Source organism: Crocodylus siamensis, chromosome 2 (assembly GCF_052110815.1).
Source record: "Crocodylus siamensis isolate JL-2025a chromosome 2, ASM5211081v1, whole genome shotgun sequence".
Lineage (NCBI taxonomy): Eukaryota > Metazoa > Chordata > Crocodylia > Crocodylidae > Crocodylus > Crocodylus siamensis.
Window position 1 is genome coordinate 285888324 of NC_143396.1, and position 70776 is coordinate 285959099.

Consider the following 70776-nt stretch of genomic DNA (forward strand, 5'->3'; position numbering starts at 1 on the left):
TAGTTATACATTCAGCATCAATGATTCAGGTAGTGGTTTTCATCATTATTCTGCTTTTCCGAGCCAGCAAGTCTGACACAATTCTGTAGCAATCCAGTCTTGGAAGCGAAGGTGGATCTTCACATGGGCGTCTCCAGCTTCAGAGACAGGTTATGATTTCACTTAAGTCAATGACAAATTTCTTTTCCAATTCAGTAGGAGGCAGGACTGCACAGAAGGAGAAACGTTTTAATTGTTCATGAGGGTCTGAGGAGTATTTAAAAACATTGTTCACACTTTGACCTCCTTATCTATCCCAGGTCCCTTAATGCTTGACTTTAGCTGCCTTAGCAGCTTGGGTACCATCACGGAAGAGAGCATGGGGTTGATGAAAAACAGATGAGCAGGTGATGGCGCTCTCAAGTGGGGAAGCAAGAGAGAAAGAAGTGGGTGGTGGGGAAGGGAATGAAAAGGAGAAGGAAAGAGTCCTGCATTTGGGGCAGGGGAAGGTAAGAGCGAGTCCCCAGACTGCAGTGGGAGAGGTCACATATTGAGCTGTTTCTAGGGCACTGAATGTGTAGGGTGGAACACAGTGAAAGATGTCCATTCTGCTCCTTCTGGTATCTCCTTAGTGTTTCTTTAGTCCTGTCTCCCCACCTCTCTTCCAGTCTCTTTCTGCACCCTCCATGTTCTTACTATTCCTCTGTAGTGCTTTCCTACCATTGCCTGACCCCCACCACTTCCATACCTCAACTTACTTTGCCCTTAGGGAAGTTTGGGGGGGATCGTTAGCATCCACCTCTGGCGACTGGCTTGCAGCGACACTAAGGTTTTCTAGCATGGAAGACTAAAGGACAGGCAGTATCGGTATTCACTTCGGGAAGACTGGATTTCCTCTGCTGATTTGGCAGGCTGCCGTGCAACACAACCTTTTCCCACCTTTCTGTCATTCCAGATGATGGGTGGCTCTAGTGATTGTGACAAAGGCAGTCAACTTTCCACATTTCTGTCATGCACATGGCTGGATATTGCATCAGGGCTGCTTCCAGAGGTCTCTGAGGTGGGAGTTTCTGAGCTTTCAGTCTTTGTTAGCTTCTGTCTTCCATTCACAGTCTGAGCTGCAAGAGCACCTCTGGCTGAAGTCCTGGCGTGGAAACTTCCAATCATACTTTTTGCTCTCTAAAAGCTTGCATAAAAATCTTGTGGAAGTAGCAATAACTCAGCTACCCTTACAACATACAGTTTATCTCAGCATCATGATTGGATATTGATCTGCGAGTTTCCTGATACAGGAATTATGTACTCTTAGTCTGTAGCTTCAACGCTGTCCTGAAAAGCCCAGCCTATCGGTTCAATCAGTAAAACAAGAGGTGTGATCCAGTTCCCACTGGAGTCAGTGAAACGATTTCCATTGACTGGTGTGTGTTGGGCTGGGCCCTGCAGCTTCATCACTGACCCAGAGGATTTGATCTGGAGAGGTAATGTGGACAGACTTTGTGATGAGTGACGGCACGGAGGCACAACACAGAGGAGGGCCTTTTCTGACACTGCAACAAGCAGCAACTGAGCTGAGCAAGGTCCTACGAAGCTTCCCGTCCAGCGCCAGTGAAGCTGACCTTACTATAGCCAAATTTAGTGGGGCAGCCTCAGGACATAAGTACCCATGAGTACGGATAGCCCTGCCCAGGTGGAATCTGGGCCTATGCTAACTACTGACCTCAAAATGTGAGTGGGGCATAACAGGAGAGAACGGACATGTAAAAGGGACATTTTCATATTGGATACTCACATTGCTGGGTGCAGAAAGTGCTTTCAAAGTGCAGAGCAATGGGGCTGGAAGGGCCCTCAGTCTCAGGCTCTGGGGCACAGGCCACCAGGGGAGGGCTAGAGACAGGAGCCAGGGACGCCAAGCCATGCAGGCTGCCCATTAAGACCCCTAGCACTCGGGAGACCATCTAGTCCAACCCCTGGCTCCGGGCCTGATTGTTTCTGGCTAAACCATCCTGGACAAATGTTGGTGTAACCAGGCCTCACAGGACTATTGCCAGAAATCACAGGGTGTGTATACCCCTGACTGTGCATTTGGAAGCACCGCTGATGTTTTTCTCTGTTGGTGCTGCAACCCCCAATAACGTCTTTGCTCATTTTGCATACAGTCTGGGCGCTTCCAGGCAGGGAAGACTTGCCCGTTGAGCGTGTCCAGGGAGGGGGCTTGGTCTTTCCTGGATTGCTCTTTGTTACCTTGCAGAGGTTCCCACAGACCAGGCACAGGGGTGGATCCAGGATTTCCCAAAAGGGGTGCGGGAGCAGCAACCCACACTTCAGGGGCATCTGTACCCCCTGCTCCCAGCCTCCTCCACCCCCACCAGTGTGGGCAGAGCATGCCATGGGAGCCTCTGGGAACTTTAAAGTCCCTAAAGCAGGTGAAAATCCACTCCCTCCCCTTCTCCTTCCTGCTCAGAGGCAGTCTCCCCTCCTCTTCCCTCTCCATCCCCCACTCCCCTTCCTGCCGTAGCTGCTTTCTCCACTGTTCAGGGCAAAGAAGCTTCAGAGGCAGGGGGCTGGGCTCAAGTAAGGAGGGGATAGTGGCAATTGGAGAGTTGGAGAGTAGTTCCCCTGCACCCTGCCCAGAGCAGGCAAAGGGAAGGGGAATCCTCATCCATCCCTACCACCCTTGTTCCTGTCCCCAGCTGAGCCCAGCGGGGTGGAGAAACAACTTTGGTGCTTCCCTGCCCCCCAAGGAAAGTGGGGAAAATCAGTGGTGGGGAGCAGGGGTGGGGGGGATGGTGTCTGAGCAGGAATGGGAAAGGAGGGAAGACTTTCACCTGCTTAGGGACTTTAAAAAGTCCCTGGAACCTCCCATGGTGCAGTGCAATCTGCACCCTCCCAGCTCTGCCCCTGGCCAGAGGTATCAACCGTACGACCTGTGGGACAGATCTGGCCCATGGTGCTGGCTCATCCAGCTCATGGGGCTTCTCACTGTAGCTGCCGGAGGTAGCTGTCTTCTCACCTCCATTTTCCCACTGCCAGATTTACTGCTTTTGATCACCACTGGCAATAAAAACCTGCAGCCATTGGCAATGGGGCAAGTGGCAGCGGCTGTTGCAGTAAGGAGAAGCAGGAACACGTCTACACATGGCTGCTGTTGTACTAACCTCCTAGGGCTGGCAGGGAATATGGCCTTGACAACCCAGTTGAGTTTGACGTCCCTGCCCTAGACAACTGAACCGACTCGTTGACAACAACAGCTGGGGGGGACAGACAGCGAGAGTGAGTAAGCATGCTCATACATGCATGACTCTTGGAAATATTCAAATGATGATATTTTGAAATTCAAAAAGATTGAGAAAAATAGTGATGAAACATTGAAAAAAAATTGCCTTGTTTTTTCAGTCAGCTCAACAGCTTCTCTTGGGTTTTTGTTTCCACTTCAAATCTTGAAATTTTGAGCATTTAGAGGAAAAGGGAAGCGTTTTGTTTTAAAAAAAAACCCTCCTTTTTTTTTTTTTTACCAACTTTACCTGTTACCATGTGCTTTGGGGAATGTAGAACAGGCTGTATCAAGCCAGGCTGCTGTATTATTTTTAGCCATGTTCTAGGTGTGCATTTAAAAGAAAATAACTCTCAGACAATGAACAGCTGGCACCAGTAAAACTCTGGTAACATGAAAGTGATGTTGATAGGAAATGGGAAAGATTTTGAAGAAGTGACCTAGAGGTCCTCTCTGCTTTTCATCAAAGGCTTTCAGGCCCCATTCATCAAAGCTCTGCAAAGCCTCAGAGTCCTGTTTACAATCTTTCCTAAGCCTGGAAAACCGGGTAGCAAACGTTTCCAAAAAGGGTTCCTTTCACCTCCAGCTTGTCAGCAAACTCCAGCCCATCCTCCTGGGTGAGGATTTGGCCACTGCAATCTGTGCGCGATCACTGCAGCTCATCACACCTTGATGCTGGTGTTAGGATGATTCACAGGCTCAGGTTGGCACAGAATACCTCTGCCCGGCTTTGGCTGCTGTGAGCACCGGACTCCTTCCCGTTCTCAGTGAACTTCTGGTTCCAGTAGCCCCAGCCAGAGATTAAATTTCCATCCACGAAGCCACAGTGAAGGCCGTGACCTCTTGGGATCATCACTAAGACCAAGATGAAACATGGGACAGCTGGGGCCAAGGCCTTTGACTTCTCCAGAGATGATCAGATGAATCTAAAAATGGACCATTTGTAGGGTATGTTGCTGGGAACAGCCTCTGTGCCCTGCGGGGCAGGAACGTTCCCCTTCTACTCCCACGCCCTTACCAACTTCCCCATTTTCTGAAGTGAATTCTCTCCCACGTGCCCCCCGCCTCGCAAGGAGCCTGATCCCAACCAAATTTTGCAACATGAAGTGGACAAGTGCCAGGGACTCCAGGTAGACCCACTGTTGTTGAATGTACAAAGAAAGCATTCAGATACTACAAGCATGGGGGGGGGAAACATAAAAGCAGCAAACTAACAGGCTAAAACTAAACTAAAAGGCTGTTATAAGTCTTTTTTGTTTAGCTGAATGTAATGTATTTTTTAAAATTAAAACAACTTATATATTTGGGGGAAAGTATGGTGATTAGGGAGGAATTTTTAGGTAAAATTCTGATTCCCTCCCCTCCCCGCTTTTATACCAATGCAATTACTTTCCCCCCATTTGTTTTGCTCTGATGAATATTCAGCCTCTATTTTGCATGGGAGCCATGGTCAGGGATCCTGGTTTTCTTTGATAAAAAAAAATCCCCAAGTGTCAGATATAAAAAAGTAACCCAAAATCCACATTTTCCCGTGATTAAAATTAAATGCCACACAAATATATATATATATATATATATATATATATATATATATATAGACCTGCCCAGCTCCCCACTCCTCCTGCCGCTGCTCTTGGTTGTGCCCCACTCCCCCTGCTGCTCTGGGTTCAGCCCCACTACACCCCACCCCACCCTCCCTGCTGCTCCATGTCGAGGGGGCATGAGCATGCGGCCACAGGGCATGGTGTGGGGAGTGGCCGTGGTGCAGGGAGTGCTCAATAGCTGCATGGCTTGGGGAGCAGCCCCGGGGTGTGGCGCAGGGCACATGGCAGGAGTGTGCACACCACAGGTTGTAGCACCAGGAGTGGCCACGGTGAGGGAGCACCCACCGACTGTGGCCATGTGGTGTGGGGAGTGGCCCCAGGGTGTGGCACAAAGGTGCACGGGGGGGCTGGCATACAGCCATGTGGCATGGCACAGGGAGTGGCCATGGTGGGGGCAGCATTCACTGACTGCAGCCGCGTGGCATGGGGCGCGACCCTAGGGTGTGATGGAGGGTGCGCTGGGGGGAGGAGTGGCACATGGCTGCACGGTGCCACGCGGGGAGCAGGCATAGGGGCGTGCCCTGCCCCACATCCGTGTGCTACAGCCGATGGGCACTGCCTGCACCACCTGTGCCCGCTCCTCTTATGGCACCCTGCAGCTGAGCACCACGCCCCACATGCTACGCCCTCCACATGCACCATGTGCCATGCCTCTCATGGCACCCTGTGGCCATGCACCACGACCCCCATGCCATGCCCCCCCTGCACAGCCAGGCACCAAGCCCTACTGCATAGCCACAAGCCATGTCCCCCATAGGGTCACATGCACCGTGCCACACCCCGTGGCCTCTCCCTGCACCACGCCTCACAGTGGGGAGCACAGCCTGGCCCCCACTGCCTCTGCTCCCACCTCTGCTTGCGTGTCTGTCTGTCCTAAGACTCTGGGCAGCGCATGAGCAGTTGGCCCAGAGCGTTACAGGCAGACAGACACACAGACAGAAGTGCTATGGCTTTTATTATAGTAGATAATGATGTTTAATTTTAATCACAAAAAAATGTGGATTTTGGGTCACTTTTTTTATATCCAAAACTTAGGGATTTTTTTTTTATCAGAGAAAACCAGGATCCCTGATGATAATGTATTTCAAGCAGCATTTCTTATCTTTGTAACTTCGCTGTCCTTTCTGGCCAGTCCTGCTCCTGAAAGGATCTAACCTAAATTTCAGGCTATATCTCCATTTATTTCTCAGAGTTATGCAATTTTGCCTCTTTCCACTTAATTAACCTATTATTGCTCTGCATATATTCTTCTGTGTTATTTCAGGTTCCAACTGCTTACTGCAAAAAAAAAAAAAAGGTTAGTGTTTTCCAACCACATTTGTGAAAGTAATTGAAAATGAAATCAGGACAGTTTTTGCAGAAAAAATGTCTCCTAAAGCATGTTGAACCACCAATTAAATGGACGCAATAACTGCCTTGTTTTAATTCAGCAAAATGAGTCATTCTGAAACTTCTGGTAGAAAATTATTGTAACGAGGTCCAGAACCCACCATGAAAGAAAGCCTTCAAATTTGCTAAATGATTTGGAGTTGTTCTTGTTCATACTGGTTAGAGTGAAAGTCTAAAATCTGGCACCATTAGTCAAAGACCCAAAACCAGGCCAAAATTGCCAGTGCCGAGTCCCAAGGGAGTTTTACTTGTCCCTCCAAAGGATTTAGACTTTGTATGTAAGGAAGGATTGAAGATGCTGGGGCCCAAGGGACAACTGCTTTCTGGAGCATCATCACCATTTCCCTCAAAGGTCCAGAAATCCAAAGTGAAGCATTGTCTCGGCCAGCATTATGCTGGGAGGGCTCTTTTATTGCAGAGACATTTTCCCACTCTACAGAAAGGCTTTACCACCCTGACTCTGGCTTCCCTGGGGAAGCAGGGAGCTGAGCCATCCTCTGTGGGTCTCCTATCACTTCCGGGGCTAGTGGTGGAAGCCCTGTCTCTCGAGCCATCTCAAGGTGCAGGTGCATTGATCCACTGCAAGCCCACAGCTCTGGATGTCCAAGGGTTGAATCAGGCCCCTTCTGGGAATTGTCTGTCTATTCTTTGTCTCTCTTCTTGCCTTGGTGTGCAGCAGTGGCAAAGTTGTGTGGACAGGGAGGGACTGTTCAAAATCTCAGGTTAAGTAAGGAAGACAGGAAAGCTTGGTCCTAAAAGCAATAGAGACGTGCTCAAGTAGTCTAGTTCAGGGGCGCCCAACCTTCTGGCCCCAGAGGCCAGACGAGTTGCGTGGGGTCAGTCCACAGGTGTGATCCAGCTCGCTGCCCCCACTCTGCATGCCTGGATCTGGCCACATGCCAGCCTAACCTTGAACATCTGGGTCCAGCCATATACTGGCACAATCTGGCACAGAGGGTCATGTTATCCGGCCCCTGGAGCTCTCCATGCGCTGTAAATTCAGCAGCAGGGGGGTGGCAATCAATGTCGCTGCTGCTCCCCCACTGCCAAATTTCCAGACCCCTGGGGAGCTGTGAGGGCCAGATGACATGGCTCTGTGAGCTGGATATGGCCTGTGGGCTGGGGGTTGAGCATTGGTCTAGTCAAAACTGTCACAATGCTGATTCTTTCAGCCTCGCGTACTAACGACCTTAACCTGATAATTGCAGAGAATTCCTGCCCGATTGATGGTGGTAGCAGTTGGCTTCTGTAAGTGTTGCAGACTTCATAGTTGAGTACTTGAGCACAGTACTATGTAACAGGCGCTTAGCACTTTTTGAGACCAGGACTAGAGGCTTTCAAACCCGCATCAACTCTTTCTATTAGGTGGATCTCACGGTGTGAAGCAAATACGGCTTTGTCGGTGTGTTCAGGGAACGCCTGCAGTAAAACGCTAGGCCAGTTTGGATGCCTAGAATTAGCTGCATGCCGTTGCCCCTGAATGAAGCGGTGTTTGTAAAAGAGTTGTTTTATATGATGTTTCACGTGCAAACCCTCTCGTGGAGGATGGCGGATACACTTGGTCCCACGGGGATTAGAGCCAGCCCAGGATGCAGATTGGAGAGGCCACAGGAGTATGTTCTCACCTATAACAGCCCCCAAGGGACTGCTTTGCCAACTGGGGCCGGTGCACTGCAGCATGCTTCAGCCATGCTCTTTTCAACAATTAGGCTTCCGCCTTCTGTGGAGGTGGGAGTACTTGGAGATGAAGCCGGCAAAAAGTCTTTAGGCCAGTTTAAGCTTGGTTGGAATGGAAAAAAGAGGGTTTAACCAAGACCCCTCTGTGTCTTTGAATGTGACCTCGAGGCATCAAGAGCAGTGGGACTGGAAGGCAGTTTTGTGTGTTGCTTTATAAATTAGAGTACAAAAATGACTGTGCTTCATGAATTCCCTGAATTTCTGACTTGAATCAGGCAGAGCAAGCCTGTCTGAGCATGGCGGAGCGGAGAGGACAGCATGTTTGGCTTGAGCTTAGTATTTCTTGAAATGCCTGCAGTTAAACCAACAAAAAAAAATTGACTCCACTGGCTATTGGATGCATGTTGCTGCATTAGCAAAAAACGCAGCCCAGCTGCTTCACTACCTTGAATAGCCCCTCCATCCCGGGCGGAAACAAATCTTCAAAAATGAGCTCTCTGTTAATCGAACGAGACCTCAGAAGGTCCCGATCAGTCCCGCGTGCTCATTAATGATTGCTCAAAGTACAGATCTAAGCGCGGGGGATGCTTCCATGAAGTGGAAGGAACCATATTTTGAGCAACTCTCCGTGTCCCCTGGACAGTTTATTCATTTCTAAGCGCGAAGGCTGTACCGCGCGTATTAACCCAGAGCAAAAGACTTGGCTCCGCATGTGGGAAGTATAAGAGCAGCCCAGGCTGAGTGCAGGCACATGCTGTTGCTGTTTAATTCAAGGTAAAATATTTCATGATCAAACTCCCCGGGTATTTCTGAAACTGATTTCGTGTTTGGGGAAACATTTGGCTCGCCTTAGCCGTGCTTCCCTTTGAAACTGAGCAGCAGCGGGAGAGCCGCAAAACGCATGGGAGGCTTGTCTAAGCAAATTGGATTTCTCTTAGCGGGGCTGTGGTGCCAGGTCGGTAAGAAGGGTTTTGAACTGCTCTCTGGCACGGGTCCATTCAGCAGAGATCCATCGACGTGGAGACCGCTGTTATTAGTCTCCCATGGCTTCCAGCTGCCTTTGCTGCTCAGCCGAATTGTTTCTGAGGATGGATCCAATTCCCGCTTTAAGTGCCTCAGGCAGGTAGGCTCCTGGCCTCGGACGTGCATTAACACGGGGGCCTGGATTGCATTTGTTCAATGGGACGTTTGGGGACTGTTTTGAAAGCTCGGGACATGGAGATGAAGTTTTGATTTCTGTGGAGATCTTTTTTCAGTCTGAAGGAAATACCTGCAGAAGACAGGGGCTGTCTGCTGGGTTCCAGTTTGCTAGTGAAGAACAGGCGGGCAGATGGTCCTAGTGGTGGATGACACTGGCCTGGGGTCAGTCTTTAGCTCGGCTATAGACTTCCGGAATAACCTTGGAAAAGCAGCGTGATCTCCTCTGGACCTTGTTTACCCAGTGGTAAAATAAGCGGGGAGTCATCTGACCTCTGCGGGGTGTGAGAGTGCTTGTACAGCGACAAGGACCTCTCCTGGCCTGGGTGGAAGGCAGCTGACCTGTTGACTCAAGCCAAGAAGGACTCACTGCCACACTCAAGCTCTTGCGTTTCACTCTTCAACACAGGCAAAATATCAAAACAGCAGTGGTCCCTCACGGAGTGCAGTTTTCAGAGGTTTTCCCCCTTATCTCCTGAAAGGATACTCTTTGTGCAGTCCCTTCAGTTCCCTCCCGTACCTTTCTACACCCTTCCACACCAGCCCTTAAGAGAGGGCATCTTGTCCAGTCTGAGTGTCCTACGTGAACGGGGCCGGCTGGTCGGGCCCACTCAGAGGCGCTCAGCCCTGCTACGGGGGCCTGTCTGCACTAGAAGAGCAGAGCTTCATTGGCAAGGATAAAGCAGGATCAAACAGAAGCCGGTTTTCTGTTGAGATGACTATCATACTTCCATAAATGATGTCTCCTAAGTCAACACAAGCACTCCCCTAGCAGCATGGCTGCATCTATGCAAATGTTTTTGGCAGCACGATTCTGTTAGCTAGAGGGTGTAATTTTTTTCACACGCCTACCAGAGACAGCTATGCTGGTAGACCTTTGTGGTGTAGACAGTGCAGGGACATATAACAGGAAACAGGGAAGAAATGTCCTTTCCTGATGGCAGAGGTGCCCTGGGATAAGCAACACGGAGAAGGACGTGATGTGGGGAGGGTGAGCTGTGAATACCTCATTGAGGCCACAGCACAGCACCCCTGTAGTTTACTTCTTTCTTTCTAACGTATAACTTGTGGTCCCTTTTGAGACATTTTTAGGCCCTTGTTGCCAGGGTTATTTCTGCTTTTCAACTGCTGACTGTCTAGCACACAAGGAATAAACAGTCCTGACAGCATGGGGGAGACCCAGGTTCACCCGTTCCTGGGAGTGGCCTCCCCACTGAGCCACAGACCCAGGGTCCATCTTGCTTTATCTCCTGCCCACCCTGCAAATCTTGCACTCTCGGCTGCACAGGGCACCGGCATCACCAGGCGGAGTGAAAAGCTCTCCTCCCATCCACTCCTCTCTGCAACTGGGCAGCCAGCGTGCTCTCTCCGGGCCCTGGGTTTCTTGCTAGGGGCGCTCTCCTGCAAGGCAGGTGATATGGCTGAGAAGGGGGCCCCAGCCCAGGTCCTCAGGTTTCCTGGGACAGCATTGCAACTCTAAGCACATGATTTATAAAGGTGGGTAGGGACCTACTCAACAGCAACAAGACAAAGGGTTTTTTGCAGGCCACTCATGGCATGCAGAGCTGATTTTGCTGGTTTTGTGTAAACCCTGCCCCTTTGTGATGATTGGAAAAGAGGCCCTGCCCCTTGATGCTGATTCGCGGAGAGGCCCCAGCAGGGGGAGGAGAGATGAGAGGGCAGCTACCACCTTGCCTGTTGCCCTTCCTGCTGCCCTGCCAGCTGGCACCTTCCCCTCCCGGCAACAAGGACCATTGGCTCCCACTGCAGAGCCAGCAATTTTTTTTTTATTAAGTTTTTGTTGTTGTTGTTGCTGTTGATTTTGAGGATTTTGCAGTTTCTGCAAAATCTTTAAAACCACAAATTGAGGAGGTGCCTAAAGATGGGCATTTGCAACAGCAACCAGTTAGATTCCTTGGGTGCTGCGATCCCTCCGTGACAGAAACACCAGCTGGAGAGAGGGAGAAAAACAGTACGACATTCAGGCACCCTTGGAGGAAGAGCAGGACTTTAATTTATAAGGTGAAAGAAGAAGGTGGCAAAGTCCATCTCTGGTCTGGTCTATACCCACTCTTTGAACCAGTTAAATGCTCTTGGTTGGGTGTGTGATTTTTTTTTTTTTTTTTAAATCAAAATAGTTATATCGGTACAGCCTGCCACGTGGATCCAGTTATGGTGCATTCTTCCTATGTGGCTCATTTCTCTTCCCATATGGGCATAGGGTTTAGTTAAAGGCATAAAAGGTGCATGTGCATGTTGATAAGCCCCTGGAGAAGCCAGAGAACCAGCTGGGAGCTCCCAAAAGCTTGAGGTCCACGGGTCCCAATCAGCTCTTCCACCCTATGACTTGTTTAGCTCCTCTGAACAAAAGCGTCCAAAAGGTTTTGCTTCCATTGAAAAAAATTCTGACCCCATGACATCCCAAGCTCCTGACACAGCCTCTTTGCTCATGGACTTTATTTTGAGGTTTTCCCTTGTTTCCAAACCAGGAGCATCACACAGTGGGCTTGCCTGTGCTGCAGAGTTTGGTTTGGCGCTACATCTGCAAGTCCCAGGCTACAGACCCCTGAAGGAAGATGTGATGCCACTTCTCTTGACAAAAATGGAACAAGCTGTGTCGGCTGCACGCGTGTGAGCAGGCTGGGCATTCGAAAGCACGAGGAATCTGCATTTTTGGAAGCACGACAGATTTAGCCAGGCGTAAAGCTGCCCTTCTTGGCGCAGAGCTGAATTGTTCTGAGGTGCTGCATCATGTGTCCAGACCTGTTTTAAATCAGGAAAAGCTGGACCTGCCTCAGGGTCACATGCCCAGAGCTCAGATCATACTGCAGAGGAGCCCCAGTCATCTTATGCCTGCTCCCTAAATGGAGGAAGCGATACTTGTCGTTCTCTACTTGTGGAGCTCAAGGCCCCCATCATTACACTCAAGGCACCCCTTGGAAAATGCCAGCTCTTCGCTTTTACCTGTTTTTGGACTACAGAAAAATATTACAGCAATGCTTCTTTTGCAAAGACCTCAGACAGGCCACAATGGGGCAGCCTGGTTTTAACACCAGGGATTCCTGTTTGAAATCCCTGGATTTATCCTGTGAATCTCAGAGCTAACACTGCGAGGCACGCCACGGCACTCTTGAAAAAATCTCAAGGCACCCCCAGGGTGCCACAACTCCCTGGTAGAGAATCACGTTTTTGTACCAACAGAAGTCCTTATGGACCTATACGAGTGTGTCTGCACTGGGATTTGTGTTGACCTTTCTCCATGGGCCGGGGACTGAATCTTCATGCTCCCAGCTGATGTAGCCAGACCGGCCCGATTTTGCTATGCAGCTCAAACCAGACTGTGTAGCAGGCTGAACTCGGCTCTCAGGGACAGGGTGAGCTGTACTAGACCATCCCCACCTCTCCACCCTACTGCAGCCACACAGGAATGAAGGGAAAAGTATGGCTTTTGTAACTACTTTTCAGGACTGCCTCATCCTGCCCTTTGCAGGACCTCTGCTATTTCTGCCCTTTATTTCTCTTTCTTTCCCATCCTCACATCTCACTTCCTCTCTCTTCCCTCTTTGTCTTTCTCCTCTATTCTTCCCTCCCACTTCTGGCTGCAGACCCTGCTCATCCCCCTCTCAGAGGTATAGCTGCTCCCTGCTTCCTTCCTTCAGATGCTAAAACCCATGGAAATAAAATGGCTTAATGTCAATAACTGAAGCCATCATTGGGCTACAGGTAAGATCTAGCCCAGACCATTGACTCTGCTGTTGGTTTTCAGGTTTGGGAAGACAAGGCACTGACATTGGGAGCACATGTGGAAGGTTGTTTTCCAGCCAGAGAGGTAGAAAGGTAATTAAGGCAATAGCTGAGATGGCACAGACAATGAATGCGTCAAGCTAGGGCCACTATACAGGTGGGGTGGGTGACTTTTTCACTGGAAAATGCTTTGATCTATGCAAAAGTGTCTTTCTCTGGCAAGAAACTGAACCAGTGGCTGAGTCAGCATTGCAAGGACCTAATCCAAAGGCCTTCAGCTTGGCTTGAAATGGGAGAAAGCAGAGCATGCTGTTTTCCAACCAGACCTCTGCTTTTTCCACCCCTGCTTATCCCACGCTCTCTCTTGGTCCTGATCGGAGCGTCCGTCTTGCCATTCTGCCGCGCATCTTCCTTCGCCTGCCGGCCGATTATGGCTGTCATACTCTGGGAATGATGTATACCTGTTAGAGGCAAGGAGTTTTGTGCGGGGTGATATTTCTTATTGGAGCAACTGCATGGCTGGGGTAAAGTTAGACAAGTTTTTAAATTCAAGGCAGAACTGATGAAGAATGCCTTGCATTCAAAAGCTCACCTAGCTTTATCCCAACTGTGAAGCTGGTCCAGGCAAAGGTCTCAGCTCCCCAAATCCTCCCTTCTCATATAATTCCTGGACCATCCGTCCTGGCTGCACGTCTCTCCGACACTACCTGACCGGGAAGACTGGTGCGTCGGTTCTGCAGCGATGCCACTAGGTGGTGGTGTTCCCCACGGTGGTTGCCTTCGTGTAAGCCTCCAGGGCAACTATCTTTATTATGCATTATTAGCTGGGGGGGGCAGAGTGAGCATCATTATTACCCCCCGGCTTGTGCTGCGCTGGCCCTGCCTGCACCGTTTCCAGGGCACTCCCAGAAGCCCCAGTCTCGAGGCCCTGCCGCCTCCCCATGCCCGCTCTGCATCTGCCAGACCCAGAAATGAGGCAGTGAAGCCGCTTGGAGGGCGTCCCTTGCTGCTGCTCTTCGGGGAGTGCCCTCAAGGGGGTGGCCCCTGCCCCCCTTCCAGGTTGGACACCTGTGGAGTGGGAGCAGGGGGGCAGGACGGGCTTGAAAACGGGGCTCTCGGGGCTCCAGAGAAGCCATACAGACATGCCCATTAGAGCCACAGCAGAGGAAGGCTACCCGTCTGTGGGAGAAATGATATTCCCATAGGGATTCCTCCTTTCAGTCTAGTCCTTATAACGCTGGAGCAGCAACTCTTCAATCCAATCTCAATCTGACCTTACAACATTTTGCTCTAAGGAAAACATATTTTTCTCTAGCTTCGCCTCTTCCCAGTCTCATGCGTCTCCTCCAGAGCCCAGCGACAAGGGTCCTTCGTCTGGGAGTCCAGCAGGCTGGTAGTTTTTTAGGGTCTCCTCATTCTCTTTACCTGCCTTTCCTATTTTATGGAGATCCTTGGCGATTTTCTTTTCCGTGTCTCCTAAGAGCATTGTCAATAAATTAAACAGGAGGGCAATCCAAGCCAGGCCAAAGATGATCCAAATGGCCACAAAAGGTCGGTAGTAGGGAAAATAGTCCCTTTCAGGCTGCTTACCTAAAGGCAAGGAGGAAAAACAGGAGAGAGTTAACAAAGCAGCTGAATGTGGTTTGCCTGAATACAGTGGATTGAGCTATCCTATTGATCAGGACATTTCATGTTGAATACACAGAAGGCATTGCTTATAATATAGCTTGCTGCTTCATGGAAATACAGAATAATAGAAAATGAGGGCTGGAAGGGAACCTCAGGGGGTCATCTTCCAACCCCTGGTCAAAGCAGGACCGTCCCCAACCATATCATCCCAGCCAAGGTTTTGTCTAGCTGGGTCTTAAAAACGTCTAAGAATGTAGCTTCTTCCACCCCTCCAGGTAACCTGCCCCAGTGCTTCACCACCCTCCTAGCGAGAAACTTTTTCCTAATATCTAACCTAAACCTCCCCTTGCTGCAACTTGAGCCCATTGCTCCTTGTTCTGTCACCTGCCACCACTGAGAACAGTCCAGCTCCAGCCTCTTTGGAGCTACCCTTTGGGCACTCATTGCTATGCTCTCAAAAGAAGAAATGATTTATTACATCAAAGTGCAGGAAACTAGTCTGGAAAACACAATCATTTGTGGTGCCATCATTGTAGCATATTATATTAGCACTAAGACGAGGATGCATTTCAGTTGCAACCAGAATGCAGTGGACAGGTGCATTTGAAAAGGCCACTTGGAGAACACTTACCAGTTAAATTATAAGAGCTCCAAACATTTGCCTAATGAAGCATGATTGTGACCTGATAAATACCTATCTTAAATAGCAGACAACTTTGGCCATACGAGAGAAACTTATGGTTTGTTGTTACTTCTTAAAAGCTTCAAGGCTTACCCCAGTAAGGAAATTTATTTTAAGGAAATAAATTAAATGAAGACAATGGCTGAAAACTCTCTGCCACATACTGACTGCACTGCTTCCTGCATTTGAAACCACTGGACTGAGGTGTATTTCATGTAGTCCAAACCTTTTAGTATCACTAGGAGCTGTACACCTGGTTGTCTATCCAGGTCATTTAATGTGGGTCTTCAGATGTAAAGCAATGCTCCAGCCAAGTTTTAAAAGCTGAGCCCCTGCTGCATTGAATCCCATGTAACCTTAATTGTATAATACATCTCTGAAAGCTCACTCAAATGTTAACTTCTGCTTGACTGGGGCAGAGCGTTGCCATGTCAGGCATATAATCTGCCAAATAACAGGTCTGGCCTTTGCAAATGTGACTGTGCAGTGAGCACTGCCAATAAAAATGTATTTAGGTTCCTTTAAACCTGTGGTCAGGACTGACCTGCCTTGGTATCAGATCCACTGCTATTTACTGCTTGCTTGCAGCACTAATTATAACGACTCAGTTTTTCCTAGTGATTTTGCTATACAGATGACTTTCTTTTCGTTCTAATATGGCCCCACAAACAATGAAAACAGAGAAATCATGAGCAAATCTGCCTTACTATTATTGCCCCGTGCTCACAAGTTGTATTTCAGTTACAATCTGGATGTCTGCTTGCAAGCATCGTTTCAAGCAGCGGTAAAGGTTCCCTCTGAAGACTGAAGTTTGCAGTGAGGCACGCAGCTGAGATGTTTCTCATGGCTAATCCATCGCAGGTAGAACAGGGCATACGTACAGCAGGAGATAGTGGGATGGAAGCTGCAGTGCCCATGGAGCAGCTCTTAAGACTGATGTGGTGACACTGCCCAGAAGGAGCAGGGCTGCTGGGCCTGTTTCTGATGGGGCGGTGTTAGCAAAGGAGCTGCAAGAACAGCCACGAAGCAGTTGGAGGGCTGAGAAGAGCCCGTTTCTTCCCTGGGCCCTGGGAATTTCTAGGTTCAGTAGCTCAAGGTGAGAGCCAGGATTAGGACTTGGGCTGTGTTAGCAAAACAAATCGGAGTCACTGCTTCAGAAGAGGTTTCTGGGGGCTGTGGGCTGGGGGTAGATTTCCCCCTGGTGCAAACAGCCCATCCAAAATCTTTGCACCGCTCAACTGCTTCAAATAAAGCTCAAGTGGTGCTTTCTGTAAGGCTTCCTTCCTTGACAGGGAAGAAATGCCACCCTAAATACATATTTATACATATTTTACATATACCTAATACATATTTACAATACATCCCGAACCCACTGCTGTCAGCCTGGCAGCTGATTCCTGGGCTGTCTCCCATCACAGAAAAGGGTGATGCTCTGACTGCTGCGACACAACAACTGCAAACCATGTTTTAGCCAATACGGCTGTGGCGTGCAAGTGAGCTCAAGCAAATGATATTCTAATTGTTTTTTCTAGATCTGGCCACGTACAGCAATGCAAATCATTTAATCATCTAACACGCCTTAGTCAGGGCAGCCTGGGTTGTATTTCAACTGGAATAAGTGCTATAACGTCGAGCTGGTATGAGGTTTGATTCCTGTGATTTTGCTACTGCTGTATCGCGCAGGAACAATGTCTCCACAGCAGCCAGCCACAGCCTCCTGAGGGTGACAACAATAGAGGGCAGGGAATTCTGCATCAGTATTGCTGGCCAAGTGTGTTAACAGCACGGTGTGTCAACACATGTCGACAGCACTGTTCACACCTTGTTTTGGATGTCATTTGCTGCAGTTATTTTAACACAACCATTTAATTTAGATGGGAGGAGAAGACATCTGTGCTAATTGTGTCATTGTCTCTGTCTCTCTGCACTTCACCCGGCAAGGTTCTGCATGTCTCCCATCCCTGGTGTCTTTATGTCAGCAATCATTAAGCTGCACAGAGAATCGAGCCCATAAAACCTGTAGGCAGTTGATCAGGGGTTTTCCCTCCCCTGGTGAGTTGTTGGCGTTGGGATTTTAACACCTTCCTTGGAAGTAACAGAGGTTGCACATGGCTGGAGAGAGAGTAGAAACTGAGCAAGGTGGACCCATGCTCTGAGTCCATGTGGAGAATCCCCTCAGGTGCCTGGTTGCTGTCTTCCTTTTCTGTTCAGGATCCTACTGTCACTAGAACTGGGATCAAGAAGGAATTTCCCCCCAGGTCACAGGGGTTGGGACCTGAGAGAGACTTCACCTTGCTCTGTGGAGTGGAGTGGAGTTCACCTGTAAGGATCCTCAGGATGTATCTCATCGGGTCAATTCCCTGCCTTTGCTGGGGTCACCGGTATTGATGGCATCTTGGTCTCTCCAGCTCCAACTCTTGCAGACATTTTAGTTTTTGAGGACTGAAATATTTAATCTAACAAAAGCATTTAGGATTAATGGGGAGTACTTGATTGAAATGTAATGGCCCGTAATCTACAGTGCTCTTCGTCTAAGTGCCTAGCCTTCGCTGCAGTATGCGCTCACCTTGACTTACAGTTAACAGTGCTCGTAACTTCAGAAGCAGCCCCCGCTAAGTGTTTCGCACCTCATTCGGGCTTACTGCCTTGTTTCTCGAGCACCCCGTTCCTCTAACAGCAGCCTTGAAACTGAGCACTTCTCCTCGGTTTCACCGGTTCAGTTAAGGATTATGTTACAAAGCAGAGGGCGGGCTGAAGAGTTTATGCATATAATTGAGGTGCAGATAGCCAATGACTGTGACAACAGTAAGCACTAGGTCAAAAAAAGGGGTCGTGTTACACATTTAAGTGAATTACAAACTTATCCAATGGCCTTAAATCCTATGAAACTACATGTGAGAACAAATGGTGTTTCAATGTTCCACTCTAACTTCTTTCTCTCTTGGCATGACTTACTGTATTTGCTTGAATCTAATCTTGGAAGTGCCCCTTCCACCAGGACAGGGGAAAAAGCCCCTCATCTTAGCTTCGTGTACGAAGGGGAGGTGGGGCAGCGGGGGCAGAAGGCAGGTGGCTGCTGTGGCCAGGTCAGGGCCAGAGTCAGAGCCACGCCAGCTTCCTGCCCTCCCACCCCTTATTGTCAGGTGCAGCTTGGCTTCGGCTCAGGATGGGTTTCCTTCCAGGCATGGAGCATGTGCAAACTCTGTCCTCTTCCCAGTCAGTCAGCACGTGCCAACACAGTTGCATGGCCCAGCAAGGGCTGAGCTTCCATGTGCTGTACTCTTGGGAGGGAACAGAGATCAAGCAACATCTGACGGTAAGTGGGGTGCAGGGAGAGGGAAGAGGCAGAGACTGGGGAGTAAGCCAGTGCTTTGCCTGTTGTAGCAGTGGGGAGAAGGAATTTCAGACAACCTTCTGATAATTAGATTCTATACCTAGAAAATTCTAACAAATTGGTAAATTTTGCATATATAGAATCTAATTATTGGGGGGGTTGTCTTAAATTCAGGTCATCTTAGATTCAAGTAAATATGGTAAGTCATTGTGGAAAAGCTGAATCATCAGCCCTAGAGACTGGGACATCCTGTTCATTCACGAAAGAGGTAAAGTGCAGGCAATGTCTGTACAAATTCACTTACGTCATCCTACCAGCGTGTCTCAGCCTGGTCTAGGGAGAATCCTCCCATGGTCCTCCCAGTCTCCACGGCCTTCCCTTCTTGGTCTTTCTGCTGAGCTAAAGGGTCTCTTGGGAGGAGCTGTTTTTCTGTGGCGGACGCCTGTCCACTGGCACCTGGAATGAGGCCTCTAGACTAAGTGCACTTAAGCCACTGATATTATAAATTCCAGTTCCAGTGTGGCTTGCTTTTCCTTCTCATGAGAGAGGATGTTTTGGTTTGCAAGGCACTGGCACGACAAGTATTCCAGAGGATCCTTTAATGTCTACAAAATCCAGATATTTGATCACTTTTGCTGACAATGGTTTGGACTCTAGAGTCTATTATGAGTTCTTTCAGGGGTTCATTACAGCAGCAAAAAGAAAATATTTTGGTGAGGCAAATATCTGAAACTCAGAGAATTCCTGAACCGTATGTTTAGGAGGAACCTCAAGAGTCAGCTACTCCAGTCCCCAAGAACTTGATGCTTCAGCCATAATTTGGTGCTAGTTGAGCTCAAAGTTGACCCCCCCAAAAATATCAGATAGGAGGATGGTTAATGTGTAGCCATCCTGAGTGTTTGTAGAATGATTCTTCTTAGCTAGGATGGTTTTTTACATGGTTTAACTTCAGGAGAGCACCTGTGTGCTGTCTGTGAAACTCTGCTGATGCATAAGGAATGAAAGGAGGTCATGTCTATGGTGACTCATGAGTATCATTCTCTATTTACAGTGGAACAATACATATGCGCTCACCCCTCCCAAAAAAGTTTTTCCATTGCTCACTCTTCAGGATAGACTGGGGTTCTTAAAGGCATTGCGTTAAAATGATGTCTTTTAAAACAAGCCCAGTTATGTCTTTATTGTATGTTATGAATCACACAGCTCGGGAGATCAAAGCAGATAGGTCCATAGACCTTTGTAAGAAGGAGACTCCCAATTCTCCCCTTGCATTCTCCCACTTTCCAGACTTCCTGTCCCACCAAATATAGTTTCCCTCTTTGCAAAGCACCAAGTTTCATGGGACCCGCTCTGAGCTACTCCCCTGGATCTGAGACCTACTGGGAGCAGTATGGGAACTAGGAATTGCAAAAACCAGGGAAAGAAACACAGTTTCATATTGCACTTTATTCATGCTTTGCCTGATGTAGTCCTAGTTGTCCTCACATGAGTAACTCTGCCAGCTGTAATTCAGAAAGAAGAGGCGGACCCTTACCTACTACATAGTCTCCAAAGCCGATGGTGCTTAGGGTGATGAATGTAAAATATATTCCTTCGCTGTATGACCAGCCTTCCGTGATCTGGAAGACGAGCGATGGCAAACACAGGAACACTAGAATTCCCATCACCAGGAAGAACAGAAGGGTCAGAAATTTGGTCTTCTTCTGAAAAATAAACCAAATCCCATTTCAATCCAGTCAGGCCCAAGGGCAAGCCATGCACAATACAGGTGTCCTAGATGAGGAACTTGAGATGACCTTTTCCTAGGGGCACAGGAGGCAGAGCTTGATCCATAAGTTATGACTGTGCTAGGAAGGGCCGCTGCAATGTCTTAAGGCAGCCAAGCCTCCTGGTATGGCCACAGCTCCATCAGGAGAAGGTTTTCTGCCCATGCAGTTAAACTAGCTCTGCTGTAGGACAGAAATGTTGCCATCAGAAGACACCTTCTTCTGGTAGAGCTGTGTGAATTTTGCTGGCTATGGTTTCATGCGTGTGATGCTGGCAGACAAGGGTCTAGTCATGCAGAGAGTTGGATGATGTCTCCCATAATGAACTGTGGCTCAACTCTCTGCTAAGGAGGGTGTGCGCACCATGCTAGAGACCCTGGGAAACGATCAGCCGTGACAGCCCCAGCCCCAGGAAACCCATCCCTGGGCTAAAATGGGTTACATCTTGTGGGGTGGCGGGGGGAGTTGGAGAGAAGTCGGCTCCCTGCCTTGAACAAGGAGAGCCAGTTCATGGGGAGGGAGCTAGTTTGTATAATGGGACCAAAATGAGTCGTGCGCCTATCGTGATCCCTCCCGTATTTTCCTCGTCTGTTTATTTCCGGTCCCTGCCCTTGTCTTGTCTCTGTTGACAGCCAGGTCTCCAGAGCAGGGGTCCTCTCCTCGTACGCATTCGTAAAGTCATGCCTCGTGCTTGGGAAGTCCCACCCGTCAGCACACAAACAAGCCTGGAATACATGAAGTGGATTACCTTTTTCATTCCCTTCTCGTACAGGCATTTCCCCAGCCTTTTACACAGCAGCGAAAGTATCTTGCCCACACGGTGCAGAAATACAATATTCAAGGGGATTCCAAACAAAGCAAAGAAGACACAGAAGAGCTGGCCACCGGCAGTTCTGGGACACAGCGTGCCATAACCTATTGGAGGGCAAAAGGATTCTAGGGATCATGTCCAAAACCTTGGTACCTGTGCTTCTAATCAAGTTGAACCAGTGTGCGCGTTCACAGCATTAACAGATCAAGAGCGTTTCTAGTGCTCACTAGACTTCCACCCACTCTTCCCTATCAAAGCAAGCAAACTGATTAAATGACCCACTCAGCAGCAGGGTTTGGAGAGTGCTGGGTTAGGCTCCAGTCTGGCCTCCAGGTGAACTTAAAGTAGAAACTTAAGTCAGGACATTCAAACAGGCTAGAAATGTGTGAGTGGACACAGCATGAAAAGACAGAAACCAGAAGTCTGGGGCCGAGGAAGACGTCACGTCGGAAGTTTCGACGGTTTGGCGCTAATAAGCTCCATTCTTGCGTATTAATGCACATCGGATTTCTTGCCCCTTCAGTATTACAGTGCAGCACGTTACAGGTCCCAGAGCTTCTAAGGGCCTGGATTTGGGGTCACACGTGGAAATAGTCACCCAAATTGTTCTCTATTTACAGACTAAAATGCTACATACATTTCCACAATGTCCTATGGCTTGTTATTGATACCTCTGGAATCCCGACCGTTTCCAAAAGTTGAGACTAGCATACATCACTTTATAATAGGTCCCTTCATCCCAAGGAGCTCTAAAGTTTTCTATAAACGTGCCTGTATCCACATGTCAGTTCACCCTCCCTGAGACGTAGCCACCTTTTATCTACCTGCTTGCAGGGGAGCCTGGAAGGAGCCAGAAAGTGGATGCTGGCCCCAACTCCACCATTAATTTGCAACTGCAAAAAGCCCCCCATGGATCTGTGGTTGTTATAAATGCTCAGGACTTCATCTTTAGGCTTCACCAAAAGCAGTTCATCCCAAGAGTCCAGCTTCCCTTAGTGTTGTGGTGCAGTCTTGGCTTAATACAAGCCTGTCATCCGTTGAGCGTGCAACACCGTATCCTATTGCACCCTGGGTTTTTTTTGGAGGTCTCTTAGTAAAGTGTTCTCCAAAGCAATGGGCCAGATACAGACTGGCCAACAGGCACCAAGACAGATTTTGAGAAAAACTGAAGTGACTAAGTTGCCAAAAGGTCCCTGCTGCCATGGTGGTGGCTTTTTCTATTTTTATCCCATGCCTGTCTAATGTAATGCGTATGGATGGTCCTGGGAACCCAGGCCTTCCCATCCCGGAGGCCCAAACCACTAGGCAGCAGAGTCAGGCTGCGCTTGCTTGCTAGCCACGTGGCTCCACGGTTCATGCATTCTTGGCTGCCCAGGGGGCAGCTTTAGCTGAAAGGCCTCCCCTGCAACTAGGCTTGCCCATAGCCTGCTGGGCAGGGCAGTCTTTTGAGAAAGAAGGATCTGCACAGCCAACAGGACTCTGCCGGCTGGGGTAATTGCAGTTCTGTCAGCAAAACTTTGCTTCTTACTGGCATGACTTCTTGTGCTTGGGAGAGGATGCAGTATTGCAATACTTGCGCAGCAGGGGTGGATCCAGAGTGGGTGCAGTGGTGAAGCTTTGGCCCCTTTCTCACCATATGGCAGGAACAGCAGCCAGGGACTTGCTTAAGTCCCCAAAGAAGGTAATAATCCCCCAGTCCCCTTCTGTGCTCAGAAGCACGTCCCCTCCCCTCTCTGTGTCTCTCCCCTGCCTACTGCTGCCACCGCGTCCACTGTCCCAGGGGAAGGGGAGCACCTGTCCCGCTCCAGGCTCAGCCTGGAACAGCACCAGCGATAGCGGGTGGGTTCCTCCTTTCTGCCTGGTCTTCCCAGGTACTCCCTGCCAGCCCAGGAGCAAGCACAGGGAAGGGGGGCCCCCCACCTGCTGCCCAGCCCCCATGAAGCCCACCTAGGGCTGGCCAGGAGCTTCCCTTGTCCCCAGGAGAATGGGGACAGCTTCAGCGGCAGGTGAGCTGTGGGGAGAGGAGGGAGGGGACGTGCCTCTGAGCAGAGAGGGGAAGGGGGACGAATTCTTACCTGCTTTGGGGACTTTCAAAAATCCCCAGCTGCTGATCCCACAGTGCAGTCTGCTTTCCTCGAGGGCCCCAAGGAGCCTGGGTGAAGCCACCCCTGCAATGCCAGTTGCTGCTTCCACATCCCCCTCTTCAAAATCCTGGGTCCACTTCTGCATCCATGATACAGCTTCGCCAGGTGAGCTGTGTCCGTGCCAGGAGTCCTGTGCTGGTCGGCCTGTACCTCTTTTGCATTCGCCGGCCAGACAAAACCCTGGCCTTGGTCTGCCCCTGTTGAGCTGGCGAGATCTGATGGGATCGCAGCTGGGAGTGGAGTGGCTGCCAGGAATAAGCACTTTAATAAGAACAAACCAGCAGTACGTGGGGTCAGCGTCCTTCTCTGGTCTGAGGCCCAGACTGAGGAGGCAACCACACTCTAATAGTGCAGCCTGAGTCCCCTTGACCATAGCTGAGCCTGAAACCCACCTCACCTGTGTTTGGTGAATTAAGGGTGGATCCACATGCAAAAGTGAATCACTTTAATTCTTTCAGTATAATTGCAGCAATGCACAGTATCCCAGGGGCCCTCCCCTGGGCTGCGTGAACTATTCTGGCTCACAGTAAAAGGGCTTTGCGGGTTCCTTGGAGACCCTTAGGCCACATGTTATTCCGGATGCCTGTTTGCTTCTTGTTGGAAATCTGCAGCCTTGGTCTGCGGCCGTTTCCAGCACCGCCCAGCGCTTCAGTGAGTAGTGAAAAGTGCTGGCATTCGCTTTGGCCCCTCTTCCGTTTCTTTCCACTGGTAGCAGAAGGAGTTGTGAGTAGGCTAATCTAATCCATGCACCGTCCATGTGCATATCGGTGCTATGACCTTGACGGCCCAGCTGAATTCAGCTGTTTCCTATCATTCTTTTATGCTTTGCAGCAGTTACAGAAATGATTTACAGCTTGTTTGACCTTGGAATGAAAACCAAGGGAAGTCAAGTCTTTCTCTGACCCGCCACTAACCACTCAGCCAAGATTTTAAGAGATGACTCCACGGCTAGTAAAAGTGGCAGAGTGGGAGACTGAGCTATGCAAGACCATTGGTATTTTTCAAACCCAAGCAGTACATAAAGCAGCTGTGAGGCCTCAAGATCAAGGCAGTCACTGCCTTTCGCCCGGGCCCACAAACATGTGTAGTTGATCTCCTTTAAAGCGCAATCACTTAAGGCTATAAAAAGAAAATAAGGCAGAAGGGGGTGAGCCTCCCTGCCCCGCCAGCCTACCTATTGTGGAGACCACTGAGCCCACGAAGAAGAAGGAGTTGCTGAAATCCCAGTTGCTCTGTTCAACCTGCGATTCGTTCCTTATGGGATAGACTCCCTTCTGAATGGCTTTGGTCAGGTTCTGCAATGGAAAGGGAGGTCTGGTTCGACTGTGCCTCCTTTCTCAGCGCCCCCGGCGGTAGGACGGAGGAACCGGCCTCTGTCCCACAAGTGCCCCAGGGCAAGGGCACGTAGGCACTTTGCATGGCTGTGCTGCCAAGTCAGTGCTATCAGCCGTTCTGCCTCCTTCAGGGGCAGGGTGGGGAGTCGCAGGCTTGTTAGGAGCCAGTCCTCACTCCAGGTGCCGTATCCCTGCCAGGCGAGGGTCAGTGGGTGCTGGAATGGATTTCACGGGAGCTGGTTTCTTTAGCACTAAATAAGACCTTGTATTATTTTTTGTTTCCCTACATTGATTGAGACATGAGGAATACACCAAGGCAGCTCACCTCCCTGTCCATTAACTTGCCCGCGTGGGTATTTTCTGAGTGTTGCTTGTGTCGGTTGCTTGCTCCTTGCATCTCGTACCATATTTTCTCACATACAACTCATGTTTTCCCCCCAGAAATGAGCTGCTGCAAATTGCAGGGTTCTTACAGCTGAACAATGGAAAACTGGACCTCCCAAACTGCTGGGGTTCAAATACCATATGTTCTTGCATACAATACCCTCCTAGAATAAGATATGCACCTTGTTTTTGAAAGACAGACCGAATTTAAAAAAATGTCTTTCTTCGTACTGATTAACTAAATAGCAGCCCCTAGGGAGCAGGGTCTTCATAAAGTCCTTGTGCACTTTTAAACTTGAATAATTTACATTGTAGGTATGGTAGAAACAATCTATAAACGGCAGTTAAAAGCACATTTATTAAAGCTTTAGGACAACTAGAGTACACAATGCTAGATTTCAACATAACCACCATCTATCATGATACAGTGCTCAATCCAGTCTCCCAACTCCTTGAAAACATTTCGCAGTTGCTCTTGAGTTACTGCACTAATTGCATTAGTGATCCTAGCCCTAAGTCCCACCAAAGAACATGGTTTCAAAGAGTAAACTACACTGTTAACATGTCCCCATAAAAAGAAGTGCAACAGCGACAGGTCAGGTGAACGAGGTAGCCAAGCGACTGGTCCACCTCTGCCTATCCACTTCTCTGGGGAAAAGTCATTTAGGAACTGAAGTACATTAAGAGCGTAGTGGCACGGAGCTTTAACTTATTTAAGAATAAATTCATTATTACTTATGAAGTCTAGCATGGTGTACTCTAGTTGTCCTAAAACTTTCATAAATTTGCTTTTAAATGCCGTTTACAGATTGTTTCTACCATACCTACACCCTAAGTTATTAAAGTTTAGAGGTGCACAAGGACTTTTTGGAGACCTTGTATATGTGAGAAATACAGTAAGAGTAGTTTCTGCTGGTTACTGAGCAAAAGCAAAAGTAAAATCTTCACACACTTCGCAGGGAGTAAAACAATGAATAGTCTCGGCTCCCTGGAGGCTGCTACTTAGTTAATTAGTACGAGGAAAGATTGTTTTTTTATTCAGTCTGTCTTTCAAAAACACAGTGCATATTTTTTATTCTGGGAGGGTGTTGTATGCAAGAACATATGGTATTTGAACCGCAGTAGTTTGGGAGGTCCAGTTTTCCATTGTTCGGCTATCAGAAATGATCCCTAATGTCTGAATTTTTGTATGGCACTGTCTAGCTTCATTTCCTGCATATAGAGGACTGTACAAATGTGAAAGCAACAAAAAAGCTATTCCACTTTCTGCATTTCTCCCCTCTGTGCCAGATGCTACTAGTTCAATATGTATTATGGTCTGTAGCTAGTCTGCCAAATGATAGCAATTAGCAGAACTCTAGGGTAATGAAAATGACTGGCCTGCTACAGGGTTCATTGCTTTGCTTTGGAGACCTTATTGACTTTCAGACTAGAAAAATAGAGGGGAAGAATGTATTGTGAGGGTTTCTCTTGAATGCAGGGCTTCTTGTTAATGAGATCTCTCAGGCTTAATTTACTCATACTGCCTGTAAATGATTCTGCAGATGCACACTATTGTTTTGTGAAGATGAACCTGAGTGCTTTGGGGGTCATCCTGTTCCACCCTTTATGCCTCTTTGTGGCACCTGAGTGTTTAAGGCAGAGGTGTCCAACTCATTGATCCCTGGGGGTCAGATCAGTGGTGCGCGGCCAGCCCTGCCAGCTGGATCAGGCCCACACGCCTTTCCCTCCATACACCAGATGCCACACATGCAGTACCCACTTTAGCAGGTCCAGGACCCATGCTGCACACAGCACCCATGCCAGGGCAGCCTTTGGTGGGGATGGAGGGAGGTATCATGTGCAGTGTGGGTCCTGGACTGGCCAGAATGGGCACTACATGCGCCTTGCTTCTCAGACCAGCTAGGGAAGGTGCTGCATGTAGCACACATCCCAGACTGGCTGGGGCAGGCACCACGTGCAACAAATGTCCCAGACTGGCTGGGGCAAGCCCCATATGCAGAGAGTGGGCAGGACTTTGTTTCTTGTCCCCACACTCAACAGCACCATGGAAGCAGGAGAAGTTTGCCCTTAGGCCAGGGCTGTCAGAGATACAGGCCTGTTTCCGTGTGCTGTTGAGTGTGGGACCAAGAAGCAGATGCCTGCCCACTCTGCATGCAGCAGAGATGGAGAGAAGGTAGCAGAGCTCCCCGAGTGGCTTCACTCCCTCATTTCCAGGTGTGGTGCATGAGGTGGACTGGATAGGTTGCGCTCCTCCAGGGCACTGTGGAGGTGGTACAGACCCACCCAGAGTGTCTCCCTTCTTCCCTATGCCTTCCCGCTTGGGTCCCTGAAAAACCTTTAGCAAGTCGACTTCTGGGTCATGCCTTCATCTGTGCCTTAAGTCTCAAGAAAGCGGGGAGGAAGAAAGGCACTTACCCACCTTTTGTCCTGATGGCTTCAGGGACTCAAGCCAGTCTGAATAAGCTCACTCTTAGATATTTAAATGTCACTTGAATACCTAATAGCTGAAATGGGATCTGGGCCACTGAGTCCTTTAAGTGTAAAGGCAGGTTTCCAGATACCAACCCTGAGCCTTTAAATGGCGCATCACAAGAAAGCCGTGCTTGGGTTTGTGAAAAGTCCTCAGCTGATGCAAGGTGACCAGGGGGGGGAGTGAAGAGTATCCTGATCCAGGTTCTGCCATCTCTGAGTTGCCCCAAGACAGAGCTAGAAGAAATGGTGGCTTTATGCCATCGTTGTGGGTCCCTGACACAGCTTCGAGCAGGGGTGGGCAAAATGTGGATATGACCCACCAGGCCATTCTATCCGGCCCGCAGGGCTCCTGCAAAATTTAGAAAATTCATATTTATCTGCCCCTGGCTGCCTGTCATGTGGCCCTCGATGGCTTGCCAAAACTCAGTAAACGGCCCTCCACCTGAAATAATTGCCAACCCCTGGCTTAGAGCAACCTCAAATCTGCTCTAGGTTATGCCTAGCTGCTAATGACCCCGAAGGACAGTTCCAGCAACTCCGGGTTGCCAAAGGATACCTGTGGGTAAACTGTGCTCCTTTCACCCAGCCTCAGTCCTGGGCCAGTTTTGTCTCACTTGCGGATTCACCTTATACAAGGGATATCCAGCTTTATGGCTGCGTTGCAGCACCAGACGGGAGTAGAGCTACTGCTCCATCAGGGAGGCTTGACACTCCTTTGCCAAATCCTGTCCCATGCACTGAGCTCGCTCCTATATGAACCTGTACCCAGGACAGGATACGGCGTCTGGAGTTCTTACTCATGCAATACAATTAGTGAAAGGTTCTCTTAGCCCTTAAAGAAGAAATATTTATTCATAGAGCATGCATACAAAGAGAAACCCAGCAAGCAGGATGTCTGTGCGAACTGATGCCTTTTTTTTTAAGCCCATGGTGGAAATCTCCTACCAGACAGAACAGCTGAAAGGACCATATGAATAAATAGTGTAACTATTCTGACCTCGGTAGGATTATGCCAGTGATGACTTTGACTCCATGGGTGGTAGTAACTTAGAATCCTATTTGAAGGAGAAGGCCAGATTCGGCTCTGTTATGCTGAGGTCAGTGTCTGGATGTTGTATGATGTATGAACCTATGCAAGAAAGGAAGCAATGCCATGTGTTTGAGGGTCTCTGCAACCCTATAAATGTCATTAAGAAATGCACTTGCTAATTGCAACTTGCGCAGAAGGCAACTTCAAGCAGCAAGTTTTCAGAAGCATTTAGTTGTTGCTGGACACGAAGAAAATAGTTCGTCTTTTATTGCAAACTGCCCTAGGGTTTTTTCCTGGGAAGGGTAGCAGATAAATCTAGAGGAATGCCATTGCCTAAATTGGAATTGCCTTGGAAGTGGAAGGGTAACTGCAATCAGACTGTGCCCAAAACACTCGTTGCTGTTCCAGACCCCATTTGCACAGTAATTACAAAGAGAAGCTTGCAGGCTCCATCATTCTTTCCCTGTCCTAAAGCTAAGTAACATGTGCATATTTTAAGATAAAACTGAAAAAGAAGCAGCTGTATCCAGCTGCCCCTGTCCTTTAACAAATGGAGGGAGCAAGGCTGGACATCTGGGACTCAGGCAGGTTCACTGCAGAAGCAGCCTAGATAAATGCCAGAAATGAAATGGGCCAGAAGTGACACACACGGGATAAATTTCTCCAGCTTGATTTCCCACCATCTCTGCTCCCCTGCTCTTGCAGGTGCCCATGAGCATCAGGAGCGACTGAATTCATGCTGTGGTGCTGGCAGAGATTTCTTTCCACTCTCTTAAGCAAGGCGCTATTTTTGCTTCCCCAGTACAGAATCGTGGCTGAAAGGGAGTTAAAAATGAGTGATGTGGAGCATGAATCAGTGATTCCTTTTTTTTCCACAGAGGAGCCCTGCAAGACCCCATTGCACGGCGAGCAGGGCTGGTACCACCCCTAATGTTCTCATGCAACAGAGCAGATAGAGCTAGGAAAGGGCTTGGATGAGGAGACATCACCTCTGTGCTCGGTTTGCATTCTCATGCCCAGATGCTCCTTCTCCTTGCCCAGACTGCTTGCTCCGTTTGCCAACCGTAATAGGGCAAGTCACCTTGATGGAGATTAGTAGGAGAGGTTATTTTAAGTCAATACATTTTAGCAGGTGTTTCGAACCTGGTGTATTGTCCCCCAGAAAAGTCCACAAGGGAAGTGAACAGAGACCTGTGAACCTCCTTCTCATGCCAGGACACAAGCGCGCATAAGCATAATCCACTGAGATCCACCTGTCAACCAGCATAAAGCTGGAGCAGCAGGTCTGAGAACTGGGGCATGGGGTTTGCTGGCCGATAGACAATGCTCTGTCGAGCTGATTCACCGATCGACCTGCTCTGTCCATTCAGACTGGACACTGGGCTCCCACGAGGAAAGACGTAGCGACAGCGCAGAACAGGAAACATGCCGGGAGGAAAAAAGAGGCTGGGGGACAATCCCATGTGGTCCCAGCGATACTGTCTTACCTTCACGAACTGCTCCACGTCCCCCACGGTGAGGTGGGTGAAGTTCTCCAGAAAGGCCTGCTTCATTTGGATGACCGCCGTTTTCTCATGCTCCTCGGCATCCCTCTCCAGAGCTTGGAAGACGATGGCCCCCAGGAAGAGATAGGTGAGGTAGCCAACCACCAGCAAACAAGTCTGGACCTTCCTACTGCACATGGCAGTCTGCAGGCAACAGCGAGGGGGAGATTAGTGGAGTTTGTTGGTCAATGACTCCCAGAAGCCAGCTTCCCTTTTTGTCACAGCCAGGAAGCACAGCCCCAGCCCAGCCGCTTGGGTTTTCTCTGGGATCTCATACTAACACAGACCGGGAGCTGTCAGAAACGTTTATGGAGAAATACACTCTCCAGCTCCCTTGGTCAAGTGCTATTAGGGATTTCCTGCCATATGTGAACCTCTGCAGTGCCGAGGTCTCAGGAATGTGGGTCTGGGTGTGGGAAATGATCTGGCGCGAGGCCACCTCCTTTTTCTAAAGTGACTTTTTCCCAAGCAGTTGGGAAACAAGTGAAAACAAGCCCCGCAATAATAGATCAAAGGCTTGCATTCGTGCTTGTTCTGGTTGCAACGGCACAGGTTTCACTCCCCCCTCCTCCTCCTCCCTGTGACTGTGGGATGACTTAGTTAGGGATGATCCTGCCTTGAGCAGGGGACTGAAGGAGATGCTCCAACAACAAAGCACATGGCTGAGTCTCTGCAGCGTGCTCTGTCGCCAGAGGGAACAGCCTAGCATTGGGAAGCCCATGTGGCGGATGCGCTGAAACATGCTGGCTGGCAGAGAAAGCTCCTGTCTGTGACAGCAGGCGGCCAAAACACCAGCTCCACAGTCACTCGGAAGTGACACTGGCCTTCGCCACCCAAAGTGCACCCCCTCAGAAGTGACACTTCAATGACCTTCACCATCCAAAGTGCAAGGCTCTTTCTTTTGACCTAAAGACACTATAATGCTGCTAAAGACTGGGAGCCATGGCCTTACGGTGCAGCTGGGGAAATTTAGGCTGGAGAGGAGACTGTGTGATCATGCGAGTGATCAGTCATTGGAACAGGCTGCCTAGGGAAGCTGTGGAATCGCCGTCCTTGGACACTTTTGAAAGCGGGTTAGACAGACACTTGGCTGGGATGGTTTAGTCGGGGATGATCCTGCCTTGAGCAGGGGCTGGCCTAGATGACCTTGCGCAGTCCCTTCCAACCCTACTTTCCTGTGATCCTAGTTCTTTAAGTGGCCGCAGTAACTGCCTATTATCTTCTTTGGGCCCGCCACTGGAGCAGTGGTTCTCAACCGTGTAGACTCAAGGCACCCTTCATTAGATTCAAGCTGCCCCTCCGAATATGCCAGCTCTTAGCTCTCACTCATTTTGTGACTACAGAAAAATACCAGAGCAATTCTTTTGCTGCAAAAAAACCTCAGAAAGATCATGACAGGTCAGAGAGTTTTTACCACTCTTGATTCCCAGTTGAAATCTCTGGGTTTACCTGGTGAATCATGTTTGCATGCCTAACAGTGCTAACCGCAGCACCCTGGTTGAGAATCATTGCATTCAAGGGAGGCAGGGCACATACTCCACATGTGCGTGTCACCTGCTCGGGCCCGCCTTCCTCCCAGCCATCTTTGCTTTGTCTGCACAACAGGCCCAGCAAGATACAGAGCATTCGCTCAGCCAGTTCATTTGACCTGGGGGAGGTCCCCTGCCATCATCAGCCATCATGCCCACAAATGCAACCCCTAACCCTCCTGGAGGTACTGAGCCCCCACCATGGACAGATCTAAGACTTTGAGAAGGGGGGTGCAGGCTGTGTGGTGCATCCTCACATATAACACAATGCACATTTTTCTCCAGTTAAAGAGAAACTAGATGCTTTAATGATATAGTAGGGACCTAGCACCACTTTAGTCAGCTTAAGATCAAAGCAAAAACACATATAACTTTATAGGTATGCAACTAATTTGTTGGCTTATACATCAAGTTAAAAAACACAACAAAGTAGGCAAAAAATAGTCCAAAGAAATTGTTTTATTAGTCCTGGAGTCATTATAGTTAAATGTGCATCTTTTATTTGGAAAATCTAGCCTTCTTGAGGACCAGTCATTTCCACACCTGAATTATTATTCATCCGAGTTAATATTATTCATCTCACCTGAGATAAGGTTTTTAATTTAGAGCTAATCACAGTCTGCAGGGCTGTGAAACAAGAGAGAAAGTACCAGGAATGGCTGACAGACAGCAGCATTACAGAAGAAAGACTAGCTTGATTAATGGAACATCAAGATCATTAAAAAGGGGAGAGGGATGTTAAAACTGGTGGAGTGAAGGAAGATTTGGCAGGGATCAGGTAGATTGTAATGAGCCATGAAGTCAATTGATTCACTCAGGATTGCCAAAATAGAAATGCCACTGCACCTCCAAGGCTGTTGGTTTTAAAGTTTGGGTGAAGCAGGAATCAAAGGGAGTGCAACTGCACCACCGCACCCCCTGAATCCACCCCAGGCCCCACCAGTAATGAGCAATTGGGTTGATGACTCCAGAGGCACTGGGAGGTAGGGGGAGGGCAGATAAGCACAAAACATGAGAGGCACAGTAGCTCCACAAGCAAGAGAGAGGAAGTGGAGCCTTGGGTTTCCCACAGATGCTCTATCAGCTGCTCTGACTCTCAGGCACATATACAACCTTGAGTCCCGTTCCTCGCTCTCCTGGTCTCACTGCTGGGTAGCAGCTGCCTGGCTGTTTTGTCCGAGAGAACCACAGCGTGTTCCAGCGCTGCACGTAGACGTCCGGCTGACTCATCGCAGGGCACCTCCAGGCTGGAGGGAGGTCAGTGTGCTAAAGAGCAAGGGAGTCTCTAGTCATGCTCATGCTGTCCCAAGAGCCCAGTGCCTGTGTGTGTCCGCTGTGCTCTGCACCAAAGCACCTGAGTCCCTCAGCCGTGCCTTCCACCGGTTAGAGGTCGCCTGGTGAGCTCTGTATCTTCTACTAAAAGCATCCCCAAAAGTGCCTCTTCTCACCTCAGGCCCTGTTTTGTTCTAGCTGGGTTCTTCTACCAGTATCTCCTACTCAGCGATGCTCAGGGCGCTGGATTTTCATAGATTTCATAGATTTCATAGACATTAGTGCTGGAAGGGACCTCGGAAGATCATCACGGCTCTGATTCAACAAATTGCTCAATACATGCTTAGCTTGAAGCATCTGCCTAGCTCAGGGGTGGGCAAAAATGTGGCCTGGGGGCTGGATGTGGCCCACCAGGCCATTCTATCTGGCCTGCGGGGCTCCTAAAAATTTAGAAAATTTGTATTTATCTGCCCCTGGCTGCCTATCATGCGGCCCTCGGCTTGCCGAAAGTCAGTAAGTGGCCCTCCACCCAAAATAATTACCCACCCCGGCCTAGATCCGCCCCAGTTCAGCAACACAGATATGTTTCCAGTGAAAGGTGATATCTCAGTGAGCTCAGTGTGTTCATACATGCTTTGCTGAATTGGGAACTATGGGCGTAAGTCCAGCCACTGGACAGGCACAACGTCCACTGATTTCAGGGGCGCTGGGTGCAAAGTCAGGGTCACACTCACATGCCTGGGGAAGGTGTAGTAAAATCTGTGGGAAGTGGCTTGCTTGACATAACCAACTGGGTCCTCTCTCCCCAGCAGTAATGTCCAATGACCCCCAAATGTTTGCATTAGATTAATTGCTTCTTCCATATTTTGATGATTTTTTTTTTCTAGCAAGGCAAATGTTTCCTTAGGAGAGAGCATCAGTAGATGAAGGACAAAGTTAATCGCTGCTTTAATTAGAAATTCACAGAAGTGACTTGGCCACTGAGGAGGATTCAGATGGGCCATTCACCTCTGCTCCTCAAGTACCTGTGCTTTTTGAACAATGGGTTTGCAAATCTGGAAGCGCTGGGCTTGGGTCCAGCTGGCTGATGGAAACGAGCACTGGCAAATGCCTGTAGTCTATCAAATGCCTGCTGTTCTTTGACACAGAAACCTGTAGCTGACTTTGCACCTCAAAGGGAAACAGGAAAATGGTGAACAGAGATGAAGTGTTTTAAGGGGCTGCAAAACTGAGAGGCTTTTAAAAGGTGGCTTGTGAAGGATTTAAAGAAACGGGGCCGATGACCCTTTTTGGCTTCTCTCTGTCTTTGTTTGTTTGTTTTTTGCTTCTATAAACTTGCCTGATGTTCTTCGTTTTTTTTTTTACCTATTTTTTTTAAAACTTTGAATGTCAAATTGATCTCCCCTGTTTTATTCCAGGACCTCTGCAGGAAGGTCTCAGCAATGTCTGCTATGGGCATAGATGGCATCATTTATGTATTTATGAAACATATACGCCGCCCTTCCCCAGCCAGAAGACTCAGGGTGGGTCACAATAAAAGGCAGAACAACTTATAAAAGCAGACAGGAGTTTTTAAAAAAACTTTTCTTTACCAGCGGGGGTACCCCCTGCCAGCTGTAGAGATGCCAAAACATCTGCCCTTCAAGAGTGAGGAAGATCCAAGGGTAGTTTTCTGCTCTTCTCCTACACCTGTGGATGGAGCTGGTCTCACTTTGGCCCCTGTGCAGACATTCTTGCTTTGCATTCGGCCTGCCCCTGTCTGCCATTTAGCTGAAGCCACTTCCACAAGGGACCAAAAAACCACTCCTGGTGTAAAAGTGTCCACATAGGAAACTAGCATAGAGAAGTGATTCTGGGTTATCTCCTTCTGAGGACAAGCCTTGACAAATGAGATGAGGAGCATCTCCCAATATATTTGAGATGTCTGTCCCTCATAGCAACAGGTCACACCAATAAAAAAAACATTCAAACACCCGGGTGCTGCCCCAGCACACTGGGCGAGCAGACTGTCCTACATGGCCTTGTGGTTACAGCACTCAGGAGATCTGGGCTCAGTTTCCAGGTCATCCCCAGGCTTCTTATAGGACATTTGAGCAAATGTCCTTAGTTCTCTGTGGGTAAAATGAGGGTAATGCCACTTCCTTTCCCCCACTCCTTTCATTAGACTCCAAGCATTTGGGGGGGAAATGGTATCCCTTTATAGGTATATCCAGTGCCACACACAACGGCACCTCGGTTCTGGCTGGAACCGTGAGGACTTGTTAAAAAATATCGATTCACATGGATGCAATGCAGAGAGGTGTGAAGTCAAATCCTGGCTCCACCAAAGTCAACCGGATTTTTGAGACTGACCTGACTGAAGCCAAGATGTCCCCAGCCACAGCTGAAAGCCCAAGAAGTCTTGTCTTTCCCTGGCTGTTTCCTTTGAGAGGAGGACTCCTTCTCACAGTAAGACTCATCATGACCGGTGCAGAGTCTGACCGAGCAGGCTCAATGTGTGTGTGTGTATGTGTGCGTGTGTGTGCAGGCATGAGTGTGTGTGCGTGTGCGTGTGTGTGTGTGATTCCTCTGTGCAAGAACAGGCCTTGGATGCAAGCAAGGACCTGAGGGGATGTGAGAGTCATTGTGCTGTGGCTCTGGCAGGAAGGAGTTTGCATTATTCTTTCCCGGCGTGTCAGTTCACACCGGCCTGCAACTCGCTAATAGCTGCTGCAGTCAGGGTTAGCGCAGGTGCTGCGTTACATCAAACAGCATCGCTTCATTTGCCCGTGGGAGGGACGCTTGCTGAGGAAAAGAAGAAGTAATAATGGAGAGAAAGCCAAGAACTTGTTTGTTGCGAGAAGCTGTTTAATGAGGACAGAAGGAACCGGATTTTGTGGGGTAGGGAACAATGATTTTGCCTCTTCAAAAGCAGCGTTGTCTGTTTGCAGATGGTTCCCTGAGGCTTAAAAATGCTCTGCTTCCCTGTGCTCCTGTCCTCAAACATCTGCCATGCAATGCAACAGCTGACTCAAGGCTTTCAGTCATTTCTGGCAGACAGAGACTGACTCACTCTTGAAGGAGTTGATCTGCCAACACCTCAACCCAAGAAAACAAACCAACAACACCAAACCTTGTCCTAAAACACCACCTGGCAGGAAAGTAGCACTGCAAGAGCAGGAGGGTAAAATGGTTATGACGTGCCCTCTGGCGCCTTTTAATAGTTATAGCATAATAAGCCACTACAGGGTAAATAATGTCCACGTTATTTCATTAGTCATGGTAAATGAAGAAAGAAAAATAAAATCAGGAACATCTTTAGTGGGAAAAAGCCAGTTACAAGTGCCCTAAAGCACTAGCAAGGCAGGTCTGTGATGTACAAGGCAGTAGGGCTGCGCGAAGCTTTGGGTGGTGCTTTGATTTGGAGGAGACTCGGCCCGATTCGGTGGCCAAATCTCCAAGTGCTGATCAAACCAATAAAAAGGTCCAAATCGATTTGAAGCTCTCTGAATCTTCAGAAAAGATTCGGAGAGCATTGATGATTCGGGCAGTCCCTGCTCACCGCTGCAGGGAGCTGGGGCCGGACTCGGAGCAGGTAAGTGGGGCGGGGGGCTGGAGGAGGCTCCAAGTGCCGGGAGCTGGGGCGGGTGGGCAGCCATTGCTGGGCTGGGAGAGCGGGTGGGGGATGGGCCAGCCCGATTCGGAGATTCGGCAGCAGCCCAATCTCTGAATCAGATCTGGCCGAATCGATTCGGGACAGTGATTCGAATCACCGGGTCAAACCGCTGTCCCCCGAATCAGCCGAACCCGAAGCAAATGCTAGCCGCTTTGCACAGGCCTACAAGGCAGTCAGTGCTGTATGGAGCTATGCTGGGTAGCTTTAAGCTGGCTGGCCTCTGAACCGAAAGCAGCGTAGCAATGCAGTACTCAGGATAGTGCTAATCTGCATGTCCTTTTCTGGTCTGGGAGACAGCACACGCAGCATTAGCTCAGGCTAGCTGTGTGCAGCACTGCTTGACGCCCTGCGCACGAACCCAGGGAGTCACCGAGTCTGCTACGCGCTTCAGATTGGTGGCTCTCAAACCCTTTCTGGGTCAGGACAACCCTTTGGATGTTGCATTGCTGTGTAAACTACAACTCTTGTGCGATGGATAAAAAAAGTACCGCTTCAAGTCAGTAGAGGAGCCACGCAGTAATGCAGAGTTCTCAGTTTTGTTCTCTCCATATTTCCCCAGCCCCTTCTTTTGCTTTCCCATTCTTTCTTCCTTTCCACCCTTAGAAGTCCATTGCATACCCTGGTTTGAGAAACTTTGCTACAGAGGAAGCAAATATGACCCTTATGGCTTCTGAAAAATAGGCAAGCTCTTGATAAGGATGGCATTTAGCTCAACTTCCCCAAGACTCTGGGGACAAAGTGGTCTTGGTTGGCACCTGTTCACTGTTACGCCTTTGTCAAGGAGGGTCTCAGAAAGAACTGGTGTAAGGCCGTAGTCTTCAAATATGGGAAACCAGCAAAAGTGGATTCTCAAATCTAGGCTGAGTTGGGAGATTTACCTGTCACATATGATACAGCATGGAGTTACGGTCTACTGCTCATATCACCGAGGATCATGAGCTGCCACTGCATTTTGTAACCCCTAGTTACAATGCTGAGCCACCTGGGATTACAAATCCCTTTGAATAAGCAGATCAGCAAAGCCTGCACCCTCAGCAGTGGTCGACTACAAGGGCCCGTGCTGATTCCTTGATCACTGAACACCAGCACACGTGACTTATCAGACACAATCCCGTGTAAGCTCATTTATCCTGCTGACATTGCTCTTGTGAGTCAAGACAAAAACCTCATTGCTGTCAGCAACACCCTCTCCCTCAACCTTAAGATAATGGCAGAGTATTGGATCTCTATGCACTGCGTCTGAAGCCTTGGGAACAAGCTTTCACCAAACCATAGTGGCTGCTGAAGAGCATTACCTTGGTGGTCAACAGGTCCAAAGGGAGCCCCATCTGAAGCAGTTTGATGTGGCTTTAGAAAGAGCTTTGATCTGCAAAACTCATCTGGAGAAGAGGCGCAAAAAGAAAAAAAGCAAGGACTAGTCTTACCCCCAAACTTGTGGGCATACGTTTCCCATTGGGTACATATTTCAACTAGTGATTCTAGCCCTGGTGTACGCAGCCACTGAACAGCATGCACTAGTCTGGGCAAACAGAAAGCTTATCCAAGCTCTGGATGGGCAGCCAAATGGCACAATGAAAATCAAACTAGAACATTAAAACCAACCCTTACTGAGTGGCTGCCCACAGTGGGACACACATCCCCACCCCAAATTCACAGTGGGACACACATCCCCACCCCAAATCCACAGTGGGACACACATCCCCACCCCAAATCCACAGTGGGACACACATCCCCACCCCAAATCCACAGACATATGCACACACCTCACAGATACAATCAAACCATGGTCAACTTGATTTTAGCAGTTCACAAAGAAACCCCTAGTGTCTTCCTTCTACCTTACACGGCATTTTGAAATCCACCTAATTCTCTTAAGTATCCTTATTTAATCTTGAGGTACGCCAGAAAGAATTCTGAGATAATACCGTTGTCCCCGAAAAAAAACAGAATCATAGAAAAGCAGGGACCTCAGGAGGGCATTTGGTCCCACCCTTTGCTCCGGGTAGGCTGTCTACACCATTCCAGGCAAGTGCTTGTCTAACCCGCTTTTGAACACTTCCAGATATAGATTCCACAGTGAGAATCAATAGTCTAATCAACATCAAAACGCCAATCCCATAAAAGAAACTTCCAGGCTTCAACCTACGTCCAGAACAGTTTCAGAACATCACAGAGTAGATATGGTCACATCTTATACCTAGAAAAGAGGACGGACAGCGCACAGCGTAACATCAGCTGCAAACCATGGGCCACAGCGTAAATCAGTGCCTGCTTCAGTTGCTTACCATGGGCATCTCAGACTTATACCATGTCACTTCCAAAACTCTCTGCTGGCTTGCCACTCTGGACTCAGTGCCTGGAGCAGTCGCCTGCCTCTCTTGCCAGATGAAAAAAGAGAAATCATGAATCGTTTAGCCTGAATTGACCCTCTTTCCTCATCTCAGATCCTTTCAACCACTTGAATTGCACAATGTCTATAACTATATCATAGAATTACAGGTTGCTGAATGCATTCAGGCTAGACTAATAATTAAGAGAGAATGGGTATACATGCAGCAGGACGTATTTCTGAGAATGAGCGCAATGACGTGTGCTGTATACTTAAGTTGGTGGTTATGTCTGCAGTGGTTCTCCTTTATACAGTTAACCAGCTCAGTACAGAGGAGCGAGTTTTGTGCTTGCTAATGCAGATCCATAGATTCACGGGGTTGGAAAGAACATCAAGAAATCGTGTTTTTCCCCCTACTCAAGGCAGGGGACAAGCATTGGAAAGGCTACTTAGAGAAACCGTGGAATCTCCATCCTTGGAAATGGTCAAGAGCAAGTTAGACAGACACTTGGCTGGGGTGGCTTAGCCAGGGATGATCCTGCCTTGAGCAGAGGGCTAAACTAGATGACCTTGTGAGGTCCCTTCCAGCCCTACTTGCCTACAATCCCTGTCCAAACCATCCCGAAGTAATGCTTGTCTAACTTGCATTTAAAAGCCTCCATGATGAAGATCCCACAACCTCTCTAGGTAACCTGTTCCAGTGCTTAATCATCCCCAGAGTTAGATACTTCTTCCTCATAGCTAATCTAAAACCCCTTGTTGTAATTAAAGCCCATTACTTCTTGTCCTGTCCCCTGCACACACAGAACTGTTGGTTGCCACCCTCATTATGACAACCCCTTTTGTATATGAAGACAGATGGGGAGCGAAGGAGACACAGATCTTATCTTAAAAGCATTTCCCTGTGTGTTTTAATGCTGGTGCATGGGTAAATTTTGTCTGGGATTTACAAAAATGCATGGATGCCTAAGTGCCTTAATAAGATAGGATATATGTACCCCATAAAGCAGCAACCCTGGAGGGATTAATGAAGGACCAAATTAGCTCCCCCAGCTGTGAGCAAGCAGCTGATTAGTAACAGCTGCTGTGACAAGCCACAGTGGAGGCAGAATTGAGGCAGGAGGTGAGGAAGTATTAGGGTCAGAGGTTGAGAGTTGCTGTGGGAGGAGGAGTGCAGACAGAAAGACTGACCAGCAGTAAAGGTAGGAAGCAGCGAGGGGCTGCAAGGACCAGCCTTGAGCTGTTGTAACACGAGGTACTTGGGCTGGAGCCTTGAACAGTGGGTGGGCCTGGGCTCCCCTCCCCTGCAGAAGACCAAGCGATGTCCTTGGGCCTCGCCTTTCAGGGCTAGCAAGCACCAGTCAGCCTACCCTGCAAACAAAGGTCTATGCTGAACTGGGTATTGAGCCCTCTGGGCTGTTGGGCATGAGCTTGAATTTCCTGATGCCTCAAGGGGGTGGAGAGGTAATACAGATTCGAGTAGTCGGGCTGCCGTGCTGGATCTGACTGCATGGGGCACCATGGGCAATAGATGAGCCCTTTCACACCCGAGAAATGAGATTTGCAATCTCTGCTTCTGGTCTGGTCACCCTTGATGCTGTAGGCATGAGTTGCAGAATTACCAGTCCTTAGGAGTCCTGAGTTAGGTCTGAAATGTAAGAAATCTTGAGGGTTTGTTTTGTTTTTAAATCTGATTTTTTTCCCCTATATTTTTCCTGGTTTCTGAGCCCCTGGGCACATGTAGTACATGCAAACTTTTCTCTTGCCACCATGAAAGACACTCAAAATGCCAAGACTCTCACAGGATCCCAGACATGGGTGCTGAGGACTGTGGGATCTGTGATAAAATTGGGAGAGCTGATAACCAGAAGTCGGGTTGTGCCCTTCATGTGCACTGATAGGTAAGGACAGTGTCCTGCGTAAGAACCATGCTTGAGGAGAGACAGCAGGTCACAGAAGGGGATGTCCCTTCCTGGTACACGTAGCGGTTGAGTGGGCTGCTGCGTAGGGGTCAGTGGAGCCCTGACCCTGCCTCTTCCTTTTTGTGAGGACAAAGGCCTCTGGCAGCACCTAGTGGAGGTCAGCAGCTCTGAATGCCTAGCAGGAGACCAGTCTTATATCTCACATATTCAGAGAAGTTTAGGGCTGGAACGGTCTCGCAAGATTGCTGGCCCTGACAGTATGTACCCCAGGGTACTCAAGGAGCTGGCCAGCATCATGGCTCAGCTCCTGACACAGATCTTCAACAGCTCCTTGGCTTTCAGGTGAAGTGCCTGAAGATTGGAAGAAGGCCAATGTGGTGCCGATCTTCAGGAAAGGGAGGAAAGTGGATCCCTCAAACTACAGGCCCATCAGCCTGACCTCTATCCAGGGGAAGGTCTTAGAAAATATTATCAAAGAGGCCATTCTTAATGGACTGGCCAATGGCAACATCCTAAGGCATAGCTAGCACGGGTTTGTTGTGGGTAGGTCTTGCTTGACCAATCTCATTTCCTTCTAAGACCAGGTGACCTATCACCTGGACAAGGGAGAAGAGATTGATGTTGTATATTTTGACTTCAAAAAAGCCTTCAATCTGGTATCCCATGATCACCTCTTGGCAAAACTGGCCAACTGCGGCCTTGGGCCCACCACAATCCGCTGGCTGGGAAACTGGCTCCGTGGTTGGACCCAGAGGGTGGTGGTTGACGGAAATCAGTCTTCGTGGTGCCCTGTGACCAGTGGGGCCCCCAAGGCTTTGTCCTTGGACCCATATGGCTCAACATCTTCATTAATGATGTGGACACTGAAGTCAGAAGTGGACTGGCCAAGTTCGCCGATGACACCAAACTCTGGGGTAAAGCATCCACACCTGAGGACAGGAGGGCGATCCAGGCTGACCTGGACAGGCTCAGGAAATGGGTAGACAAGAACCTGATGGTGTTTAACACCGAAAAATGCAAGGTTCTCCATCTTGGGAAGAAAAACCAGCAGCATGCTTATAGGCTCAGCAGAGCTACGCTGGCTAGCACTATGGAAGAAAGGGACTTGGGGGTCATGATTGACCACAAGATGAACATGAGCCTTCAGTGCGATGCTGTGGCTAGTAAAGCAAGCAAAACGCTGGCTTGCATCCATAGATGCTTCTCAAGCAAATCCTGGGACGTCATTCTCCCCTTGTACTCGGCCTTAGAGAGGCCACAGCTGGAGTACTGCGTCCAGTTTTGAGCTCCACAATTCAAAAAGGATGTGGAGAAGCTTGAGAGAGTCCGGAGAAGAGCCACACGCATGATCAGAGGTCAGGAAAATAGACCTTACGATGACAGGCTGAGAACCATGGGGCTCTTTAGCCTGGAAAAGCGCAGGCTCAGGGGTGATCTGATGGCCACCTATACGTTTACTGGGATGACCACCAGCATCTGGGGGAACGTTTGTTCACCAGAGCGCCCCAAGGGATGATGAGGTCGAATGGTTATAAACTCCTGCGAGACCGTTTCAGGCTGGACATAAGGAAGAACTTTACTATCCGAGCCCCCAAGGTCTGGAACAGCCTGCCAGCGGAGGTGGTTCAAGTACCTACTGTGAACGCCTTCAAGAGAAATTTGGATGCTTATCTTGCTGGGATCCTGTGACCCAGCTGACTTCCTGCCCTTTGGGTGGGGGGTTAAACTCGATGATCTTCCAAGGTCCCTTCCAGCCCTGACGTCTATGAAATCATCAGGTCCAGCGGCAGACTGCAGCTCTGTCCACTCCTCCTGTGGATTGACTGAGGCTAACCTCCAGCATCCCTCAGCTCCTGACCCGTGAGGGCTACTTCTCTGGGTGAGAAAACAGTGTTGATTCATGAACCAACAATTGCAGTGGGATTTTTCCCCCCTCCTCTTTTTGCCACTATGAAACAAGACTTAGCCTGCGGGGCACCAACCGTCTAAAATCACCCCGGTGTCTGTAGAGACCCAGTCACCATAGCAACTAGGGAATAAAAAGGATCATTTTATACTTGCAAATTCCTCTATTTTTGTAATAGCCAACATATATCTGTCTCCTTACCCTCTGGTGATTTAGTCACAGTCGAAGCAGAGTAGAGGGAAGGCATTAGAAAGTGGCCTTTCATTCAAAATCAGCCTATACGATATTTGAACAGTTAAAGTCCCAGAGTCTTCCTTTTTCACTTGCCTTTGAACACTGTCTTTGTTGCACACGAACACCGCACTGCAAATTCTTCCCTCTCTTCTGTTTTCATTGCTCTTTATGCAACATTGGCCTCACTGGAGAAATCTCTTCCTCCCGTGCCCCCTCCTGGCTGCTCGCAACTTTACATCGTCTAGGTCCGTGGTTTTCAACCTGTGGTCTGTGGACCCTGGGGGCCCACAAACTGTCTAAGAGTTTGCAAAAGACGACTGTGATCATTCAAAAGTATACGAATGCCCACACTTACAAGTCAAAGAGGTCTGCACCTCTGTTAAATATTTTTTAGGGATCTGAATACCTAGCAGGTTGGGTAAGGATGAAAGCCATTGCCCTAGGTAAAAACCATTAATGCTGTACTGACATATAGATGTATTGATACCTTATCCCACTCCGAACTTTACTAGGTCTTTCAAAGTCAAATGCATAAAAGTTAGAAGTCAGAATTAAGGTGGCCAGTAGAATCTGAATTTGGCCCTGACTGGGCATGCATTCTGGTCGAGTTATTAATTTTTTTGTTTTTTAACCATTGTTTGGTTCAGTGGACAGGATGGATTGCAATGTCACGTCCTACTTTGGATTAAAGCAAGCTGCAAACTAGACATTCGTTTCTGTGGGGCCAAATTAATCTCCCCCCACAGTGGGCCACTGGCAGGGTTGGACCTTTCCATCAGAACTGTTACCACTTAGGAGTAATGGTGGGAGTGGGAAGCATGAGACACAGGCCTCGTCACAGGGTGTCACAGCCATGTGCTGACCGCAGAGGAAGAAATCTGCTCAAAGTCTCTGCTGGCTGGGGGCTTCCACTCTCCAGCTGCAGTATGCAGTGCCTAGGAGAGCATTTTCAGTCCCTCTTAAATTCTATTTCAACGACAAAAACGGGAGTAAAAAAAAATGCCCGTTTTAGATCTAAAAGCCTCAGCACTTTTTTCATGAACGGGTTTTAGAGTTTGGGTTTGTTTTGGGTTTTTTTATTCCAATGCAGAGTCACAGCAACAAAAAAGACATTGAAACCCCCAAAGCAGTCACCAAGTAGAATGGGCAGCCTCTGACCTGCTCTGTTACAGTCCTATGGAAGTCAATTGAGCTGCTGGGCTGGAAGTACATACCACTTCTGTCTACCGGCAGGTGGTGGTGTTGCTACTCTTTAAAAAAAAATCCCTTCTATTGGAAACGGAAAAGCTCTGCTTCTGAAGAGTTGTAAATGTACATATTATGTGCACAGTGATGCTAGATTTTAGAGGAAAATAAGTAGATTAAGGAGCACTCTTTGAACTATTGGCCAAGGCCTCTCAATTATCTCTCCGTTGCTCTTGCTTGCCGCAGTTTCCATCCAGATGGAATTCCTAAAGATGTCAAGGGGAAGAAAAACATCCGTGCAGGACTCTGAGTCTATTAAACCTTGTACTGCAGATTTTCTACTGAAGGAATTACATCTGTCATCTCATGGCGCTGATTTCTTCTTATCTAGGTAGCATCTTAAACTGTCTTAGCATGTCAATTAATAATTAACTAACTATCATTTTGAATCCCCTGGAAAAAGTGACTCTCTCTGCTCATATTATAAGTGTATGTTGGGGGGGTGGCAGTCTGTATCTGTCTATAGGCTTAATCACAGATATCTCGTGCAGCTATATTTAGATCCGCTGTATTTATATGGTGTGTTTCATTTCCCCTCTTTTTATGGTCGAGGCCCTGGGCTCCCTCGAGTGGGATTTCCCTTGTTCTGCCCAAGGCATGTACCAAGAGACCTTTGATACTCCCTTTCTTTTAACCAACTCTGTAATTACTTTTTGACCCCAAAGAGGAAAACCACATTGTTAATTACCCTGGATATGGGATCTTTCTTTTAACACTAGGGTTTTAAAGGCATGGTCCATATGTGCTCACACATGGAAGGAAAGAGCCCTTGAGCTGTAAAGCAGGCGTCTCTCGGAGACACCGGGCTCTTACCAGGAAGGGATTAAAAGAAAACAAAAACCCACACGCATAATAAACTACCAGAAGTTTTGCATCTCAGAGCTTAAATCCTATCTCTGCTGCCAGGCACAGCGCCTCTTCATTTAACAAAACTCTGTCATTTCTTTTTTCTGTCCTACCCCAAAAACTTTTCTTTTTGTATTTAAAATGCACATCCCTGGGGATGGGGGATTATATGTCCCCCTCCAAACCCTCCAAAATGTCCTTTAATTTATGGCTTTCCAGCAGCAGCATTGGGAAGGCTGCTATTTGTATATCTATGGCCCTAGAAAGAAGCTTTGATGCTCAGGGTGCTAAGGATGAGTGAATAGTGGGTGTATGGGGGCAAGGATAATACCAAAGGGTTTTGTCTATGACTCTTAATGCTTCTCCTTTTTTTGCCCTGTCTCTGAGCAGTCTCACTCTTTGGTGCCCATCTCTCTTGATCTCTCTCTGCCATCACTTGGAAGTCTTATCAGCTTACAGTAGCCAGGGGCAAACCAGAACACCTTATCTTTCTTCCCAAACCTTCCCCACTTCCCTCTCCTGACAACATTAGCCTCCTCCCTGACCTTCAGGCCCCCAAGCTGAGGGTTGTGTTGGACTCCTTTCTCCTTGTATCCAGGCCATACCCAAATCCTGCCACCCCTTCCCCCTCAACAGCTCTCAAGTCACGGTTTCTCTGTCCCCCCCACCCACAACCATGTTTCTCATTGTCTCCTGCTGAGACCAGTCTCTTGGGGCCTCCCAAGAGCACACAAATCTTCCTGCCTAAACCCACCCAAAACACAGATGCTCAATTGACTCCCAAGCTCTGACAGCCGCTCCCCCCGGGAACTCTTGCTCGGCTCCGTCTCCATCCTAGCCCACCTGATGTAAGCGCCATCCCTCCCTGGTCATCCTCCCTTTATCAAATCATCCGCTATCTCTCTTGCTGCACAGTTTCACCTAGCATGGGCGACTAGTGCCTCCCGAGTCTGGAGGGGGCCCCGGATCGCCGACCACAGGGGGCGGTCCCCCAGCCGCTGATTGCTGACACTTCCTGTTTCGTGGCTGGTGCTTCCAGGGGGTGCAAGGCCGATTTCAAGAGGTGCATGTGCACCCGCATGCACTCCCTTTACGTTGGCTATGCCACCTAGGTGCCACACTCTGGCCACCCGTTCACTGGTCTCCTTCCATCTGGTCCCTCGCAAAGAGCATCCTCTGGGCCCCAGCCGTGGTCACGTGTTAAGTCACCTCTACGACGTTGTTTCCAATGAGCTGAGCAGAGGCACCTAATCTGCCTGTTTGTGCCACCAGGCCAGTCTCACTGTCCTCATCCTCACAGCTCCTAGGGATGGTGACCTGCCCTTTCCATAAGAACTGGAAATGACCTGACACATCATGGCCAGTACCATGAACAGACATTGTATAATACACTGGGGGCAGGGGAGGGGTGGGCTTGTTTAATGGTAAGCGAGCTATACCTGAGATTACCGGTTTCACAGCTGGGTATGCTAGAAAGACTCCTTCTCTCTATGCACACGGTAGTGGAAAGAGCATGTGTGTAACAAGGGGCTCTTAACAGTCTCTGCCCAATCCAAATGCACTTGCCAGCCATCAGCCCCTGTGTGGCAGAGCGCGGGTTGTGCCTGTCACTTTAAGAGGTTTCAGGCAGGCTTTGAGTAGGGGGCAGGTGCAGTTTGGCCCAATTAGATGGTCACATGACTGAAAGGGGGCTACCAGATCGGAGAAGGGCTGGGCAGCCTCAGTATAAGCCCAGGCCCTAGGAGCAGAGCTGGCAGTTACACCTAGGGAGCCAGAAGAGCCACATCTGTCGGCCTGCAGCTCCTGGAACACCTGGAGGTTCAGGGTAGGAGCTATAGGGATGGAGGAGGTTCTTGGTCCTCGGGCATGACCTGAAATTGTGCCCTGCTGGGGTGGATGGTGTGGTGAGGCTGCCCATGGCGGGGCAGTCTCCAAGAAATGCCACAGCTGTGCCTGCCCAGTGAAAGGTTTCATAGATTTCATAGACATCAGGGCTGGAAGGGACCTCGGAAGATCATCGAGTCCAGCACCCCACTCAAAGGGCAGGAAGTCAGCTGGGGTCATAGGATCCCAGCAAGATAAGCATGCAATTTGCTCTTGAAGGTGTTCAATGTAGGTGCTTGAACCACCTCCGCTGGCAGACTGTTCCAGACCTTGGGGGCTCGGACAGTAAAGAAATTCTTCCTTCTGTGAGGATGCGGTGCCATAAAGCCTCAGCTCCCGCTGCCTTGTAGATACCCCGTGGAGGGGAAAGGCTAGGGGAGCACACAGAAGATTCACAGAAGTTTAGAGCTGGAAGGGATCTTGTGAGATCATTGGGCCCAGCCCCCTGCTCTGGGCAGGAAAGACTGCTGGGGTCAAGTAACCCCAGCACGGTGTGTGTCCAGTCTCCTTTTGAAGATCTCCAGGGTAGGTGCCTGCACCACTGCTGCTGGGAGTCTATTGCAGAGTCTGGTCACATGAACCGTGAAGAAGTCTTTCCTTATATGCAGTCTGAAACCTTCTTCTAGGAGTCTGACTGTGGCTCCTGGTTTTCCGTTGGGGAGCTTTTGTGAATAGTTGGTCACCTAGGCCCTGATGCTCTCCCCTGATATATTTGTAAGCTGCCACCAAATCCCAAACCAAAGTCTTCCCTTTTCTAGGCTGAACAGTCCCATATTTCATAGATTTCATAGACATTAGGGCAGGAAGGGACCTCGGGAGATCATCGAGTCCAGCCCCCTGCCCAAAGGGCAGGAAGTCAGCTGGGGTCATAGGATCCCAGCAAGATAAGCATCCAATTTACTCTTGAAGGTGTTCAATGTAGGTGCTTGAACCACCTCCGCTGGCAGGCTGTTCCAGACCTTGGGGGCTCGGACAGGAAAGAAATTCTTCCTTATGTCCAGCCTGAAACGGTCTTGCAGGAGTTTGTGACCGTTCGACCTCGTCATCCCTTGGGGCGCTCTGGTGAACAAACATTCCCCCAGATACTGGTGGTCACCCCGATAAACGTATAGGTGGCCATCAGATCACCCCTGAGCCTACGCTTTTCCAGGCTAAAGAGCCCCATGTCTCTCAGCCTGTCATCGTAAGATCTGTTTTCCTGACCTCTGATCATGCGCGTGACTCTCCTCTGGACTCTCTCAAGCTTCTCCACATCCTTTTTGAATTGTGGAGCTCAAAACTGGACGCAGTACTCCAGCTGCGGCCTCACCAAGGCCGAGTACAAGGGGAGAATAACTTCTTTAGTTTTGCTTGAGATGCATCAGTTGATGTGTGCCAGCGTGTTGTTTGCTCTCCTAACTGTAGCATCACACTGGTGGCTCATATTCATTTCGTGGTCAATTATAACCCCCAGGATCTTTTAGGATGTGATAGCACCACCGAGTCTGTAAGTTTGTTGTGGTTTTTCCTCCCCAGATGGAGCACTTTACACTTCTCAGTGTTGAACAGCATCTGGCTCTGGTCCAATTTAACTAATCTGACTAGGTCCACCTGGATAGTCAGCCTACTTTGAGGCCTGGCCACACTTCCCCAGAGCTTAGTGTCATCAGTGAACTTTGCCAGGGTGTTTTTTCACCCCACATCCAGATCATTGATGTAGATATTGAAAAGCACCAGTCCAAGTACCAAACCCTGGGGGACCCCACTTGCTACCTTTCGCCAAGTCAACACAGATCCATCTATTAGTACCCTCTGGGTCCAGCCCCAAAGCCAGTTTCCTACCCAGCTGACCATTGAATTGTTGAGCCCACAGTCCCCTAGTTTTACCCTCCATAAATGCTGACCTCGTGAAGGAACATCTTGAGAAGCTGGATACCTTCAAGTCAGCTGGCCCTGACAACCTGCACCCCAGGGTACTCAAGGAGCTGGCGAGCGTCATAGCCCAGCCCCTGGCACGGGTCTTTGAAAACTCCTGGCGCTCTGGTGTAGTGCCCGAAGACTGGGAGAAGGCCAATGTGGTGCCGATCTTCAAGAAAGGGAGGAGAGTGGATCCGGCTAACTACAGCCTGACTTCTATCCTGGGGAAGATCTTAGAAAAGCTTATGAAGGAGGCCAAGAACCAACGTGAGCGGTCAGACCTGGCTGACTGCTCCTCCCAGCAGATGTCTGGGAAGTTCAGGTCCCCCATGACTACCACGTCCTTAGCCTTCACTACCTCTGTGAGCTGACCCAAGAATTCCTGGTCAAGCTCTTCCCCCTGGTTGGGTGGTCTGTAGTAGACTCCCACCGTTAAGTCCCTTTCCCCTCGACTGCCTTGTACTCTGACCCAAAGCCCCTCCCCGGCTCCTTGCTAATTAACGAGGATGTGTATTCCTCCTTAATATAGAGTGTCACGCCCCCACCCCTCTTTCCTATCCTGTCCCTCCTGTACAGCCTACAGCCCTTGACATTCACCGCCGAATCATGCATTGCATCCCACCACGTTTCCATAATCCCCACTATGTCCAGGCTGGTGTCAGCCAGCAGGAGGGTGAGTTCCTCCTGCTTGTTGCCCATACTATGAGCATTTGTGTAGAGGCATTTGAGGCCTCCTGTGGGTGTGTGTACTGACCCCCTAGTCCCAGTGTTACCCTGGCCCCTATCTCTTACCTGTTTATTCGCTTTGCTCATTGGTCTGGGCTGGGCTGTAGTTGTGGGTGCTGTTTGGTCTGGCAGTCTGATGTTTTCTCCGCCCTCATCTTCCCCTTCCCCCGACGACCCTAGTTTAAAGCCCGCCGGAGGAGGTCCACCAACCTAGAAGAGAACACACGCTTACCTTTAGGGGAAAGGTAGAGCCCATCCCATCCCAGCATGTCTCTCGTCGTGATGTGCCAGTAGTGGCTGAGGAAGCCAAAGCCCGCCTCGAAGCACCATTCCTGTAGCCGCCAGTTGGTCTCCGTGATGCACGTTTCATGCCATCTGCCTCATCCACTCACTGGCAGGATAGAAGAGAAAACCACCTGTGTGCCCATCTCCTTCAGCACGCACCCCAGAGCTTGGTAGTCCTCCATCAGGCGATCAGGGCTCCTCCTGGCTGCATCGTTAGTGCCCACATGGACTAGGACCATGGGGTAATAATCGGTGGGCTGGATTACGGTCTGGAGCAGCCCTTTCACGTCCCGAATCCTCGCTCCAGGTAGGCAGTATACCTCGCGTGCCGAGGGGTCCCGGCGACAGATAGGGCCCTCCGTACCTCTCAGGAGGGAGTCACCAATGACGATCACGCGACGCTTCTTCCTCCTGGCCTTCTTGCCTCCTTCAGCTTGCATGGGATGCGGTGAGCGTGGAGTTGCCTCCTCCCCGGTTTCGTCCTCTCTGTCCTCCTCCTCCAGGGCTGCCAGGGCTTCGTACCTGTTCTCCAGCCGGACTGTAGAAACTGGTGCCGCCATGTCTCGAGAAGCCCTGGCATGGGAGGTGACCATCTGCCACTTAGCAGTGGAGGGCTCATCTTGAGGTGCATCCTCCTTGGTTGTACAACCCTGCAGGGAAAGAAAATAGCTGTCAATTTCTTTCTCTGCCTCCCTGATTCCCCTCAGCCTGCTAACCTCCTCCTGGAGCTCCCCCACCCGCACCTCCAGGGCCCTAAGGCGGGCACCTGCAGGACAGGTGTGGGGGTCTCCAGTCCCTGCCCCCCCAGGCCTTGCTGGGAAGCTCCCGCAGGCCAGGGGGTTGGGGGACACCAGCCCCCTGTGGGCTCTGTCTGGGTGGAGGCCTCAGAGAAGCCCCAGGAAGGCTGAGCCCCCCGGGCAGGGGCCCTGGTAGCACTCCGTGTCGACACCACCGTAGGAGTCACTGAGTTTCTAGCTGAGATCGGGTCCTCTGGCCTGCACTAATATGCGTCAGCCTCTGGGCCCCTCCTGCTCCCCCTCCAGCACAAACGCTGGCGCGCTCTTAAGACCGCGCCTGTTTGCACACTCTGTTCATGTGGCTCGGGAGCGCGGCTCCCTACCGGCTCAGCTAAGAGGGATCTGGGAGGATTCCCCTCCGGATCCGGCTCAGCTGCGTCAGTCCCTCTGCCCCACTTACCTTAGGGGGATCAGCTGCTGCTGCCCCCGCTGCTGCTCCGTTTGCTTCTGCCGCTCTCGCCTCTACTTCAGGTCAGGTAAGGGGGCACACGTGTGTGTAAGACACACGTGTGCCTGTGTCCTTCCTCTCCCCGCTGCTCCTAGCTCCTGTTTTCCAGCAGGGGCTATGATATCGTAGGGATACCAGAGACCTGGTGGGACTCTACCCACAATTGAACTGTAGCTAGAGAGGGCTACACCTTTTACATAAGTGGGATTCCATAGGGGGCAAGGGTGGACGTGTAGCTCTATATGTAAGAGAGCAATACACCTTGGAAGCTGAAATTGGTACTAAGGAAGGGTGACTTGAGACCCTCTGCATCAAGGACCACCGCCACCTCTGGGATGCCCAGTGTGGGAACTCCAGGCGGGCAGCAGCAGCAAACACTGCCCAACATGGCAAGTGGGGAGGCCGCAGCTGCTGCCACTGCAGTGCAGCCCTGACAGGCGAGCCCAGAGTTGGTGTGAGGCCGGGTTACAAGCTGGTGCTGAGTGCAGGGGAAAAGTGGCCCCTCCCCTGCCCCGTGGCTGGCACTCCGTGCTGCAGCCACTCACAGCCCACATGGGGCTGACTGTGCCTGCTCGGGACAGCTCCACGTGGGCTGCAAGCAGCTGTAGCAGGGAGTGCCAGCCATGGAGCTGGGGAGGGGACACTTTTCCCCACACTTCACACCAGCTCCTTCCTTGCCCTTCCCCCCCCCACTCCTTACCTGAACTTCCTGCACCAGAGCAACCACGTGGTCCCAGGCCAGAAGCCCCTTCCGGGGCTTCCGGCTGGGGGGGGCAGGCCCAGGTGGACTCTGATGCTGCAGGAGCCCACCGAGGATTCCCCTGGGTCCTACTGCCTCTAGTTTATTTTTGACAGGAACCAAGGACAGATACATTTTAATTTTCAAAAAAAAATTTTAGGTGTCCCACAGACTGGATAGAATGGCCTTGTGGGCTGCATCTGGTCTGTGGTCTGTATTTTGCCCACCCCTGCCTTAAGTCCATCCCCCAGAGCCCTGTAGTCACTCATGACCTGGCCAAGATTGCTCTGAGCTGCGTCACTCGTACCCACATGGATGAGGAGCATGGGGTACATCCCAACAGAAAACCATAGGGCCCAGGTCCACTGAGTGGGGCCTGAGGTAGGGTCCAGATCCATTGAGTGGGATCTGAGTAACGGCCAAGATCCAACATGTACCTGAGGCCAAAGGGGCAAGGATTCCATAAGGACCAGAAACCCAGAATGAGACCTAAGGGGCATAAGGCCCAGGAGCCCCAGTGAGGCAGTGGAGTTGTGGCCCCAGAGAGGGGCAGGTGGCCAAGGTGCATCTGAGAACACCTGAGACCAGATGTAGGCTGGAGGCTGAGTGCAGCCCAGCCATAGGGCCAGGGGAGTTGGATGCCATCTGCAAGGCATGGGACATGGTGTAGGGATGGTTTGGAGCTGTGTATGACACCGCTGGCGTTGGGACATTAAATGGGCAGCCTCCCACCTATGGACAGCTCTTTAGTTCCAACAAAGGCATGGCAAAAGAGTCAAGTGGGTGGACTGCCCTAGACAGGTGAGCAGGCCAATATCATGACTGGCCTTGTGACAGCCCCCTATCACAGCCTGGCAGGTACCATGGGGATAGCTTTGAGCTGTGCTATTCTGCTCAGAGTTCCTTCGTGATGAGCACAAGAGAACATGCAATATAGCAAATCCTGCTTAAAAATAATTTCCCATCCGCAGGCTCTTCTCCAAAGAGCAGCAATCTCAGAACAGACTCTGAATGTGTTCTTGCAGGGGCTTAGCATTTAGCAAAGCAGGGCAGGACCATGGGGCTGCCAAATTTCATATTTTGTCATTGGTGCAATAGTTCAGTCAAACAGACTTAATCTCAAAACATCTACTAGGGCTCCTAGGTACAAGACTGATTTGCGTGATGAGCACATGCAGAGGTAGTGCATAAGCATTTGTCTTGCTGCTCCACAGACAGAGAGAAAAAGACCTCTAGCTGTAAAAGCGTCTGTGCAAAAGTCTCTGTGGGCTCTGCTCTCTGAGTTAGGTTGCCTTTTTGTTATTCCTCTTACCATACTATCAGCAGACTTCATAATGAAAGCTGCCTCCAGGGTGGAAACCGTTCCACCTCTCTTTCTATTTCTAACCTGAACTGCAGAATTATTATTATTATTATTTTTTTTTTTTTTACAATGGAGGATGCAAAAGTAGGCCAGGAAGTGAACAGTAAAGGTCCCACGTCTCCCTGAGACACCAATCATTCTTTGTGTGCCTTTGTCTGAAGCCACTGAAATAACATGCATGCAAAGGTGGTGGCCAATTACAGACTGTACTGTGCTGTTTTTAAACTTTTTGGCCGCAGGGGCTGGAAGAGTTATGCAGGGCTGATTTGTCGATTTCAGTGCAGTGCGTAGGGCCAGCCCAGCCAGGGCTTGAATTGGCAACTGTGGCTGGCCTGGTGCATGGTCCCAGCCCCAGCCCTGCCACAGGCCACATCATCTAGCCTGCAGACCTTGGAAACTTGGTGGTGGGGAAACAGTGGCAGTGTTAATTGCTACCGCTCCCCTGCTGCCAAATTTGTGGACACGTGGGGAACCCTGCAGGCTGGATGATGTAACCCAGTGGGCTGGATCTAGCCCACAGGCTGCACCTTGATAAGCACCGCTCTTCTGAACATTAGGTCTCTAATATGACTAATGAAAACTTCCTATGAAACAACACAACAGTTTCCCAGCAGCTGAGGGGCAAAACCAGGCACCTGGTGCATTGATTTCTGATTGCTGCTTTGACTGTACCCACTTTTTTTTGCTCCCCCCATCACTGATGTCAGTGCTCAGGGAGGTTGCCCCTGTTGGTCCTCCTTAGTTAGGCTATTGCAGTTTCTTTATTCCTCTGTAACCTCCAGGGTTTTCTGCAGCTCAGTTCCCCTGCTCATGGTGCAAATGCAGAACGCAAAGAAACAAGTAAAACCCATCAATCACACTACAAATTAGGTCACTGCTAAGATCAGGAGCTAATCCATTAATACTTGGCAAAGAATGCTGCCAGGCGAAACGTGTCAGAGTTCAGTGGGCTGTATTATAATATCTCTTAAGAGCAACAGCATGAGGGACCTCGCAGTCAACACAAAGAGAAAGGAAGAAACAAATTGAAGACAGTATGCAAATCCACTCACATGATCCTAGGACCTATTGCGATCCTCCACCCAACTGTACAGGCCAGATATACATAATATCACTTTGGTCCCATGGCACAGATCATGGGACAAGTCCTGACTCCAAATGTTTCCAGGCTTCTGGGGAACCTTAAATCTGAATTCAGATCTGGCTCCAAAGAGCTTGGCTTGAGGCCCTCTCTTTGTGACTGATGAAGTACAGTGTACAATGTAGCCATACGTTGCTTATTAATATGTCTGGAGTGAGTTTAAATGTGGAGTTCGGTCTGAGTGCTGCCCTAGTGCAAGAAGTTAAAGGGTCTGGAAATTTAAATATATATTTTAATGGAATAGCTTGGTTTCTATAAAATCAAGTCTGTGCTTTGCAAACCTGATTTTTGTCCAATTTGGGTTTTTCTTGTTTTCTTTTTTTTTAATTTTCCAGACAGGAAATTATCTTTAGGTCAGGGCAACCCACATAGATAGAGAAATTTTGGTTGACAGAACTGAATCATTCTCTCCGGTCACTTCAACATTTGAATTGCATCTGTTGGGCTGCTGCCGTGTCTCATGGGAGTAGTTCAGAACCAGGCTAATGCGCATTAATACATCTCATGTAGACTAACCCACCCAGATCTAATAATAGGCTAGCAACCAAACAGCTAAAGATGAATGTAGCTCTCCTAAACACATCCATCATGCCACATATGTTTGCAAAGCAAATTGAAATGACACGGACACAAAAGGCTAGTATTGAATGATGGAAAAATTGGTTGTTTCAAAACAGAGCACTTCCTGGAATCATCCATGCTTCATGTAACAATTAATGGAAATCACTGTGGAAGTGGTATGGCCATGAATTGTTTCGTTATTTATGATGTCTGGGGTTATGAATTACAGACCCTGGATGGGAAAGACAGGGAGCAGAATAAACTCAACAGAAAAGAATCCTAAACCAAGGAGAAAAATGGAATAACCCTAATTTTTACTGCATTATCAGCAGAATGAAGCAAAGAACAAGCATGGCCAGAGGCTAGTGCACTCTGCAGAACAAGGTTTCAAGAAGCTAAAGGGACATTTAACAGCTTAGGACACTACAGGAGAACTGCAATGAAAACCGAAAGGAAAGAATGGCTCTGAGGAAAACAGAGACAGCCTGCACATGAAGAGTAGTCATTGGGTTGAATTCTATTTTGATTTACATCCCAGCAACCCTACTAAAGGCTGATGAGACAGAGTAAGGCCCAGATGTTTGCAGGCCATTGACCCAGGCCATAAAGATAAGCCTTCTGCCTAGATGGGAAATGGGTTTTGACACAATACTGTAGGTCAACAACCTTTTCCAGCTATGAGATGGAATGACCAAAGTAGGCTCAGAGACCTGTCTGCCGGTTAGGACCCAGCCACCGTTGTCACGGCCCCTTCTTCCCATCGTGGTATGGGAGAAGCGCCCCCACCACTGAAGTGCCATGTTTATGGGTTGAATCCAATAGTCCAGCCCCCTGCTGTAGGCTACTTTGTAGGCAAGTGCCACTGATCTGATATTGTATCGCAGTTTCATCAGTGCATCTCCAACGCCCAAACTCATATAATACATAAGTAGGGACTGTGCTGGAGAGGGAGGAGAAGAATGACTTTATGATTTAAAAGTAATTTCAATGAACTATTGGGTTGCAGTGGGGGGTGGATATACACAGGTAATTTGGCAAGCATTGAGGTCTAGGAAGTCAAATTGGTCCATCACATTAAAATGCTGCAAGTCTAATATTTGAAAAAAAGTTGGTAATAAATATTTGCAATTACTTAGATTCATGGCTGTGAGGAATTGCTGTGCCTCAGTGACTGCATCTTCAAAGCCTGTTCCATCACGTTGTTGAGTTTAGGAGCCTGCGGATGAAGGAGAGGGAAGTATAGACTCCTGAGGGATCATCCAATGTCATGGCCAGCCTGGCTGGAAGCTGCAGAATGCCAAGATAACATCTGGGGAAAGGACTTCTCATCTGCAGTGCTAATGATGCAGGTAACATTTAGCGTAACCTCCCCAATACACGGTGTACATTTGTGGAATCAGGTTACTCAGTGATGAGAATCTATTGTTTTGTAGCATATATATTGTAGAGCAGCTCCCTCGTGATGCTAGAGGTTGATTTTCTTCCACATTAAAATATGCAGCACAGTCAGGCGTATGGTATGTTTTCATTGTCTTAAATCCTAATAAATACTGAGCAGGTTGCAAAGGAAAAAAAAGCAAGTATTTTTAGGATGAATGTGTCTAGCAGTGGATCCAGGAACAGGGCGGGGTGTGCAGCCCCCCTCACATACACTCTGGCTGTGCTGCATGTGCACAGCGAGCTCTGGGCTTGCAGCCTGGTCAGTGCAGGCTTTTAGCAGAGCTCCATGTGAGCAGTGCGCTCTGAGCTCACCGGCTGACCAGCGCGGGGTCTGCCTGGAGCCCCTGCCTTCCCACAGCTCTGCAGCCCAGGGGGTGAATGCTACTGCTTTTTGCCCTTTCCCTCCTCCCCCCCACCACTGAATTGGCACCAGGGGAAAGGAGGGGAGGAGTGGCATGGTTTCTAAGTATTGTCACCCTTTACCAAATGAAAGCAAGGCCGCTGTGTGTGTCATGGGCCCTAAATGGCTAGTACATGTGAGAGATTTGTGGTTCATTCAACGGCTGGGGTCAGAGTTTTTATGGCCCGTCAGCCCCAGTGTTTTATCCTCACCATGACTTGACATTGCCAGTGGGTGCAGCATACAACAGCGTAACTAGCAGCTGTGCGCCCTGGGCAGCATCGCCCTGGCTTGCTCTGAACTTGGGCCTTGGTGTTAAAGGACAAAGCAGATACCAAAAAGAAACCAATAAAAAAGAAGATAAACAAAAAGACCAGGAGGTCGTTTCCACCAACACTGCATTTTCCCACTAGAACGCACTGGAACCTAATACTCCTGCCATCTGCTTTCAGTCAAGGAGGCTTGCCCATCTTGATTTCCCAGAATGCTCCCAGCCTGTTGTGACACCCCTCGTCTGCAACGCAGTTTGGTGAGAGAGAATTCTGCATGATGAGAGAGGTTGCAAAGCGTCCAAGCCCCAGGAGAGAACTGAAGGTTGCACTATTTCCCCTGCCCCATAAGGCAGTGTGATTCTGTGGCATGCAAAATTTGGGGCTGATTCAACCTGAAACATCTTGAGTCAGGTTAACAAAACCCCATCTTCTGAGTTGGGTCAACATGACCCACAATGAGCTATCTGAGATGACTTGACAGAACAATTAGTTTTGACCAAATCAAAAAAAAAAAAATCCCTTGGGACATACCATCTTTAAAAAAAAAATTAGAAAATCATTCAATAGAGAATTTACAACAAGCTACCCCTGCCCACTAGCCAACTCTGTGTGGGGGGGAGGGGAGGGGAGGGGAGGGGAGGGGAGGGGGTTGACTGGGCCCTAGCCCCAGATGTCAGTTTTGAGAGGGCATAATAGGAGCTGCCACCCCAAGCATGCCCCCCCCCCCAGCTGCTACCACTACTGCAATCGCCACTGCTACCCAAGACCCAGAAACAGGTTGTTATGCCTCTGCCCCTTCTCCTCCCTATGCCAGCCACAGGGAAACACGGCTGGAATCAGAGCAGGTCTGAGGATCTCTTCCTGGAGGAATCCCCTCTCCTGGGATGATGCTTGTGCCATGGTATGGCACCATGGTTGCTGTCTAGCCCAGTGCTTAGTTTTTACTACCTCCTTTACAAACCAAGCTAACCTAAAAATGCCTGAGCCTAGCTCTCTGCCAGAGCAAACAGGCACAGCACTGTTGACTTCAGCGGACTTGCACCAATCTCCACCCGCAGGAAATTTGGCCGTCAGAGTTCAGCAGGTTTCACCGTTTACCCAAAGGCATGTGTGTTTTCTAGACACATAATTAATTCTGCGGTGGGTCAGACACAGAACACCCAGTCTGCTCCATGAAACACTAACTATTTGTAAGGCATTTAACATCCAGTCAGATGTAAATTCTCTTTTAATAAATCTGCACTGTAAAAACACTTGTGGCTTTCTACCAAAATGTAGCATTCATTCTCCCAGCCCCACCTTCTCAATCATCCACTCCGTGCACCCTGTCCTGTACTCCTGCTGCCTTGGAGAGAGTCCCAATGATTCAACAATGGGGTGGGTTTTTTTCACCTGAATAATGAAAGCAGAGCTGGATTCCCACATCAAAGTTAGATTTCCTTCTCTTTGTCTATGAGACAAAGAGCTCGCTCCTTATTTAGGCAAAAGTCTCAGCGTCAGGAAGGAGCACAGGATTGGGTCCAAAGCACATTTATGTATTTTGCGGTTTCTAAGGAAAAGGATAACAAGGCTTTTTATTAATAGTCAATAGACACTTCAAAGCAAAAATGCAGCTCAGAAATGAATCATTCTGTACATGCTAACTGAGATTTATGACGACTCCAAAACTGCCACAGAAAGGAACTGAAAGCTTAATGTACAAACTGGTTTCTAAAAATAAAATTGAAAGAATTTCCGTATCTGCTCCAGTAAAGTAAATTAGGGGAATGTATCTATATTTTAAAAAAATGAAATCTAAGAATTAGAATAATTTGTTGGTTTTTTAGCTATTAAATGGAAATTAACATCTAAATGGATTGGGTAAAAAATTCCTCAGCATTGGCAAAGCTTCCGTCAAAAGATGCTTTCCTGAATTTCTCAAAATATCGACTTGTCCACAATACCTTTCTTTCGCTGCCCCTTCCAAAAGACCAAAATGAATGTTCTTCTAAGACAGAGTTTCTCAACCTATGCAAAAGTGGGTCTCAAGAATATACGAAAGGGCTGCCAAAAAACATTAAAAATGGATCATATGGTGCATACAGTTTTCAAAAAAGAGATGCTACTTGTCGTTCACCATATGTTAACACTTTGCATACTAAAAAAAAGGGATCCAGGTTTTCCGTTTGCCATGGAAAAACACAGATTTAAACTAGCCTCGCTGGGGGAGGGGGCCGCAGGAAGACAAGGAGACGCCATCCGAGCAAGACAGGTGACAAAGGCAAGGAGTGCTAAGGTAAGGAACAGGGGTCCAGACAGTCTCCCTAATCAGGGGGTGGCACACACAGTCTTGCAAGGCCTTAAATGCCTATATACCGATGCTTGCAGTATGGGGAATAAACAGGAGGAACTCGCCCTCAGAATAGCTAGTTCAAACCCAGATGTCATAGGGCTAACAGAGACGTGGTGGCATTCGTCCCACGACTGGGCAGTTAGCATTAGGGGCTATAGGCTTTACAGGCAGGCTAGAGAAGGAAAGAAAGGCAGGGTTGTGGCGCTCTATGTCAAGGAGCAATACAAATCCTCTGCCAGCAGAATGGGGTCAGAGGAAGGGCAGGCTGAAGTGCTCTGGGTCAAGATTCAAGGGGGCTGTGGGGAGAGCGATTTGATGGTGGGGGTCTACTACAGACCTCCCCAACTAAGGGGAGGAGCTGGACTGGGAATTTTTGGGCCAGCTTGCAGAGGCACTTAAGGCAAGGGATGTAGTTGTCATGGGTGATTTTAATTACCCGGACATCTGCTGGGAGGAACAGTCAGCCAGGATGGGCTGTTCCAGGAGGTTCCTGGCTGAGATACAGGACCTCCACTTAATCCAGGAGGTGCACAGTCCCACCAGAGGAAATGCCCTGTTGGACCTGGTCCTGGCCACAGGCGATGACCTGGTCAGGGGCCTCCAGGTCCTTGACCACCTGGGCGATAGCGATCATCGCTTGCTGGAATTCACCATCCAGCGCAGGGTGTCAAGGGCCTGCAGCAAGATGGTACCCCTAGACTTTAGGAGGGCCAACTTCAACAAGTTGAGGAGACTAGTGGGTGAGGCGTTGGGGTCCTTGAGGGCAGAGGAACTCAGTGTCCAGGACAAGTGGTCGTTCCTTAAGGAGACAATACTCAGGGCCCAAGGAGAGTCCATCCCAACAAGAAGCAAGGGGGGCAAGAGTGCCCGAAAGCCCCCCTAGCTCACCAAGGGTGTCCGGGAATGCCTGATTGCCAAAAAGGCAGCGTACACCCGGTGGAAGGGGGGTGCTATCTCCAAAGAGGAGTATACCTCCTCTGCTTAGCCTGTAGGGGAGCTGTCAGGAAAGCTAAGGCGGACATAGAGCTAGGACTAGCGTTCAAGATCAAGGATAATAAAAAGTCCTTTTTCAAATATATAGGGAGGATGAAGAAGGCATAGGGTAATGTGGGGCCCCTGCAAAGTACACTGGGCAATCTGGTGGTTGCGCCAGAGGAGAAAGTGGAACTCTTTAACCAATTCTTCACCTCCGTTTTCTTGTGCAGGGACTGGGACTTCCCCACCGTGATGCCAGATGGACTCAAGGAGAACGCCTCCAGACCTCAGGTTGGGGAGGACCAGGTTAGAGAGCTTCTGGAGGGGCTGGACGTGTTCAAGTCAGCGGGTCCAGATGCTCTCCACCCCAGGGTGTTGAGGGAGCTAGCTGGGGTTATTGCAGGGCCCTTGGCACGCTTTACTAGCGCTCGTGGTGCTTGGGCCAGGTGCCAGATAATTGGAAGATAGCTAACGTAGTCCCCATCTTCAAAAAAGGGAAGAGAGAGGACCCGGGCAACTATAGGCCCGTCAGTCTTACTTCAATCCTAGGGAAACTCTTTGAGAAGATCCTCAAGGAGCACATCTGTGATGGGCCGGCTTCAGGGATGATGCTCAAGGGCAACCAGCACGGTTTCATTAGGGGCAGGTCATGTCAGACCGACCTGATTGCCTTTTATGATCAGGTCACAAAGGCGATGGATGCAGGTGTCACCATGGACGTAGTCTTTCTGAACTTCAGCAAGGCCTTTGACACCATCTCCCACCCCATCCTCATTAAAAAACTAGGCGACTGTGGCATTGATGCCTCGATAGTCAGATGGATTGCAGATTGGCTCAAGGGTCGTACTCAGAGGGTGGTGGTGGACGGGTCATATTCAACCTGGGGGGAAGTGGGCAGCGGAGTCCCCCAGGGCTCGGTCCTTGGACCCGTGCTGTTCAATTTCTTCATCAGCGATTTGGACGACAGAGTAAAAAACAACCTGTTTAAATTCGCTGATGATACCAAAATTTGGGGTGAGGTGAGCACGCTAGTAGGGAGGGAGAGATTGCAGCAAGATCTGGATAGGTTACAGGAGTGGTCAGTATTGAAATGCATCCTGTTTATATTAGACAAGTACAGGGTGCTGCACTTAGGCAGTAGTAACCAGCAGCACACTTATAAGATGGGAAACTCCCTTCTTGAGAGCACAGAGGCAGAAAGGGATCTTGGAGTCATTATTGACTCCAGGATGAACATGGGCCGACAATGCAAGGTCAGGGTTGGCAGGGCTAACTGCACCTTGTTGTGCATCCACAGGTGCATCTTAAGTAGAGCCAACGAGGTGATCCTCCCCCTTTATGCAACACTGGTCAGGCCACAGCTGGAGTACTGTGTCCAGTTCTGTGCGCCGCACTTCAGAAGGGATGTGGACAACATGGAGAGGGTCCAGAGGAGGGCCACCCGCATGATCCAGGGACAACAGAGCAGACCCTACAATGAGAGACTGTGGGACCTGAACCTGTTCAGCCTTCACAAGAGAAGGCTGAGGGGGGACCTGGTGACTGTCTATAAACTCACTAGGGGAGACCAGAAGGGTTTGGGGGAGACACTGTTTCCCCTAGCCCCCCCAGCATAACAAGGAATAACGGCCACAAGTTGTTGGAGAGGAGGTTTAGATTAGACATCCACAAGAACTACTTCACAGTTAGGGTGGCTAGGATCTGGAACCAACTTCCAAGGGAAGTGGTACTGGCTCCTACCCTGGGGGTCTTTAAGAAGAGGCTTGATGCCTACCTGGCTGGACTCATTTGAGTCCAGTTTTTCTCCTGCCCAGGCGGGGGGTCGGACTTCAAGATCTACAAGGTCCCTTCCAACCCTACTTCTATGATTCTATGTTTCTATGAGATTTTCTGGTTTAAAGGAGAAAAACATGGGAAACCACAGGTTTCCCCTTGCGGGCTGGCAGAGTTCCCACCTGCAAGGGGCTGCTTGGGATTGGCAGGAGTGAGAGGAGGCTGATCACAGGCAGGGGGCACCACGTGTATGTGCAAACACACATGCATGTGGCAGCCAGACAGCATGGAAAGCAGCTCCCTGCAGGTAAGTCTATTGGCGGGGTGCAGAGGGGTATAGACAACACATCGGGAGGTGGGAGGGACACAGACGACATGTTGGGGGGAAATGGGGGGCACGTGACCCCCCAGATTTGTGCACCTATAGTAGGCACAAGGCTGCAGCCTGGCTAGATCAGCATGGGCAGAACCTGCCTCTGCAGCCCAGCAGGTGAGACCCGGCGTGAGATGGTGGCACAGATTGACGAGACCCGTTGCTGCCACTGGCAGGACTCCTGTGCCAGCTGTGCCACCATCAGTGCAAAGAATAACAGATGGTGGGGCGTGCTGCCCTCACCTCCTCCTGGTGCCATTTGGTCGCGCACCAGGCCGCAGCTCTACCCTCTATTCCCCTTATGCCATGGCGCTACCCCACAGCTGGAGCCACAGCTGGAGTCCTGCATCCAGTTTTGGGCACCCCACTTCAGGAGCCACAGCTGGATAAGCTTGAGAGAGTCCAGAGGAGAGCCAACCATATGATCCAAGGCCAAGAGAGCAAGTCTTACAGAGAGAGGCTGAGGGACATGGGACTCTTCAGCCTGGAGAAGAGAAGGCTCAGGGGTGACTTGATGGCAGCCTATAAGTATATAAGTGGGGAACAGTTGTTCACCAGGGCCCCCCAAGGGATAACAAGGTCCAACGGCCACAAACTCTTGGAAGGCCAGTCTAGACTGGACATAAGGGAAAACTTCCATCCAGGGCTGAAATATCCCCCCAGAGGTGGTGCAAGCACCTACTCTGGATTCTTTCAGAAGGCATTTGGATATTTATCTTGTTGGGATCATTTGACCCCAACAGACTTCCTGCCTATGGCCGGGGGGCTGAACTCGATGATCTCACGAGGTCCCTTCCAGCCCCCTAATGTCTATGAAGTCCACCCCCTGAGGGGAGGGGAGGTGGCAGGGAGCACGAGTGTGGTGCATCACCATATCTAACATGCTGTACATTTTTCTTCAGTTAAAGAGAAACTAGAGGCCCAGTGCTACAATATTCATTTTAAGATCAAAGTAGAAACAAATACAGCTTCACTGGAATGTGCATTGATTTGCTTGCTTAAATACTAACTTTAAAAACACAACTGTAGACAGGTTGTTGAAAGCATCTGCTCAGCGCTCAGCAGTTGTCAAAAAGGCAAACAAAATCTTAGGGGTTATCATTGAGAACAGAATTGTAAATAAAACTGAAAGTATCACTATGCCCCATTATAAATCTATGGTGAGTCCACACCGTGAATACTGTGCTCAGTTCTGGCCCATACACCTCCAGAAGGACATAGGAGAACTAGCGAAGGGCAACAAGGACAATTAGTGGTATGGAGCCTCTTCCATATGAGGCTTGGCCTACTCAGTTCAGTAGAAAAGAGACACTTGAGCATGGGGGACATAATATGGGTTTACAAAATAGTACATGGCAAAGCAGGGGCGATGCATAGGGGGTGTGCACAGGTGCATGTGCACCACCTGCACATGGTGGTGCACCCCCTGCAAAAAGGCACCGCTGGCCTGCGGGCAGTTGCCACTTACCACCCCGCCACCGGTGTCGTCTGCAGGCCACCCCTGATCATTCCTGCCCACCACTGACGCTGCCAGCGGCGCCTGTGGGTGGTCACCAATGCAGGCTTGGCGCTCCCCGCCACCTGCCCCCCTGCTGCCAACACTGCCAGCGGTGTCTGCGGGAGCTCCCTGCTCACCACTGCCAGGCTCCCACCACTGCCACTGCCACTGCCACTGCGCTCCATTCATGTGGCAAAGAGAAAGTAAATAGGGATTTATTATTTACTGTATCTCACAGGACAAGAACTAGGGGTCACAACATGAAACTAGTAGGTACTAAGTTTAAAACTAACAAGAGGAAGTTCCTTTTTTCACACACCATGTGTCACTCAAGGGTGGAACTCATGGCCACCAAATGTGGTGGACAGCTTGGCCAAATTTAAAATGGGTTTGGACAGATGCTTGGAGAAAGGGGGCATCAGTAGCTATTGAGCATGGGGGTTAGGGATACAGCCTCTCAATCAGAATTTCCCTGACCTGAAGTGCTGGAGGCTGCAAATGAGAGAGGAACAGTGGAGAAAGCCTGGACAGAGCCAGTTCACTCTCCTTTTCAGCCCCCATTCTTGGGCCTTGTGTGACATGGGATGCTGGGCAAGATGGACCTACAGTGGACCTATGGCAATTTTTATATTCCTAAGAAACTAAGCAAAAGTTGAAGATCCTGTGTTGTTGATCCTGTAGTCATTATAGTTAAATGCACGTCTCATTCAGATTCATGAAACAAAATCTAACCTTCTTGAGCACTGTGACAGCGCATCCAATACTTCACTGTCAGCCATTGACACACCTGAGTTCATGTTTGCCTGAGTTAATATGACCATGCCTGAGTTTATTTTAGTTATCTAGAACTAAAAACAGTCTGAAGAGCTATAAAATAGAAGAGCGATATTACCAGGAATGGCTAGCAGACAAAATTGCAGAAGAAAGGATAGCTTGATTAATGGTACATCAAGACCATTAAAAGGGGAGGGGGTCATTAGTACCTGCGGAGTGAAGAGAGATTAGCAAGAATCAGGTAGATTATAATGAGCCGTGGAGTGAATGAACTCCCTCAGCACTGCCTGACTAGAAATGCTGCTGCCCCTCCCAGGTGCTTGGTTTTAAACATTGGGTGAAACAGGAATTGAAGTGGGGCACAACCGCACCACTGCCCCCCTTGGATCTGCCCCTGGGTTGGCTCCAGGAAAGGGCTGAAAGGCATGGCAGGGTGTCAGAAACTGGTCTTGCCAAATTGTGAACTGGTTTGGAGCTAAATTAGACTTGAAGAAGGTTTAAGATTCACAGGCCTGAAATGGGACTTGGGAGACTTGGCTCAGATACCACCTGTGCCACGGAGCTCATGTGTAAGCCCAAGCAAATCACTCAGTCTGTGCCAATGGGTTATCTTCCACCTCCCATTGCCATCCATAGGCCCAAAGCCTATTGCTAACCAGCAGGATGGCCATCATTTCCTTCCCGTCACTCTGCATGTGGCCTGAAGGTTATGCCTAATTGCCCACTCCCAATATGTTTAGTGAGATGGAAGCCACATCCGCTATCAGAATAGCTGCCACATTACAGTTTGGCCGCAGGAGATAGCCTGGGCACCATTAGGACACATGGGACTGTGACGGGCAGCAGATATAACATGCAGGACGCACAAGGAGACTTGTAGGGTGGACAGGAGGCAGATCGAAAGGTTCTAGGGGAGAGGGAAACAGGAGGAAGACTGAGGGTCTATGGAGGCAGATGGCAGGAGGGGTCGGAGGAGACGAGTCGTGGGAGGAGCAGGAAGGAGACTGGAGTAGCACAAGGAGGAGGCTGAGGGAGATGGGGACTTAGGGGGGTTTGGATGGCAGTTCCTCTGGGGCTAATGGGGAGGGAGAGGAGTTGCCTAGGAGCAACCAGCATTTCCGCATGTGCATTTAAGGCTGGACCTGACCCTTTAAAGGTCTCGCATGCTTTGGAGATGTGACCGGTGATGTTTGAACACATGCGGTTGGTAATGTGAACATCTCTGAATGGCTCGGACATGTTCTGATATAATGGGGCTGAGGACCATGTAACAGCCTAAATGAGCAATTGTTCCAAGCCATTCCCACGGGACGATGCTCCATTTGAAGGGAAAAGGGTGTAAACTGGCAATGAGTAAATTGTAGGCTGGAAATGGGGTTTTCAATCTCAAGACCAAGAGGCTGGGACAGCCTTTCCATAGGCACCATGGTGGCAAAAAAGTAACCAGCCTCAGGCTGGAGCTGGTCAGGTATGGCGTTGAAAGGGATTAAATAGTGCTGCCTTATTGAGACCGGGACTCAACAAATCCCAGAAGTTACCATCAGGTCCCATGTTTGCAGAAAACTAAAGAAACCAGAGGAAACTGAGGACAGTTTCTAATACAGCTGGCAACCCTTACATGTAACAGTGGCGAGGACCGGTTTCTGCCTGAGGTCATTAGGATTAATGATTTATCCTCAGCCACTTGTATCCTCAGAAGTCTTGCTTGTTATAGGGCTTAATAATTGCCAGGGTCTCATTTATGATTGTTTGCTTCTTCCTGCTGGAAACTGCCCCCTGATTTTATTTGCACATTTCTGTCCTGCCTGTGTCTACAAGCAAATGGCCCACAGCCTGAGGGCTCCCTCTCTCTATCCTTAGTGAAGCCAAGGAGTAGCAGCTCCATCTGTGCTTACAATCTGCAGGGACGTTCCTTGTGCACCGTTCTTCTCTCTTGAAAGCCAAGCTGGATTCCCCCTCTCCACCTCAATGGGACAGTAACGAGGCCCTGCATGTAGTGAATGGAGAGAGTCCTGCCCTCAGATTCGCTTGTGAAATACTGGGATCTTTCATAGGGGTCATAAAGGATTCCATAAAGGAGCAATATGGCCCAGGGGCCTGATCCTTGGCCTTACTGAAGCAGTCACGTGCCTAACAAAAACTGGCAGATCTCCTAGAAAATGGAAGCAGGGAAGAGCAGGTGTTGTTCAGAGTATCCATGCATTACACGGAGGCTGGGGGGGATCTCAGCTGGCCCCCAGATTGGGGACCTGGAAAGGTGGCTTGGAATCAGTTTCCCCAACCTTGGCTGGGCTGTAGATCAGAACGTGGCCAAAAGTCCTTTGTAAAACTTTAAGCCATTAGGGCCAGATCCAAAAAGGAACGTGGGTCCTGAAGGCTAGAGCACTGCAGGTCCTGGCCATTAGGTGCTTGGCTGCCCCGGGGTGAAGGCCACCGCTTTCTGCCCAGAGCCCGGGCAGAGTCGGGTGCCTCAGAACAAGGCCCAAATCAGCCAGCTGAGCTGGGGGAGCTGCCGAGAACCAGCCGCTGGGAGGTGCTGGGACGGGGACGTGGCTGAAATCCCATCCTCTCTGGGCTTCGGTGGCTTAATGCTGCAGGGAACCACTTCCACTGCCTTGGACTCCGCCGTCCGTGGAAGCTGGTGCCTCAGCTTTTGTTTTCAGAAAAGCTGGAAAAGGAGAAGCAGACAGTACTACTACCCTGCTGCAACAGGCATAAGCAGTCCTTGGAGTGGGCACTAGAAAACCAAGTCTCCTCCTTCCCACCCCTTTAGGCTCCCGAGCTGTGCTCTGCTCCAATGAACATTGAAATCCTTCCTACACGACGCAACAACTTCAAGAAGTGGGTTGGAGATGCCCCCACTGAGCCCAGCCTGCAGCCTAATGTTGAGCAGGCTATACAGGGAACATGGGTTTGAATCTCTCGGGCCCCCTTGGGGGACTTGGGCCAAGCAATGTCTAGTTTCTGAGCTGAGACATTTTGCTGCTGAGCCCTGCCAAGACAGGGTGCTTCTAGACACATGCAGAAGAAGGGTATTAGGTGTTGGGGACTGTGCGGTCACAAACTGAGGCACCTTATGGAGGTTAGGGTTCAACAGCTACTGAGCAGGGGTGTTCACGATAGAGCTTTGGACTAGGGCAGGGGCAGATCCAGAGAGGGTGCAGTGGTACAGCTTCACTCCCCTTTTGGATTGTCCTACGCCAATGAGGCCTTCGGGGACTTCTTCAAGTCCCCAAAGCAGGTGAAAATCCTCCCTCCCTTCCCCTTTCTGGTCCAAGACACAGCTCCTCTCTGTCCCTTTGTCCCTACCGCTGCCATTCCCCACTGTCCCAGGGGCAGGGAAGCCCCCTGAGCCATTCCTGCCTGCTGTGCTGGGGCTGGGTTCAGTTGGGGATGAGGACAAGGGCAGCAGGGATGGACCAGGGTTCCCCTTCCCCGTGCCTGCTCTGGGCAGGGTGGGGGGGACTACCATCCCATCTGCCTGTTGCCCCTGTCCCCTCCCCAGCTGAGCCCAGCCCCTGCTCAGCCCAGCTGGCTTTGGAGCCTCCCTGACCTTGCACAGTGGAGAAAGCAGCCAGGGCAGGCAGGGGAGTTGTGGGAGAGGAGGGGAGGCTGCCTCTGAGCAGGAGGGAAAGGAGTGGGGTTTTCACCTGCTTTAGAGACTTAGAAACATCCCTGGAGGCTCCTGGGGTGCGGTCTGCCTGCACTGGTGGGGGCAGAGGAGGCTGGGAGCAGGGGGTGCAGCTGCCCCTGCAGTGGGGGTTGCTGCCCCCCCACCCCCTCTGGGAAATCCTGGATCCGCCACTGGATGAGGGCGTTTATGTTTTGCCTGCATCTCACTTCAAATGCTGAAGTCCTTTTCTTTTGGGCCTTAGCCATTTGAACATGGATGAAACCCACCCCAGCGCTCCCCTACACCGCCCCTTCTCTCTGTGTACCACTCAGGTAAAAGCCTAGTGTGCATGCACGTGCACCCCCCCCACCGATTATTTGTTTGGACCTTTTTTTAAGAGTGTCAGAGATGATTTGGAAAGCAGACTGCAATGCCGTCTGCGGCTGTTAGCTGAACTCCAGCGAAAGGCGCGTTCACTCAGAACGACGCCAGTGCCTTGCCTAATTGTTCACCAGAGAATAATTCCAATGTTGAGCATAGATAATATGTGCATTTTCTGCTCCATTTGGGATTACAGAGTCATTACAAATTGGAGCAGATCCCTCCTTGTTTAACAGCTCAACCCTCCTGTGGAGCTGAATGGGTATGTTGCAGGAAGAAAGCTAGTGGGATTTGGCTTGTCAGGAATATGTGTCCCATGGTTTCCATCACTCTTTCTCGGCGTTACTGTGACGTTTGTAGATCCGCCATCTAGTTGGTCTGATTGCTAAGGACCGCTCCATTTAGAAGGCAAATCTAGTTTCCAACAGCCCGCCAACTGCCTTTTTGAATGACATTTGTCTGTCTACTATGAGCAGATTTAAGAATGAAAACACGGGGAGCAGATGAAGTAGGTGGCATTTTTAGACCATCTGATAGGACTTTGCTCTAAGGCTGCCATAGGCACTTCCCCTGCATGTCTTGCCTCATTTGCAGACATACAAGTCAAGTCTATTCTGCCTCTCTGACACTGTCCTCTGGAAAAAGCCCTGCAGGTCCTCAGGCAGCTTATCAGCCAGGCGCCTTCCTCCTTTCCTGCTTTATGCTGCCTCTGTGCAGATGCTGCTTCCTCCTGCCTTGTGAAGCAGCTGTCCACGCTGACCCGTGGCTGGGGTCACTCTCTACTGTTCATGAACCCAAACTGCATAAAGACCAGGCCCGTATGCAAAGAGCTATGTCCACTTGCCTCTCAAATTGACAAAAGTCCTATGTTGTTCAAGCTACAGTTGATCAAATCAACTGCAGTCCCTTGTCTGTCTCAGAGCAGCTGACAGGTGTTTGGGGCAGTGTTATAACCCTGCACCAGATCCTGTATTACTCTTATGCTGCAAATTGCTAACATATTTACTGGGCTATATAGCTTTTTCTCATGCTAAATTATTCGTATGCAATACATGCTTTCCGCAGAGTCAGAAACCACCACCTTCTCATAATAAACTCTTGTCTGCTGTGCTAAGGTGCTTTTGGAGCCCTTCTAGTTTCTGTCCTCTCCTTGGTTTGATTTTTTTTTTTAAAGGCATGAAATCTTTCACTAGAAACCAGTGACAGCTTTGCAATACTAAGGTGAACTGCCTTGACAAGAAGGGTACAGTAATATGCTGAAAGACCTGGGACTGTTCAGCCTGAAGAAGAGAAGACTCAGCGGGGACTTGGAGGTGGCCTATAAGAATATCAGGGGAGTACATGAGGGCCTGGGGGAGTGACAATTCACTAAGGTCTTGCAGGGGAGGACTAGAAATAATGAACACATGCTGATTGAAGATCGCTTCAGACTAGACCTAAGAAAAAACTTCTTTACTAGTCAAGTACCAAGGGTTTGCAACAGGCTCCCCCAAGAGGTGGTACAGTCACCCACACTGGTGAGCTTCAAAAAGTGTCTTGATGTCCATCTTGCTGGGATCATCTGACCCCAGCGGTCTTTCCTGCCCAAGTGCAGGGGGGCCGGACCCGATGATCTTTAAGGTCCCTTCCAGCCCCTAAACTCTATGAAACTATGAAATACGAAAGGGAAATTCAAATGCCAATGTCAAATCTTAGGCACATTTCAAAGCATTTTCAGGCTGTCAAATCAGTTAGGGCCAGGCAGTCTGTCCTTAAGTCATTGCTGTGCTGGTACTCACCCAAGTAGTCCAGCAGAGCTCCCTAGCAAAGCTTTAGTTGGTCGCTTTTCTACAATATGAGTAAGAAACTCTCATAAAATTCCTGCTAGATAGATCCATCAAAGTGCCCCTGTTCATGCCTGTCTTATGAGCACATGAACTGTACCATTGACTTCGATGAAACTGGTTTGTGTTCAAATAGAGGTCCATACTGAAACATCCTACTGAATCAGCATCTGCTTGCTCCACCCTTACAGTAGTAATAGAGCTACTCATCTGAGAGACTTCAGTAAAACCATAAGCACGCTTAACGCCCCTTGCTGTTTGGCAAAGCGTGTAAGCATATGCTTTGCTGAACTGGAGCCCTGGTGAGTGAAGCTGGCACCATTAGCTCAGCAATGGTTTAAACAGTCCTC

At 49.5% G+C, this 70776-nt stretch overlaps 1 protein-coding gene and 1 long non-coding RNA gene across 3 annotated transcripts; one reads left to right on the forward strand and one right to left on the reverse strand.

The window, feature by feature from the left end:
• Positions 1–11122: 11122 nt before the first annotated feature.
• LOC149872334 (potassium channel, subfamily K, member 16-like) lies at positions 11123–38822 on the reverse strand. 2 transcript variants are annotated; one of them, XM_090034294.1, is made up of 6 exons: positions 38736–38822; positions 29938–30138; positions 24402–24522; positions 21021–21187; positions 20041–20209; positions 11123–14451 (listed from the first exon to the last, which is right to left on the reverse strand). In XM_090034294.1, the coding sequence occupies exons 1-6, from the start codon at positions 38742–38744 to the stop codon at positions 14195–14197; spliced, it is 924 nt and encodes a 307-aa protein (XP_089890420.1). In that variant the 5' UTR covers positions 38745–38822; the 3' UTR covers positions 11123–14194. The 2 variants fall into 2 exon arrangements, with proteins under 2 accessions (XP_089890420.1, XP_089890421.1); XM_090034295.1 differs by lacking the exons at positions 24402–24522; positions 29938–30138; positions 38736–38822 and adding exons at positions 23159–23472; positions 23625–23891.
• A 5280-nt stretch (positions 38823–44102) lies between these two features.
• Positions 44103–57237, forward strand: LOC149872335 (uncharacterized). Its single transcript, XR_016440617.1, has 3 exons — positions 44103–44417; positions 55909–56121; positions 57065–57237. It is a non-coding gene; the product is annotated as an uncharacterized LOC149872335 (long non-coding RNA).
• The last annotated feature ends 13539 nt before the right edge of the window (positions 57238–70776 follow it).

Excerpts from the sequence above, each read along its gene's own strand:
- LOC149872334 (XM_090034294.1), bottom strand. Across the intron at positions 24,523-29,937 it reads ACGTGGAGCAGTTCGTGAAG|AACCTGACCAAAGCCATTCA; the intron begins GTAAGACAGTAT and ends TTTCCATTGCAG. Across the intron at positions 21,188-24,401 it reads CTCAGTGGTCTCCACAATAG|GTTATGGCACGCTGTGTCCC; the intron begins GTAGGCTGGCGG and ends GCCCTCCAATAG.